Source organism: Triticum urartu, chromosome 7A (genome assembly GCF_056163025.1).
Source record: "Triticum urartu cultivar PI428250 chromosome 7A, HENAU_Tu73, whole genome shotgun sequence".
NCBI lineage: Eukaryota > Viridiplantae > Streptophyta > Magnoliopsida > Poales > Poaceae > Triticum > Triticum urartu.
This window is the reverse complement of record NC_141879.1, coordinates 485,991,946-486,064,034: the sequence shown is the minus strand read 5'-3', so window position 1 is coordinate 486,064,034 and position 72,089 is coordinate 485,991,946. Positions and strand designations below refer to the sequence as shown.

The window sequence follows — 72,089 nt, the reverse complement described above, 5'->3', positions numbered from 1 at the left end:
ATTGTCCCAAAAAAAGAGAAAGGCCAAAGAAAAAAAGAAGGCCCAAAAAAAGAAAATAAATAAAAAGGGGCAATGCTACTATCCCTTTTTCCACACTTGTGCTTCAAAGTAGCACCATGATATAGCGAGTCTCGTATATTGTGCTTCAAAGTAGCACCATGTTCTTCATATAAAGAGTCTCATATGTTGTCACTTTCATATACTAGTGGGAATTTTACATTATAGAACTTGGCTTGTATATTCCGATAATGGGCTTCCTCAAATTGCTCTAGATCTTCGTGAGCAAGCAAGTTGGATGCACACCCACTAGTTTCTTTTGTTGAGCTTTCATCCATTTATAGCTCTAGTGCATTTGTTGCATGGCAATCCCTACTCACTCACATTGATATCTATTGATGGGCATCTCCATAGCCCATTGATACGCCTAGTTGATGTGAGACTATCTTCCCCTCCTTTTTGTCTTCTCCACAATCACCATTCTATTCCGCCTATAGTGCTATATCCATGGCTCACGCTCATGTATTGCGTGAAGATTGAAAAAGTTTTGAAAAAGTTAAAGTATGAAACAATTGCTTAGCTTGTCATCGGGGTTGTGCATGATTTAAATATTTTGTGTGGTGAAGATGGATCATAGCCATACTATATGATTTTGTAGGGATAGCTCTCTTTGGCCATGTTATTTTGAGAAAACATAATTGCTTTATTAGTATGCTTGAAGTATTATTATTTTCTATGTCAATATGAACTTTTGTCTTGAATCTTATGGATCTGAATATTCATGCCACAATTAAGAAGAATTACATTGAAATTATGCCAACTAACATTCCACATCAAAAATTATCTTTTTACCATTTACCTACTCGAGGACGAGCAAGAATTAAGCTTGGGGATGCTTGATACGTCTCCAACGTATCTATAATTTTTGATTGCTCCATGCTATATTATCTACTGTTTTGGGCAATATTGGGCTTTATTTTCCACTTCTATATTATTTTTGGGACTAACCTATTAACCGGAGGCCCAGCCCAGATTTGTTGTTTTATGCCTATTTCAGTGTTTTGAAGAAAAGGAATATCAGACGGAGTCGAAACGGAACGAAATCAACTGGAGAAGTTATTTTTGGAAGAAAACACACCTGATGGACTTGGACCCCACGTCAGAAGATACAGGAGCTGCCCACGAGGGTGGGGGCGCGCCCACCCCCCTAGGGCGCGCCCCCCTGCCTCGTGGGGCCCCCGTGGCTCCCCTGACATACCTCCTGCACCCATATATACCTACGTGACCTAAAACTTCCAGAACGCAACATAGATCGGGAGTTCCGCCGCCAGAAGCCTCTGTAGCCACCGAAAACCAATCTAGACCCGTTCCGGCACCCTGCCGGAGGGGGAAATCCCTCTCCGGTGGCCATCTTCATCATCCCAGTGCTCTCCATGACGAGGAGGGAGTAGTTCTCCCTCGGGGCTGAGGGTATGTACCAGTAGCTATGTGTTTGATCTCTCTCTCTCTCGTGTTCTTGAGATGATACGATCTTGATGTATCGCGAGCTTTGCTATTATATTTGGATCCTATGATGTTTCTTCCCCCCTCTTCTCTCTTGTAATGAATCGAGTTTCCCCTCTAAAGTAATCTTATCGGATTGAGTCTTTGAAGACTTGAGAACACTTGATGTATGTCTTGTCGTGGATATCTGTGGTGACAATGGGATACCACGTGCCACTTGATGTATGTTAAGGTGACCAACTTGAGGGTTTCATGACATTGGGAACCTATGCATAGGGGTTGGCACACGTTTTCGTCATGATTCTCCGGTAGAACTTTGGGGCACTCTTTGAGGTCCTTTGTGTTGGTTGAATAGATGAATCTGAGATTGTGTGATGCATATCGTATAATCATACCCACGGATACTTGAGGTGACATTGGAGTATCTAGGTGACATTAGGGTTTTGGTTGATTTGTATCTTAAGGTGTTATTCTAGTACGAACTCTAGGGTTGTTTGTGACAATTATAGGAATAACCCAACGGATTGATTGGAAAGAATAACTTTGAGGTGGTTTCGTACCCTACCATAATCTCTTCGTTCGTTCTCCGCTATTAGTGACTTTGGAGTGACTCTTTGTTGCATGTTGAGGGATAGTTTTATGATCCAATTATGTTAGTATCGTTGAGGGAACTTACACTAGCGAAAGTATGAACCCTAGGCCTTGTTTCAACACATTGCAATACCGTTTACGCTCACTTTTATCACTTGCTACCTTGCTGTTTTTATATTTTCAGATTACAAATACCTTTATCTACTATCCATATACCACTTGTTTCACCATCTCTTCGCCGAACTAGTGCACCTATACAATTTACCATTGTATTGGGTGTGTTGGGGACACAAGAGACTCTTTGTTATTTGGTTGCAGGGTTGCTTGAGAGAGACCATCTTCATCCTACGCCTCCTACGGATTGATAAACCTTAGGTCATCCACTTGAGAGAAATTTGCTACTGTCCTACAAACCTGTGCACTTATAGACCCAACAACGTCTACAAGAAGAAGGTTGTGTAGTAGACATCAGATGCCTACGTAAAAATTGCGAAGAAGAACGGAAGTAGATTGCTTTTTAATAGATCTATTTTGAGCATTGCAAATTCTATAGCAAGCATCTTTTAAGTTTTCTCCCTCCCTCTGTTTACAATTAAGAACTTCATTGTCGGGAATGTTAACAATGATAGGAGAACTAGCCATGAGGGCAAAATAAACGATCTAACACACTGACGCATAAGAGACAAGCGAAAGAAGGCGAACGGAAGAAGGGTGAATAAAACGACAATGGGTTAATAAAACGGTAAGGGTGAAGTGGGGGAGAGGAAAACGAGAGTCAAATGGCAAATAATGTAATGTGAGGGATAAGAGTTTGTGATGGGTACTTGGTATGTCTTGACTTGATTGTAGATCTCCCCGGCAACGGTGCCAGAAATCCTTCTTGCTACCTCTTGAGCATGCGTCGGTTTTTCCTTGAAGAGGAAAGGGTGATGCAGCAAAGTAGTATAAGTATTTCCCTCGGTTTTTGAGAACCAAGGTATCAATCCAGTAGGAGACTACACGCAAGTCGCATAGTACCTGCACAAACAAACAAAAACCTCGCAACCAATGCCATAAAGGGGTTGTCAATCCCTTCACAGTCACTTACGAAAGTGAGATCTGATAGAGATAATAAGATAAATATTTTTGGTATTTTTGTTGTATAGATTGAAAGTAAAGATTGCAAAATAAACGGCGACAGAAATAGCTAGTTGACGGGAAAATAATATGATGTAAAGTAGACCCGGGGGCCATAGGTTTCACTAGTGGCTTCTCTCAAGATAGCATATATTACGGCGGGTGAACAAATTACTGCCGAGCAATTGATAGAAAAGTGCATAGTTATGATGATATCTAGGCATGATCATGAACATAGGCATCACGTCCGTTTCAAGTAGACCGAAATGATTCTGCATCTACTACTATTACTCCACACATCGACCGCTATCCAGCATGCATCTAGAGTATTAAGTTCATAAAAACAGAGTAACACATTAGGCAAGATGACATGATGTAGAGGGATAAACTCAAGCAATATGATATAAACCCCATCTTTTTATCCTCGATGGCAACAATACAATATGTGCCTTGCTGCCCCTGCTGTCACTGGGAAAGTACACCGCAAGATTGAACCCAAAGCTAAGCATTTCTCCCATTTCAAGAAACATCAATCTAGTAGGCCAAACCAAACTGATAATTCGAAGAGACTTGCAAAGATATCAAATCATGCATATAAGAATTCAGAGAATAATCAAATATTGTTCATAGATAATCTTAATCATAAACCCACAATTAATCGGATCTCAGCAAACACACCGCAAAAAGAATTACATCGAATAGATCTCCAAGAACATCAAGGAGAACTTTATATTGAGATCCAAAGAGAGAGAAGAAGCCATCTAGCTAATAACTATGGACCCGAAGGTCTGTGGTAAACTACTCACACATCATCGGGGAGGCTATGGTGTTGATGTACAAGCCCTCTGTGATCGAATCCCCCTCTGGCAGATCGCCGAAAAAGGTCCCTAGATGGGATCTCACGGGTACAGAAGGTTGCGGCGGTGAAAAAGTGGTTTTGTGGCTCCCCGGATGTTTTCAGGGTATAAAAGTATATATAGGCGAAAGAAATAGGTCGGTGGAGCCACGAGCGGCCCACGAGGGTGGGGGTGCGCCTGCCCCCCTTGGGCGCGCCGCCCTACCTCGTGGCCGCCTCGTTGGTTCCTTGACCTCCACTCCAAGTCTCCTGGATTGCGTTTATTCTAAAAAAGATCATCGCGAAGGTTTCATTCCGTTTGATATTCCTTTTCCGCGAAACACTGAAATAGACAAAAAAACAACAATTTGCACTAGGCCTTCGGTTAATAGGTTAGTCCCAAAAATAATATAAAAATGCATATTAAAGCCCATTAAACATCCAAAACAGATAATATAATAGCATGGAACAATCAAAAATTATAGATACGTTGGAGACGTATCATGCCCTTTGCTCGGAAGGAACTGAAGAAACCCTTGTCCACCTCTTCTGAGACTGCCCGTTTGCGCTCCTCTGCCGGGACCATATTATACCGGCTAAACAGAGAGGCATTTCAGCTTATGATGAGATCTTGTTGACTATTGAACACCTGCCTTCCAATATTGCTCTAGACATTGTGATCATGCCCTGCTGGGGTATATGGTCAGTAAGGAATGATAAGATCTTCAGGTCAGCTGCTCCACATTTGAACACTTGGAAATTCTACCTAAAAGAAGGACTACGAGTAGTGCAGCTAAGAGCCAAACAGACTAGGACAACACAGATTGGTAGTTGGATAGAACAACATCTTTAATTTGATAATGTATTTTTCCCCAAAACTGGTGTGGGCTAATTGCCTGTCTGACCTCTTTTGTAATGATTGTAAATATTTTATTAATACATTGAAAATATCGTAGAACTATTGTTCTACGGTCTCGGCTCAATAAAAAGTTTTGGACACCCTGGAACTGCTAAAAAGCTTGGGTGGAGAGTGGCCTATGGAATATATCCTTTGGAGGGTTGATGTGCAGTGCTTGCTCAATTGAGAGTTGGTCATTCACAGCAAAAGAATGAAGCTTAGGGAATCTATCAATGAATCTGTTACCATCCCAGTTGTATACCACAGAAGAACATAGTTCCCTTGCCCTATGCTGCAGGAAGAGATGGCTTTAAAAATCAGAGATTAATTTGAGAACAGACTTCCACCAGAAGGAACCAACAGGTCTGACACGAGGAGGGGTAGAAGTATAGTAGGAGCTCCATATAAGGTCCACCCAAGGGAGGTCATAACTATTGAAAAAATTATGCGGATCTTTCATCAACAAAGCTTTGTTCTGAGTTTGCACATCAAGAATTTTGTCTCGGGGAATAAGAGCAGTACCTCTGCCTTCCATCCCATACTTCCTCCAAAAGCAATGTCTCAAGTATTTAATAATTTGGTCAACAACTCCTGTGGGAAGGTCTAAACTGCCCATAAAGAAAGTAGGTAGGCTAGTGAAAATAGACTTCACAAGAATGAGTTTCTCTCCATAGGAAAGCATTGTGGAGGAACCAGCAAGTCTAGATCCAATCCTTTTCATTAGAGGAGCAAAATTTTCAATCTTGGGTTTAGAAATGCCAAGAGGAAGTCCAAGGTAAGTAAAGGGGAAATTACCCTCGGCGGAGCCTAAAATAGCTGAGAGTTGCTGGATTTTATGAGCAGGTACATTAATGGGAACCATCATGGATTTGTTGTAGTTGACCTTGAGACCTGTGTAAACCCCAAAATGCATCAATAGGTTCTGAACTTGTTGAATTTGCAAGGGACATGCAGGCAAGATAATAATAGTATCACATACATATTGGATTATAGGGGAAATCTCTGTTGTTTCAGTGATAATGGGCAAAGCTATTAAATTGTTGTCCAAAGCTTCATTGAAAATGGATTGGAGCAAATCAGTAGTGAGGACAAAAATGAGTGGGGAGAAGGGGTCTCCTTGTCGGTAAACAAAATTATGAGAAAATTGTGCAACTCATATTGAAACAAGTCGTAGCATGCACCTATTATGTGGATAGAAGAAAGTCCCAGGTAAGATGTTCATCAAGTAATTCAGCAGTCTCTCAATTAAAAAGAAGATATTACTATTAATCAGAGAGACGCCTCAGCCATCAGGATTCATTTCAGTACGTCGAGTTACGTACAAGGTACACGCTAGTATTACGACAGTAGTACGTATATCTTACGGTACAAAAAGGTAGTAATTCGAAGACAATATTACTTGAGCAAACCATGCATCGAGCAATTCATTCGAGCACAAAACAATCGGTGTATCGATCTGGCGATGTCCATGCATGCATGATACTGTAGGAGATAATATGATATCAGCTCGATCCTCTTGCAAAGAGAGATAGGTATGGCAGCTTATGCGGTGAGCTCCTCCTCCTTGTGGGTCTCGATGACGATGTCGGACTTGGGGTAGGCGTGGCAGGTGAGCACCCACCCTGCCTCCATCTGGTCGTCGTCGAGGAAGCTCTGGTCGGACTGGTCGATCTCGCCGGACACCAACTTGCCGGCGCAGGAGGAGCAGGAGCCGGCGCGGCAGGAGTAGGGCAGGTCGATCCCCTCCTCCTCGGCCTGGTCGAGGATGTAGACGTCGTCGGGGACCTCCAGCTCCACCTCGCCCTCGGGCGTCACCAGCTTCACCTTGTACGTCGCCTGCGCGCGGAGCCTGGCTCCCCGCACCTGCTTGGCGGCGGCGAGGCTGAGGGCCGCGGGCGCGAGGGCCACGCGGGGCGCCGGTGGCGCGACGGCGCGCAGGGAGAAGGGCGCGCGGAGGCTCAGTGCGGCGGCCATTGCAAGCTAGCTGGAGCTTAGACGCTCTTTCTCTGTGTGGCTGGGGAGCTGGAGAGGATAGGCGAGCGAGCTAGGGGATGGAGGAGTGAGGGGGGCGGGAATAAGTAAGGGATTCGGGGTGGGTGCCATGTGGAGGGAAGGGAGTGGGCGTCTTATCTTCGCTTGGATGGGCGGGCGACGAGGATCACACGCTGCTCATCTCGTCGTCGTCGAGGGGCGTGTGGCCGGCGACATCCATCGGGGGGACATAAGTGGTCACGAGAGCCGCGTGACGTCGAGCGAGGCCAAATGAATAGCGATCGAAGATTCACGAAACTTTAATTGGTTGGAGCTGCGTGAGTCGCTCCATGTGTGTGGCTACTAACTAGTAGGAACTATTAACTTCTTTTGAGGTGGCAATGTAGTAGCTGTAACATGTTTGAACGAAAACTGTAACAGTAACACTAAAAGTGTTACCCCTAAAAAGAAAACACTAAAAGTGTTCTTCTGCTCCCGAGCTCAAATAAGCTTGGGTGAATAGTAAACTCGAAAGAAAATTAAAAAAAATCAAAAGATTCTATTTTTTTTGTAACATTTGACAAAAGTTTTCTATGCTTGAAAATTTTCATCACGAAATGACATTCGTGGAAGTCATGGCCAAAACAAAAACCAGCACTCTAAAATGCTTAAAAAGATAGCATTTTTTAAGTATCGATTTAGTTTTTCTTGCCATGACTTACAGAAATTTTCATTCATGGTAAATTTTTGCAAGCACATAGAAAATTTGTCAAAGGTTACCAAAAAAACAGGAACTTTTGAATTTGTTTTATCCTCGATTTTACTGTTCACCGCACTAGTGGAAAAAGTGTTAGCCACAACTTCCGTTGGTGACGCGCTATTTACAACCAACACCAGCACTATTTATTTTAAATAGTTGTGACATTGGCTTATTTGGTATGACATTAGTAGGGGCATAGTTGTGGCATTGGAAGACAGGATAGCGTCAGAAGTTTATGGGATCAACAATTTGTATTAGACGTAATATAGTGTCGTCGTGGAATAGCACGTAACGCTAGTACTATTATATATAGTTATGTCGTGTTGTTGTTTCCAACGCCAGTATTGTTATTTTTTTCAATGCCAAAACATTCTTATATTTTATTTTAAATAGAAATAATGGCATTTTTTAAATATGTACTTTGAGACTTTAAATTTACTTTTTTTTCCTTTTTAGTTTAAGACTTGAAATTTATAGTTACCTTCAAATATGTGGTTTGATAGTTACATTTTTTTTCTTTTTAGTTTTTTATGTGGTGATCTTTTTTGTATATTGTAGTTAACTTTTATTAAAAAAATTATTTTTAAATGGAAATAATGACATTTTTAAAATATGTACTTTGAGACTTTAAATTTACTTTTTTCCTTTTTAGTTTAAGACTTGAAATATATAGTTTTGAGCCTTCAAATATGTGTACATGTGGTTTGACACTTACATTTTTTTTATTATTAGTTTTTTATGTGGTGATCTTTTTTGTATATTGTAGTTAACTTTTATTAAAAAAATTATTTTTAAATGGAAATAATGACATTTTTAAAATATGTACTTTGAGACTTTAAATTTACTTTTTTCCTTTTTAGTTTAAGACTTGAAATATATAGTTTTGAGCCTTCAAATATGTGTACATGTGGTTTGACACTTACATTTTTTTATTATTAGTTTTTTATGTGGTGATCTTTTTTATAGTATATTATAATTTACTTTTATTATCTTTTTATTATTTTTAAATGGAAATAATGACATTTTTTAAAATATGTACTTTGAGACTTCAAATTTACTTTTTTTCCTTTTTAGTTTAAGACTTGAAATATATAGTTTTGAGCCTTCAAATATGTGGTTTGACACTTACATTTTTTTTTGTTTTTTATGTGATCTTTTTTATAGTATATTATAGTTTACTTTTATTAAATTTCTATTATTTTTAAATGGAAATAATGATATTTTTTGAAATACATACTTTGAGACTTTAAAATTACTTTTTTTCCTTTTTAGTTTAAGACTTGAAATATATAGTTTTGAGCCTTCAAATAGTTTATATATTTTTTCGTTTTTAGTTTTTTATGTGGTGATCTTTTTTATAGCATTGGGCCAAGCCCAAGTATTAGGAGGCCGTGGGGGTCAAAACCAGGGCAACGACACCCTCACCCCACTCCCTCTCTCTCGTTCCCCTTCCTCTCCCTCTCTCTTCGCTCGTCGTCGCCGGCTGCTCTCCCTCTCTCGACGCACTCTCCCTCTGTCGCCGGTGGTTAGGTAATCTTCCGCTCCCCCCCCCTCTCCCTTTCCCGTCGCTTGTTGCCCTCCAATTTGATTGGAGTTCATTTCATCTTGAGCTAGGGGTTCTTCGACGATGGCGGCGGCGATGGAAGAGACGACGGTTTATCGCCTCCATCTTCGTCCCTTGGTGAGTTCATCGCCTCCATCTTCGCCAAATCAAAATTCTTGTTGTATCTTCAACAAAAGCTGCGATAAAAATTCATCCGCATCAAACTGAGTGGTCGATGCTTTGACTGAAGCTCTGTACATTTATTATTGTATAGTAAACAATCCCCAGTCCAATACTATCATGCAAGATTCATAAAATAAACACTATGCCTCTAAATGGAAGTGCTAAGTAAGTCTGAAGATATGAAGCAACATGGAAGCCTCTAAATGGAAGTGATAAGTAGCATCCATGGACATCTTGTATGCATTTTTAGTTCTATGAAACAGAACTAAGGATAAATGAAGATAGCAGGTGGTATCATTATCGAGGCCTTTTAGTTGTATGGTAACATGAATGAACATATGACAGTGACAGTGGCAGTGGCATTTTGTATCTGCATTTTGCATCAATGATCATCATGTGGATGTTTAGATCAGGGTTTCATTGTTTACTCCCATAAAATAACATAATTTCCTTTGTTTACTTGACAAGTTGACATGCCTCTATATAGATCAGTTAGGTTGTAGAATTTGTGTAAGTGTATTAGATCACTTGCCATACTTTAATTGGCATTATTATCAACTTACTTGTTATTATTGTTATGATTGGCATTAGATCACATGCCGTACTTTGATTGGCATTATTATCAACTTACTTGTTATTCTTGTTTGATCAACAAGGCAATATATATTATCAACTTACAAATCAAATTGGATGCAACTTGCTTGTAACTTACTTGTTAATCTTGTTTGACATGTGTGTTTGGTTCTTGTCAGAACTAAGGACATGTGTGTTTGGTTCTTGTCATAATAACCTATATTTGTCATTATTTTGAAGTTCCGGCCATGAGTAGCTGGAATAGCCACTACCAGTCATCGTGCAACTTCGCGGCCTATGATGAAGTTGACAAAGGCGAAACGAGCACCAACCAGGTAAGATTTATAAAAAAATCCATAGCATTGCAAACACATGCATATATACATATATCATCTAACCATTCTTTATTGATGATTTCAAATATTTAACTTGCTAGGCGCACTAGTAGAAAAAGGGCCTTCAGTCCCGGTTCATAAGGGCCTTTAGTCCCGGTTCTGGAACCGGGACTAAAATGTCGGTACTAATGCCTCTCCCTTTAGTCCCGGTTCAATCCAGAACCGGGACTAAAGGGCGCGGCCACGTGGAGCTCCACCTTTTGTCCCGGTTGGTAACACCAACCGGGACTAAAGGAAATTTTATGATTTTTTTTTAAAAAAAAAATTTTAATTTTTTTTGAATTTTTTTTTATTTTCAAATTTCTGAATTATTTTAACCTCTAGTCTGTAATCACCACCCCTCATCACTTCTCAATTTATCCTCTAATCACCCCTCATCATTCCAAATCATCTAACTTCCCGAACGGTCACCCATCCTCCCACTCCCCCAGCCTGAGCACGCTTAACTTTCGGGTTCTATTCTCCCTCGCTCCAAGTCTACACTTGTTATTTTCCTGACAATACTAAGATGTCAATCCTATTAACCTTCAGGAATTTTGCTTGAGCATGAAGTGACACATTTCATAGTTTTATTTTGAAACTATTGTTTTTAAAAACAATAATTATTTAGTAACACTAATATTTCTTGAATAATTAGTTTGACCATTGTTTGACCACAGTTTGACCAGATTTGACCAAAATTGAAATAACTGAAATAATTATTTAGTAACACTAATATTCTAGAATAATTAGTTTGACCATTGTTTGACCACAGTTTGCCCACTGTTTGAATTTTTTTCGATTTTTTTCACTCTAGATCTTAAAAGCCCCGTAACTTTTTTTCTATTAGGTTTTTGAGAAACCCCCCGTTAAATTCGGATGTAACTTTTTGAGTAGATGATTTTTCATATAAAAAACTTTTTCATCCGAGTTAGTATGCAAAAGTTATGCCCATTTTTACAAATTTCAGAGAGATTTTGCAAATAAAGTCAAAAATCACATTTGCAAATTTTCCCAACAACTAGACCACATATCACATGGGAAACTTATTTTCTTTTATTTTTTGACATTTCCATCATTTTCTTTTATTTTTTAAAAAACTGAAAAGGCGATCCACGGGGAGGGGGGGGTAGAGTTTGAAAATGGGACCTTTAGTACCGGTTCGTGGCACGAACCGGGACTAAAGGTCTCATCCCCATTAGTCCCGGTTCGTGCCTCAAACCGGTACTAAAGGTCTAATCTTTAGTCCCGGTTTGAGGCATGAACCGGGACCAATGGTTGTGGGCCAGGAGCGAGGCCCATTGGTCCCGGTTCATCCCACCAACCGGGACCAAAAGGTCCAGATGAACCGGGACCAATGGCCCACGTGGCCCGGCCGGCCCTCTGGGCTCACGAACCGGGACCAATGCCCCATTGGTCCCGGTTCTGGACTGAACCGGGACTAATGGGGTTACCCGGCCTGGACCAAAGCCCCCTTTTCTACTAGTGGCGTATGCACGAGACTCATCTCCAGAACCGGTCCAGCAGCAGCTACCGGTACGTGACATGGACATGCTCAGCCGTGAGCTTGTCGCGTCAAAGGAGAGTACAATGAAGGCACTTAACGAGTTGATTGACTCCCCGAAGAAAGAGAAGGGCGATATGATCGATGAGATCTCCGATCTGTGCGATAAGAAATTGAAGCTCATCGACTAGAAGCAGCTACTAGTCACCGAGATCGAGTCTATGAAGAAGGAGATACGGCTCCTGGAGGCCGAGAGGGTGGAGCTGAAGACCCGCAAAGTCTATTTCAGACGGGAGGGAGAGAGCAGCAGGAACAAGTTGCGTGAGATGAGGATCATTCTTCATCGTAACTAGTTAGCGCGCGGATAACAAGTTGCGTGAGATCGATGGCGATACCTTTTGCTTGTATAAAGGTAGCCATCGGATAACTTTTGCTTGTAGGTAGTAGCAAGCTAGTTACTGAAAACTGTAGTAATAGCTGGGTATATTTTGTGGATTTGAGTCTTACCACTAGAAGTTTAAATGGCTGGACATATACTAATCGCTGGGTATATTTTTTATTGCTCAAAAATACAAATTGCTGGCATTGCCTCACAATAAACACCATAGATAACACGATATATTGCTGGCGTTAGCCAGGTGGCACGCCATCAGTACTAGAATTACCGCTGACGTGTCTGCCAACGCCACCACTAAACTATTTTCACTGGCGCCATATTGATGGCGTTGGGCCTCTACGCTAGTAAGGCACTTTTTGCCACGCCATAGGTAGGCTTTTTTCCACTAGTGCCAGGAGCATTTGAACTCGGGTGCAAATACTCCACGTCCATTATCATTGATGTTCCAACTATAGCCCGGGGGCGGCATAAGAAAATTAGTCATAGTCTCTAAAACAAGCTTATTGAAATCATTAGTCCTCTATAATGGTTTTGTCATAAATCACCGAAACCAATAGGGTATCTCGGGATGCACTTTCAAACTATTAATGAGCACCGCCAACTATCGAACGGGACCCACCACTATGACTCCATGCCATCATGCTGACTTCTGCCTCCGAACATGCCCCGTGGTGAACCCTAGGCCCTGTTTAGAAGCTTTTATGGCGTTTTGGTCAAAATGGAAAAGCTGCAAAAGCAGAAGCAAAAGCCCAAACAAACAGGGCCCTAGTCATGGCTAGGTTAGTCGGCGAGGAGGTCCTATGGTCGTCGGCACCGACTCCCACGGCTCCTCTGACCCAGAGAGAGCCCCTTCGTGTAGCTTCCCTTTCCTCCTCGTGCTCATGTGCCATCTTTTCCATGCCTCCGATGCTGACGAGATGGTAGATGACATTCTTGAGTGTGAATTCTTATTGTATATGGCATTGAGACTATTCTTATTAGCCATAATAGTGAACACTAATTATAATATGCAAAATAATAATAATATGGCATACTTGATATGATTGAGGAGGCATGTTTTTAAATTTGTAAATCTTCTGGAGCTACTCGTCTCTAAAAGAGGGAAATATGTTTGGTTCAAGGAGAAGGCCCTTTGCCATTGGTCATGTAAGACAACAATGTGTGGGTGTGGCCACCTTGGAAGACCTTATGAGTGTATTGTGTTAGGAGATGAGACAGTATTTGGTAAGCCTAATTTAGATTAGCATCGTCACAAGGTTATTGACATGGCAAATCGTATACAATAGACTAAGAAATATCAAGCACACATACACATATAGATCAAAGGTGCATGTCACCAAAAGAAATGTTCATGGCATATGAGGGCTCCATAAAATCTGATGCAACAACTTCATCAGCCATGGTGGTGCAGACGAAGAGTCACTGGCATGGAGGAAGTAGGCGGACCGATGTAGAGTATCTAGTCGAACTTGAGTGAGGAGTCGCCTTGAGACGTTCCCCAAAAATCTTATCGTCTCTTACCTGGTACATGTTCTCAAGGGATGCGGTTTCAAAGGCCTGCTCTCCTGGAAGATTGTGCACGCAAATACCGGGATGGGGTTGCCGGAGAGGCATTTCAACACCAGGAACTCAGCATGTGTGTATGTGTGTGTGTGAGCATGCATGCGTGTTCTGTGTGCAGCCTCTCTCATGTGCATCTTATCTATATAGAGAGGACAAATGTGAAGCTGAATAGATGCAACTAACACATGGTGAAAGAACTTTTTGAAAGTATAAAATGTGTCCACAACGAACTTGAACATTGGCATGTACACTTAGAGCTATGCAGTGCACTGCCAAGCAAAAGAAGTTCTCCCAGCAAGGCACATAACATTAGCCCGAACTCAAACACGATTCACCAAATGCGACGTGCACATTGTGTGGTGTGGCGTGTGGTGTGATTGAGTGAGTGAGCGCGTGTTGTTTCTCTCTTCTCTCATTCTAGAATGAGTAGTAGAACAACCCACCTTTTTTATGTTGGTGCTGCTCTTCCTCAACTAGCAGTAGGTAATCCTAACATATTTGAGGGTTCTTCTGATTTGATGCGGATCTTTAGAACATGGATGGCAATGCACATGAAATGAAAAACTTATTTTAGAAAAATAAAAAATTTGAACATTTCTAAAACATTTTTGTAATAAACATGGTCTAGCGTAATACTCGTGTGAAAAGTTACACGGAGGAATGACTCGCGTGGTATTTTAGGCGGAAAAAACAAAATCGACACTATGTAAAGGTTACAGTTCACATTTCTTGTAATCTCAAAAAAAAAATTGACCTTGGGGTCGGTTGCATCTTTTTTTAGGGGTCGGTTGCATCTGCATCCTTTTTGCGGGGTCGGTTGCATCCATTCCTTCACGAAACTTTTTACACGAGTGTACTACTTGATCATGTTTGAATTCAAGAAAGAAAGAAAATTTTGACTCTTTTTGAATTTTTAAAACTTTTTTTAGGGTTAAACACTTTTTTTCAATTTACGTGCAATGGGACCCGAGACCCATTGTATTTTCGGTCGAGATAATTGCACCTATCATCCTTATACTTGCTGGTTAGGTCCAAAATGGTCCTCATACTCAGAAAGTGCTTCAGTACGATTCTCGTACTTGAAAATACCAGACGTATACAGTCTTCGAACTTGGAGAGCAGTCCTGAGCTTCGTCGCCCTGTATTTATCGTGTATAGCAAGAGCAACTCTCTCTCTCTCTCCGAGCGGGCCCATCTGTCAGTGGGTGGCTGAAAATAAATGACTGCTGTAGCGTGGAGCTTTGGAACCTGCGACTACAGGATGGAGCACGAGCAAGCTAGCCAACTGTGCTATTGTCTATGCATGCCACAGGTGAGATGCACGATTTTATATTTGGACGGACAGACAAACAAAATTCATTTATATTATTATTGCGTGTACTGTCATTTTGTTGGACTAATTACTTTAGCTTGTCATAGTTTGTCTTATGCATGAAAAATCTTTACTTAGATGTCAGGAACTTGGAAAAATGGTCGCTAAAAAAATAAAAAAAACCTTTTTCTAAATATGTTTTGGTAAGAGACATTTCATTATTTATTAAGTGAAGCCACACTTTGGACTATTTCATACCGTTTCATATTTATTTTCATTCTGTGGGTGGACTAATTTTAGTAGATTTTCTCATGCTAGTTTTATTCCAAATATGCAAAGACCTAATAAATTATTCTATTGCAAAAATGTAATAAGGTATAGCTTATTGTGTCTAGTATAACTCGGTTTCCTTTTAGAGCATCTCCAACAGGCGTCCAAAAAGAGCTCCGCGCATTAAAAAATAGTTTTTTTGGGTGCCCAACAGCTCTAGCAGATGCTGTAGCGCTAAAAAATTTGGGGCGCGCGCTGAAAAATGCTATCGCGCGCAGCATATTTTGGGCTTTGGATTACGCGCGCTTCACAATTTGCACTGTCTGCTTTTTGGGTGCGCATCTTTGGGCGTTTGCTAAAGCAATGTTGGTCCCGACGCACTAAATGTTGGAAATATGAGCAATTTACCAAATAACTTTGCTAACAGAAATAATAGATAAAGCATGACTAATATAGCAGAGATAAAGCAAGTCATGCAATCTGACAGAGAGAAGGTAAATAGTATCTGCATATATGAACTTGAACTAAACACATGTAGAACAGACACTAGATGAAGTTGCATATATGAAGTAGAACCTAACATATGTAGGGCAGAAACTAGAGCAAAGAGCTGTGGAAGGACATCTAACAAAAAGAGCAAGAACACATACGGGATAGCAGCAGCAGAAGCACTGGACTTGGGGTCGACATCCTCTCCAGCCATGTCGTTGATGAGGTTGTCGACGTCGGGGAAGAAGTCGTCGGAGTCCATGATGAAGAAGCCAGTAGTCGCGCAGAGCGCTCCCCAAAAACCTTATCACCCTTCTCCCGTACAGGACTCAAAAGGTGTGGTTCCGGAGGCTAGAGGGTTGTGTCGTTCTGGTGTGTCTCTCTGGGAGGAGCGACCTCCTTTTTATAGGCACAGGAGAAGGCGAGGCGAGGCGAGGCGAGGCGTGGCGAGGTGGGCGGTGGAGGAGGAGCGCGCGTGAATGTCCCTCTTGTTCTCATCCTCATACATGTGGAGAAAAAGCCTTCCTTATAAAGAGGTCCAACACCCTCTAAACTAGTAATGTGGGACTAAACTTTGTTCCACCTCTTGCCTTGCACGAATGGGTTGCATGGGCCTCTAGGATTTATTAGGAATTTCTGAAACTGCTGTTGGCTAGGCCCAAAATAGACAAAATTCCAGCAATCCCCCACCAGATCCCAGAGGCACACAAAATTTACCTTTGGTTTCAAAACACTGTTTTATATACCGATATTGCAGTGGAGACTGTTAAGTTGAACTTCCACCTAGAACTCTATGCTACACTAGTAAGCAACTTGAACAGTGGACTGGGCCTTGAACTGCAAGTTTTCTGCGAATCTAGCTTCACATAAAGCCTTGACCGATACGTAGCTACCGTGGGTCTTCCACGCGGGTGGAGCTTATGCGTCATACTCTGAGCCCTTTCATGAGTTTACTAGAGAGAATCCTACTCTCATAGATTGCGACATTTAACAATCAGACTCATATAGGTGTGTTCTTCAAAAGATGTTCTGCAGGACAACATCTCTGCTTAAAAGAGCCACTTAAAACACATTAAGATATACATCAACCTGCCATGCAGATTAGAAGAGTATTGCATCTTCAAGGAGTGGTATTGTTAATAGTAAGGATATTGTCCTCTCAGTTGACCAACAGCTTGTCTTCCACATCTAATTCACAGGATCTCCGATCACAAAGAATAGGTTACCACTATGAACAACTCATATGTGGGTCTCATACCCATCTCCCTCGATGCATTATCTATCACATTACGTGATAGACCCTTAGTAAAAGGATCTGCCAGATTTTTAGCCGTTTGGATATAATCCAATGCAATAACTCCGGAGATTTTCATTTTCCTGACAGATTTTAACCTTCTCTGAATGTGTCTTGATGACTTCATGTTATTCTTTGAGCTGCTCACTTTCGTGATCATAGTTTGATTGTCGCAGTTCATGAGAATACCCGGTACAGGTTTCTCAACAACCGGCAAGTCATTCAAGAGCCGACGAAGCCAATCTGCTTCGACCGTAGCTGTATCTAGTGCTGTGAGTTCTGCTTCCATTGTTGACCTCGTTAAGATGGTCTGCTTGCAAGACTTCCAAGAAACAGTGCCACCTCCATGAATGAATACATAACCGCTCGTGGACTTTATCTCATCAGCATCTGAGATCCAGTTTGAGTCACTATACCCTTCAAGCACCTTTGGGTGCCCAGTGTAGTGAATTCCATAATTCGCAGTGCCTTTCAAATAACGCAAAACTCTTTCTAGAGCTTTCCAATGCACATCTCCTGGTTTTGAAAAAACCCGACTCAGTTTGCTAACAGCAAAAGAGATGTCAGGTCTTGTAGCACTGGCTAAGTACATAAGCGAGCCAATAATCTGAGAATACTTCAATTGGTCTCTAGCAATTCTTCGATTCTTTCGAAGCAACACACTAGCATCATATGATGTTGGAGAGGACTTGCAGTCACTGTACCCAAAGCGACTCAAGATCTTTTCCGTATAGTGAGATTGAAGCAATGTGATCCCATCATCATTGTCTCTCAACAACTTGATGTTTAGAATGACATCAACCACTCCTAAATCTTTCATCTCAAAACAGCGAGATAGAAAGTCCTTGACCTCCTTAATAACATTCATATTTGTTCCGAAAATCAGTATGTCGTCAACATACAAGCAAAGGATGACTCCCTCGCCCCCACCATGGCGATAGTACACACATTTGCCAGCTTCATTTACAACAAAGCCTGTAGCTATTAAAGTTCTTTCAAACTTCTCATGCCACTGTTTAGGTGCTTGCTTGAGTCCATACAAAGACTTCAGCAACTTGCACACTTTTCCTTCCTGGCCATCTAGTACAAACTCATCTGGTTGTTCCATATAAATTTCCTCGTCCAACTCTCCATTTAGGAAAGCAGTCTTAACATTCATTTGATGAACGAGAAGACCATGTCAGGCAGCTAGTGAAAGTAGAACTCGAATAGTGGTCAGTCGAGCTACAGGTGAGTAAGTATTAAAAAAATCTTCACCTTCCTTTTGGGTATAACCCTTAGCCACGAGCCGAGCCTTGTAATTTTCAATAGTACCATCAGGACTAAGCTTTTTCTTGAATACCCATTTGCATCCTATAGGTTTGCACCCACAAGGACGATCAGTTATCTCCCAAGTTTTATTCGCCAAGATGGAATCCATCCGCTACGAACTGCTTCCTTCCAGTAGTCAGCATCTTCAGATGCATAGGCCTCTGAAATAGAACTGGGAGTGTCATCTATGAGATACACAAGAAAATCATCACCAAAGGACTTTGCAGTCCTCTGTCTCTTGCTCCTAGTAGGAACTTCATTGTTCTCCTCCACAGGATTTTCAAAGTGTTCCATCGAAATGGCAGGTTCAGTAATTGTAACTGGTTCCTGATTCGATGAACTAGGCATCTCCTGATTAGATGAGGTAGCCATATCCTTCATGGGAAAGAAAGTCGCATCATTCGACTCCATGATCGTACCGACATGCATGTCAGGTACCTCAGATTTGACAACCAAGAATCTATAACCAATGCTATGAAAAGCATATCCCACAAAAACACAATCCACGGTCTTTGGTCCAAACTTGCGCTTCTTTGGAATTGGCATATTGACTTTCGCCAAACAACCCCAGGTTAGTAGATAAGAGAGCTTTAACCTTTTCTTCGCCCATTCCTCGAATGGAGTTATCTCTTTGTTCTTTGTGGGGACTCGGTTTAGGACATGACATGCTGTCAATATCGCCTCCCCCCACCATGCCTTGGAGAGACCCGATGTGTCTAACATGGCTTTAACCAAATTAGTTAGAGTACGGTTCTTTCTTTCGGCCACCCCATTTGACTGAGGTAAGTAAGGAGGCGTTCTCTCATGGATTACACCATATTCCGCACAAAAAGCATCAAATTCATTGGAAAAATACTCTCCACCACGGTCGGACCTAAGCCTTTTGATTTTTCGATCAAGTTGGTTTTGCACTTCAGCTTTATAGATCTTGAAAAAGTTCAAAGCCTCATCCTTAGATTTCAGAAGATACACACGGCAATATCTAGTGGAGTCGTCAATCAACTGGTGAAATATTTCTTTCCACCTTTTGTCAAAACACCATTGATTTCACATAGATCTGAATGTATGAGCTCTAGTGGTGCAAGATTTCTCGTTTCCGCAGTCGTGCGAGACTTACGAGGTTGCTTAGCTTGCACACAAACTTGACACTTAGATCCCTTGACAGTGGTTGTTGAGGCATATCTCTCTCGATGTGGTTTTGGTGATTGATGACAACGTGTTTGCAAACTAATCGTGTGCTTTGAGCGTTTCAGAGATTCATCCTTGGCACGAGACGATTTCCTCCCCTCGGAGTGTCATTCAAGACGGTGTAGCTCTTTCGTTTCTCTTTCGGTGGTCTAGTTGTGTAGAGGGCACCGTATTATCAAGATGGGGTCCGCTGTGGTACTACTTGGGTGGAATCAACACGTACACTTCCGCTTCTCACCCTCAGAGCTCTTCCGCTTCAATGGAGAGATCTTTTCTTTACTTATGTGTCTTGCTTGGGTCCCAGTGGTAGTACCGTGCTACCCAGCGGTAGTACCGCTGAGGGGTCACAAGCGGCAGTACCACTCCGCAGCGGTAGTACCGCCGGTGACTCCGCAAATGTACTACCGCTGGCTTGCCATGTTCCTACCGCCTCGACTCGAGGGCTCTTTTTCTCGTGTCGGGTTTTGCGGCAGTAGAGGCGGTAGTGCCGCTTATAAGCGGTAGTACCGCCCCTACCACCGCGGTAGTACCGCTCTGGGTCCAGGTCCCTGCTTCTCTCCTTTACGCGGCAGTACCGCTAGTTGGAACGGTAGTACTGCTTCTCAGCGGTAGTACCGCCCCTACCTCCGCGGTAGTACCTCTTTGTGTCCAGGTCCCTGTTTCTCTCCTTTGCGCGACAGTACCGCTAGTTGGAACGGCAGTACCGCTGGCTCAGTGGTAGTACCGCCCCCCAAGCGGTACTACTGCCCTCTGCGGGGCTGTTTAGTGGGGCAATGGTTGGATTGTTGCCCCCACTATAAAAGGGGGTCCCCTTCTTCCCCTTGACCTACCTCTTCCCTCTCAAGCTCCATTAATGCTCCAAGCTCCATTTTCGCCCGATCTATCTCTCTAGCCAATCAAACTTGTTGATTTGCTCGGGAGTGGTTGAGAAGGCCCCGATCTACACTTCCACCAAGAGATTTTCGATTCCCCCACCTATCCCTAGAGGATCTTGTTACTCTTGGGTGTTTGAGCGCCCTAGACGGTTGAGGTCACCACGGAGCCACAGTCCATTGTGGTGAAGCTTCGTGGTATTGTTGGGAGCCTTCGATTAAGTTGTGGAGATTGCCCCAACCTTGTTTGTAAAGGTACGATCGCCGCCTTCAAGGGCACCAATAGTGGAATCACGGCATCTCGCATTGTGTGAGGGCGTGAGGAGAATACGGTGGCCCTAGTGGCTTCTTGGGGAGCATTGTGCCTCCACACCGCTCTAACGGAGACGTACTTCCCCTCAAAAGGAAGGAACTTCGGTAACACATCATCGTCTTCACCGGATCCACTCTTGGTTATTTGTTACCTTTACTTGTGCAAGCTCTTTAGTGTTACTTCTCTTGCTCGCTTGTTTGTTTGTTGTTATTGCATCATATAGGTTGCTCATCTAGTTGCACATCTAGACAACCTACTTTGATGCAAAGTTTAATTTGGTAAAGAAAAGTTAAAAATTGTTAGTTGCCTATTCACCCCCCTCTAGTCAACCATATTGATCCTTTCAATTGGTATCAGAGCCTCGTCTCTTTATTAAGGACTTTACCGTCCGAAGAGTATGGTTGATACCATAGACGGTGTGGAGGAACACTCTGGTGTGAATCCGATCTCGTCTACGGGCGATGGGGGAACCTCGGTCTCTCGTGAGGAGTTCAATGTGGCCTTGGAGACATTGAAAACCTCCATGACGACCAAGGTTGAAAGCATGTTTACTAAATTTATTGAAGGGCTTAAACTATCCACCGCACCGTTGAAAGTGGGTAATCCCACCGACAAGGTGACGGATGCTACCTCCGATAAGGGGGAAGCTAGTAGTGAAAAGGCCCCTTCTTCTAGTGGTAAGAATGGCACCGGCATCTTTACTCATGTGGAACCACCACTTGTTTATGGTGGACCGGTTCCTTCCACCCATTTGAATCATGCCGGTCCTCCCCCTAAGATTGTGAAAAATGAGGACTTTGATTCTTGGGTTTACTGCTTTAAACGTCATTTAAATCATGTGAACACTAATCTTTGAAGAATCATTGAAGAAGGTTTCTATCCGCATGATCCAAGCAACTTCACTCCTCGAGAAGCCGCGGATAATCAATTCAATGAGAATGCTCTCTTCATCATTCAACATGCAATTCCATCCAAAGATCTACCTCATCTTCGGCCCTTCGCCTTGGCCAAAGACGCATGACTTTGTGTTGTCTCACTCTATTAGGGAAGCGCAAGCATTCAACGCTCCAACTATGAAGTGGTGCAAGATGAGGCCGATGAGTTTGCAATGAAAGAAGATGAAGAACCTCGTAAGCTTTATCGGAGAGTAACCAAACTCGCGGTCTCACTCCGAGATCACGGGAGCAAGGAAACGGATGACAATTGGATCAAGCGCAAATTCCTCAAGGCAATGATGCCCTACCACAAGGCCATGTCCTCCGTCATTCGTCAAAGGCCGGACTTCCACACTTTGAACTCAAGCGAAGTGTTGGATGAGTTTGTGGCCATGAACATTTTGGACAAGACCGCCGACAATGCGGTGCTTCGTTCTCAAAGGGCAAAGAAGCCCAACCTTGCTTTGAAGGCCAAGCTTTGCGTTGAAGAAGAAGAAGAGGAAGAAGAGGAGAGCAACCCTGAAGATACAAAGTATGCATATCATGAACACATGGCACTTGCTTCAAGGTAATTTTGGAGCAAGAAAAACTCAAGGCCAAACTTTAACAAAAACAACTCAAGTGGCACGAAGAGCAAGCAACGTGTAAGGACTTGCTACAATTGTGGCAATGTGAGTCATTTTGTTGCGGAGTGCCCGTATGAGAAGAGGGAAGACAATGGTGGCAAGCTCATCCGAAAGGACAAGGCCAAGTCATTCCCCAAAAAGAGCAACTTCACCAAGAAGACTCCTCCCAAGGCATTGGTGGTACAAGAAGAGTACAATAAGGATGATGACGATGATGAAGATGGTGAGTCGGTTGCCATGGCCTCAGTTGCCATTGCGATGACTCCACGGGTGTCTCTCTTCGACTCACCCAATGAGAGCATCACCGCCAAGTGCCTCATGGCTAAAGCCACCAACAAGGTAACCTCCAACATCAAAACTACCATCATTAATCATCCTTCTTCGACGGATAGCATTGATGAACATGAGGGAGCTAATGTGGAAGTGAATGAGTTTGATGCCTTTATGGGCAAACTTAAGGGTAAATCCAAGAAGCACTTTGTTGCTCTCTTGGAACAACTTGGTGAAGCCAATGACATGACCGAGGCTCACGAAGATACCATCTCTAAGACGGAAGGGCATAGTCGTGACTATGCCGATGAGATCTCGGATCTTTCCAATTCTCTTGAGGAAGAGCGTGGTCTTCGTTTGGCTCTTGAGGAGTCACACAACGTTGATCATGCTAAGTTAAAGAAAGATTTTGATCATGTTCTCATTGTTTCTCGTGTGCTAAACTCCGAGAAGGCCGAACTTGAGGTTGATCTTGCTAGACTCAAAGAGGAGTTTGATCTACTTGACAAGGCTCACAAGGTCTTGAAGGGTGCTCATGCTAGCCTCAAAGAGTCTCATGACCAACTTCAAGTAAAGATAACCAAGGAAAAAGCCACTTTTCCTCGTATGATGTTAATTGATAATGCAAATTCTACTAACCCGTGTTGTGAGCATGTGCATCTTGTTGAGGAGAACGCTAAGCTAAAGGTGCAACTTGAGAAAGGTCGTGCGACTTGCATACAAGGCAAGAAGAACCTCAACGACCTCTTGACCAAAGGAAGGGGTTGGGTACATGCCCGAGTCCAAGAACAAGAAGAGGAATGACAAGACCAAAAGACCTCCTCCTCTCATGCAAACCTTTGTGAAGGAGGGAGAGAGTGCTTCCAAGGAGAAGAAGAAGAATGCGAAGGGTGGCGGTGTCAAAAAGGGCAATGCCACCCCTTCCATCAAAGCCGACGACTTTAATCCATCTTATATATTATGTCATGCTAGTGATGGGCATGTCTATGCCAAATTCGTTGGTTCTCCTCATGAGTACATTGAATGGTCTATTTGGGTTCCAAAGACCCTTGTTACTAACATCAAAGGACCTATTACAAAATGGGTACCTAAAATCAAGCATTGATCTTGTAGGTGTTTGCTTCCGGTGGGGGATCATGGTTGCTCGATAGCGGAGCTACAAATCATATGACTGGAAGCAAGGACTTGGTGGTGGACGTGCACAAGATTCCATCTATGCCCACCAATGTCGAGTGGGGTGACGCCTCGTCTTCTAAGGTATTGGGACTTTGCAAGGTAGTCATCTCTCATGATCTCACGATCGAGAAGGTCATGCTTGTTGAGTCCCTTGCATACAATTTACTTTCCGTTCATCAACTTGCAATCATGGGCTTTGCCACTTTCTTTGATATCGATACCGTGGCCCTCTTGTGGAGCAAGACTCTTAAAGTAGCCTTTGTTGGGCATGTCGAGAACGGTCTATATGTGATTAACTTTTCGGAGCGACCCACTAAGACCGCGACATGCCTAATGGCTAAAGTTGATGTGGGGTGTCTTTGGCATCGCCGTCTAGCCCATGTCAATATGAAATATTTGCAAAGTCTTCTCAAGGGGGACCATGTCCGTGGACTAACGAATGTTAGTTTTGCTAAAGATCGTGCTTGCAGTGCTTGTATTGAAGGAAAGCTACATGAGAAGACTCACCCTCCCACGACTATCATTTACTCAAAGAGACATTTGGAGCTCCTTCACTTGGATCTCTTTGGGCCTCCATCCTTCGATAGTCTTGGGGGTAGGAAGTTTTGCTTGGTGATTGTGGATGACTACTCAAGATACACTTGGGTGTATTTCTTCAAGAGGAAGAGCGAGACCCAACAAGCCGTCATTGTCTTTGCAAATGAAGCACACCGCCAACACAATGCAAAGATCTTGACAATAAGAAGTGACAACGGCACCGAGTTCAAGAACTACACCTTGGATGAGTTTCTTAGTGATGAGGGGATCAAGCATCAATATTCCGCACCTTACATCCCTCAACAAAACGGTGTTGCGGAGAGGAAGAACCGGACATTGATGGATGCGGCAAGGACCATGATGGCGGAGTTCAAGTCTCCATACAACTTTTGGGCCGAAGCCATCAACACCGCGTGTCATGCATCCAATCGGCTCTACCTCCGCAAGGGCTTGAATAAGACTCCATATGAGATACTCACCGGTAACAAGCCCAACCTCAAGTACTTTCGGGTGTTCAGGTGTAAGTGTTTCATTCTCAAGAAAGGTGTTCGGTTGTCTAAATTTGAAGTTAGAGCTTATGAGGGCATATTTGTTGGTTATGCTACAAACTCTCATGCTTACCGTGTCCTTAATAAATCCATGGGACTTATTGAGGAGACGTGTAACGTGGAGTTTGATGAAAATAACGGCTCCCAAGTGGAGCAAAGTGGCACTTGTGATGTAGGTGATGAAATTCCTCCTCAAGCCATAAGAAGAATGGGTGTTGGCTTTATCCTACCCATTGAGGAACCCCTTGTGGCCGAAGGAGAAGGACAATGCTCCACTCAAGTGGAGCCATCACCAACCCAAGGCCCACACGCTTCCGAAGAACAACATGAAGGCCTTATCCTCGAGAAGAAGACCAAGGGCAAGATCATGCTCAAGACGGTGTTGACACACCAAATGATGCCCAAGGTCAAGTTCTCTCCTCCGAGAAAGTTCAAGAACAAGAACAAGCTCAAGACGACGCTCAAGATGATCAAGTGACCACTTCTCGTCTCACCCCGAGGAGGAATTGGAGCGTCGTGCCGCCAAGGTTGCTTCCAAGCTCTCCACCAAGGATCATCTCATGACGAATGTGCTTGGAAGCTTAAGAAAGAGGGTAAGCACTCGTAGACAATTAGCAAACTATTGTGAGCATCACGCGTTTGTCTCTTGTGTCGAACCCCACAAGGTCTATGAGGCGCTCGAAGATCCGGATTGGCTCAATGCCATGCATGAAGAACTCAACAACTTCGAGTGCAACAAAGTGTGGAGATTGGTGCCAAGACCGACGGGGAACCATAGTGTCATTGGAACCAAGTTGATATTTAAGAACAAGCAAGATGCCCATGGGATTATCATTCGCAACAAGGCTCGTTTGGTAGCACAAGGCTACTCCCAAGTCGAGGGTATCGACTACGGTGAAACCTTTGCTCCCATTGCTCATCTTGAATCCATTCGCATGTTGATTGCATATGCTTCTCATCATAACTTTTAATTACAACAAATGGATGTGAAGAGTGCTTTTCTTAATGGTCCTATTAATGAATTGATTTATGTCAAGCAACCCCTCAGGTTCGAGGATCCCTACTTTCCCGATCATGTGTATCAACTCGATAAGGCACTCTATGGCCTTAAACAAGCCCCACGTGCGTGATATGACCACCTTACCGAGTTGTTACAAGACCGTGGTTTTGAAGTTGGGCTAATCGACCCCACTCTTTTTACTAAGAAGGTCAAAGGGGAGTTGTTTGTGTGCCAATTATATGTTGATGATATTATCTTTGGTTCCCCTAACAAAGCTTTCAATGAGGAATTTGCCACTCTCATGACCTCAAAGTTCGAGATGTCTTCCATGGGAGAGTTAAAGTTCTTTCTAGGGTTCGAAGTGAAGCAAAGAAGAGAAGGAACCTTCATCAACCAAGCCAAATACACTCAAGACATGCTCAAGAGATTCAAGCTAAGTGACGTCAAGCTGGCTTCCACTCCAATTCCCACCAAGTGCCAAGTTGACATAGATCCCAATGGTAAAGCGGTGGATCAAAAGGTATATCGCTCCACGATTGGATCCTTGCTTTACCTTTGTGCATCTAGACCGGATATCATGTTGAGTGTGGGAATTTGTGCATGGTTTCAAGCCGCACCTAAGGAAAGTCACTATGTGGCGGTCAAACGAATCTTTCGATATTTGGCTCATACCCCAAACTTTGGCTTATGGTACCCAAGGGGAGAAAACTTCAAGCTTGTAGGGTATTCGGATTCCGATTGGGCGGGAGACAAAGTGGATAGGAAGTCCACTTCCGGAGGGTGCCAATTCCTTGGTTGCTCTTTGGTAAGTTGGTCTTCTAAAAAGCAAAGTTGTGTGTCTCTATCGTCCAGCGAAGCGGAGTATGTAGCGGCCGGTAGTTGTTGTGCACAACTCTTATGGATGAGGCAAACTTTAAAGGACTACGATGTCATTTGTGACAAAGTGCCTCTTTGGTGTGACAATGAAAGTGCCATCAAGATCTCTCTCAACCCGGTGCAACACTTCAAGATGAAGCATATTGAGATTCGGTATCACTTCATCCGGGATCACATTAGGCGAGGAGAGATTGAGCTCAACTATGTCAACACTCATGATAACCTTGTAGATATTTTCACGAAGCCCTTGGATGAAGCAAGATTCGTGAGTTAAGGCATGAGCTAAATATCATTGATTCGAGCAATGTGAGTTGAACCCTTGCACACCCCACCACACTCAATTTGTTGTCTAGTTTAGATGTAGGCATGGACATAGGGGGAGTGTTGTTCTCTCAATGAACTCTCCCTCCCCCCATTATGCATAAATTGATCAAGTCTTTCACATTAGCCATTGTTGATGGTACTTGTGCTTCAAAGACGAGTTTTGGTCATGGGCCCAAGGTTAAAATCTTCGCGGCGCCATACCTCTTGACTCAAACATAGGTGGCCTCGGCCACCGCCCTCTCTTGAAGAGGTGTGTCTTGGCCTTTTGCTGGTGTGTTCTCTCTTTTTCTTGCCTTCTTTTTGTTTTTTTCGAGCTAAGCCGTGTTGTTTAGTTGATGTGGCGTGCTGGGCGGTACTACCGTTGGTGGTGCGCGGTACTACCGCCCCCAGCGTGGTACTACCGCTGAGGGACGGGACCAGGGGGTTATATCGGGGCAGGGGGAGGTTTCTTCTTCCCCATACCCATTCTCTTCGCCCCCTCGTTCCTCTTCCTCTCTCCAGCCTCGCATCACCGTGGGAGGGCTCCGGCGAATCTTCGTCTTCGGGACGTCCCTCTCCGTTTCCTTCGGTGGAGTTGATCCCCACCTCGTTCTCTTGCCATGGATGTCGGTATTGCCCCCGTTCCTTCTCTCCTTTTGTCTCGTTTTCAGATCTTGCGTCTTAGGGGCAATGGTGGTTGCATCTCTAAATTTTTGGCTAAATCTAGGCTTGAGTAGGTTGGAGAAGGCAACTAGACTATCTAGATTAGAGTTTGGTAGGAATATTTTTGAATTTGGCAGGCCGGTAGTGCCGGATCTGACTGCGGTAGTAGGGAACTGCTGTTTCCCCGCCTCGAGCGGTACTACCGCTCTCTTTGGAGCGGTACTACCGCTTGGGCGGTACTGCCGCGTGCATGTCACGGTACTACCGCTGCCTGCCAAGTTCCATCATGTGCCTGCCATACCTTGATCCTTTTGTTGTGTTTGGTGGCTTATGCTCGTTCTTTCTGGTTGTTTTGCATGTTCTTGTGTTTGGTTCCAGGTGATGATCATCCTGAGCAGCAGGTCCGCTGTGTCAACCCCGGGCGTGCAACATCAAAGCGCTATCGCACCTCCGAGCCAGCAGGTGGTTCCTCTAGCACTCAACCGCCACCAGTAGGCGCATCCGCAAGTGCACCTCCACCACCTCAGCAGTCGAAGAGATCCGCCAACAAGCCAAAGGGAAAGACTGTGACTGAGATGACTGCCAATGAGTTTTGGGAAAAGCGTCGCCGCAACCCCTATGAGGCAGACCAAGATCCCACTTTGGTCAACCGCTCGTTTTGGAACCGCTTTTAGTTTGCCATCTATTTTGATGTGATCAAGGCCAAGAAGAATCTCTATGTTGATGTTCGCTCCATCGACACTGATGCCATGGAGAAGGACCCTGAGTACTTTGGTGAAGCCTTTCAGATGTGTACTCAGCTGAACATTCTCAGGATCATGTAGTTCAACAAGGATTTTGATGCAGATTTGGTGGCTCAATTCTTTGCTATCGTTCATCTTGGAACTGATGCCGACATGACTCTGACTTGGATGACCAAAGGCAAGTTGCTTTTCGTCAAATGGAAGGCCTTCATGGAGTTACTTGATGTGGAAGATTAAGGGCTTGAGACTCCAGTAGGCTTCCGCCCTCACCGCAATGCTACCTCCACCCACAAGCAAGCCCTTTGGCCCTACTGCACTGTGAAGGTTCACCCAGTGACTAAGAATGCAACCTATGAGCTGTCTACGTTTCTGGACATTCTTCATCGTGTCTTCCGTGAGACTCTCTTCCCTCGCATCGGGAATCTGGATCAGGTCCACTCCTATCTCGTGGACATGCTTCTTTTCTGCCAGCATGAGAAGGAAGCAAACACTGAAGAGAGCCTGGACATTTCTCATGTTATGTGGTCTGAACTTCTCTCTGTCGTTTCTGAGCGCAAGTGCTCGATATATGGTCCATTCATCATGAGGCTCATTGAGAAGGCATGGGCATGTGTTTATCCCAGAGTGATGTTGGAAACTGGAGACTTGGTTTCTCATGAGATCAAGCGTCTGAGGAAGAAGGACAATTGGGGCACCCCAGCGCCTAAACCCGGGGTCCATCTACTGCTGCTGCTGCCATGGAGGCTAAGGGTGAGGCTACAACTGATGATCACGAGGAAGGCTTTGGGCCCGCTAGTTCAGAACCTTCTTGGACAAAGAAGCTTAAACACACGATGAAGAAGCTTTTCTGCATGGAGTCTCATGGTCAGTACATGACTCATGTGGCTAAGAAGCAGGCCAGGGTGCGCCACAAGGAGCTCATGCGTCACCTGGGTGCGACCGTTGTCAGCGGTTCTGAGGAACAGATCACTGAAGAGGAGGAATGGATTCACCAGCATTGCCCTTGGACTGATTCAGACGCCGAGCAGTTTCCGACCAACGACGGAGATGCAGATGATCACGCTGAGATGTGATGTTCAAGATACTCAGCTTGCCATCACCTGGAGCTGTAGCAACGCTCTTTGCCCTTTTGGTGTCTCGATGCCAAAGGGGGAGAGAGTTTAGGGATTTGGGTTGTTGCTGTGTTGCGAGCGTGTCTTTGTGTCTTGCGTTCTCGTATGTTTTCTAGTTGTCTTTGCTTGGTTTGGTTTGGTGCCAGTGAGTCCTAAGTTCTAGTCATATGGTGTGAGACATATGCTCCCTATCGCTACCTTATTACTTATGTCTTTCAGTACTGTAGTATCTTATGAGTTGCATGCTTATCCTGTTTTATACCCTTGCTTGGTTTGGTTTGGTGCCAGTGAGTCCTAAGTTCTAGTCATATGGTGTGAGACATATGCTCCCTATTGCTACCTTATTACTTATGTCTTTCAGTACTGTAGTATCTTATGAGTTGCATGCTTATCCTGTTTTATACCCTTCTCTCATATATCCTGTGCTTAGAATTGTTGGACTATAAAATATAGGGGAGTGTTGATCCTAATGTGTGTGTCTTGCATTCCAAAGACTCCACTTACTAGGTGCACACATTCAGGGGGAGCTCGTCTATATTTTGTAGTTCTAAGTATTCTTACTTTTATATCTTTTTCTTGTGCAAATCCCTAGTTGTCATCAATCCACCAAAAAGGGGGAGATTGTTGAGGCATATCTCTCTCGATGTGGTTTTGGTGATTGATGACAACGTGTTTGCGGACTAATCATGTGCTTTGAGCGTTTCAGAGATTCATCCTTGGCACTAGACGATTTCCTCCCCTCGGAGTGTCATTCAAGACGGTGTAGCTCTTTCGTTTCTCTTTCGGTGGTCTAGTTGCGTAGAGGGCACCGTATTATCAAGAAGGGGTCCACTGTGGTACTGCTTGGGTGGAATCAACACATACACTTCCGCTTCTCACCCTCAGAGCTCTTCCACTTCAATGGGGAGATCTTTTCTCTACTTATGTGTCTTGTCTGGGTTCCAGCGGTAGTACCGTGCTACCCAGCGGTAGTACCGCTGAGGGGTCACAAGCGACAGTACCGCTCCGCAGCGGTAGTACCGCTGGTGACTCCGCAGCTGTACTACCGCTGGCTTGCCAGGTTCCTACCGCCTCGACTCGAGGGCTCTTTTTCTCGTGTTGGGTTTTGCGGCACTAGTTGCGGCAGTAGAGGCGGTAGTACCGCTTCTAAGCGGTAGTACCGCCCCTACCACCGCGGTAGTACCGCTCTAGGTCCAGGTCCCCGCTTCTCTCCTTTGCGCGGCAGTACCGCTAGTTGGAACGGTAGTACCACTTCTCAGCGGTAGTACCGCCCCTACCTCCGCGGTAGTACCTCTCTATGTCCAGGTCCCTGTTTCTCTCCTTTGCGCGGCAGTACCGCTAGTTGGAACGGCAGTACCGCTGGCTCAGCGGTAGTACCGCCCCCAAGCGGTACTACTGCCCTCTGCGGGGCTGTTTAGTGGGGCAATGGTTGGATTGTTGCCCCCACTATAAAAGGAGGTCCCCTTCTTCCTTGTTGACCTACCTCTTCCCTCTCAAGCTCCATTAATGCTCCAAACTCCATTTTCGCCTGATCTATCTCTCTAGCCAATCAAACTTGTTGATTTGCTCAGGAGTGGTTGAGAAGGCCCTGATCTACACTTCCACCAAGATATTTTTTGATTCCCCCACCTATCCCTAGCGGATCTTGTTACTCTTGGGTGTTTGAGCACCCTAGACGGTTGAGGTCACCACGGAGCCACAGTCCATTGTGGTGAAGCTTCGTGGTATTGTTGGGAGCCTCCGATTAAGTTGTGGAGATTGCCCCAACCTTGTTTGTAAAGGTCCGGTCGCCGCCTTCAAGGGCACCAATAGTGGAATCACGGCATCTCGCATTGTGTGAGGGCGTGAGGAGAATACGGTGGCCCTAGTGGCTTCTTGGGGAGCATTGTGCCTCCACACCGCTCTAACGGAGACGTACTTCCCCTCAAAAGGAAGGAACTTCGGTAACACATCATCGTCTTCACCGGATCCACTCTTGGTTATTTGTTACCTTTACTTGTGCAAGCTCTTTAGTGTTACTTCTCTTGCTCGCTTGTTTGTTTGTTGTTATTGCATCATATAGGTTGCTCATCTAGTTGCACATCTAGACAACCTACTTTGATGCAAAGTTTAATTTGGTAAAGAAAAGTTAAAAATTGTTAGTTGCCTATTCACCCCCCTCTAGTCAACCATATTGATCCTTTCAATTGGTATCAGAGCCTCGTCTCTTTATTAAGGACTTTACCGTCCGAAGAGTACCGCCGGTGACTCCGCAGCTGTACTACCGCTGGCTTGCCATGTTCCTACCGCCTCGACTCGAGGGCTCTTTTTCTCGTGTCGGGTTTTGCGGCAGTAGAGGCGGTAGTACCGCTTATAAGCGGTAGTACCGCCCCTACCACCGCGGTAGTACCGCTCTGGGTCCAGGTCCCTGCTTCTCTCCTTTACGCGGCAGTACCGCTAGTTGGAACGGTAGTACCGCTTCTCAGCGGTAGTACCGCCCCTACCTCCGCGGTAGTACCTCTTTGTGTCCAGGTCCCTGTTTCTCTCCTTTGCGCGACAGTACCGCTAGTTGGAACGGCAGTACCGCTGGCTCAGCGGTAGTACCGCCCCCCAAGCGGTACTACTGCCCTCTGCGGGGCTGTTTAGTGGGGCAATGGTTGGATTGTTGCCCCCACTATAAAAGGGGGTCCCCTTCTTCCCCTTGACCTACCTCTTCCCTCTCAAGCTCCATTAATGCTCCAAGCTCCATTTTCGCCCGATCTATCTCTCTAGCCAATCAAACTTGTTGATTTGCTCGGGAGTGGTTGAGAAGGCCCCGATCTACACTTTCACCAAGAGATTTTCGATTCCCCCACCTATCCCTAGAGGATCTTGTTACTCTTGGGTGTTTGAGCGCCCTAGACGGTTGAGGTCACCACGGAGCCATAGTCCATTGTGGTGAAGCTTCGTGGTATTGTTGGGAGCCTTCGATTAAGTTGTGGAGATTGCCCCAACCTTGTTTGTAAAGGTCCGGTCGCCGCCTTCAAGGGCACCAATAGTGGAATCACGGCATCTCGCATTGTGTGAGGGCGTGAGGAGAATACGGTGGCCCTAGTGGCTTCTTGGGGAGCATTGTGCCTCCACACCGCTCTAACGGAGACGTACTTCCCCTCAAAAGGAAGGAACTTCGGTAACACATCCTCGTCTTCACCGGATCCACCCTTTGGTTATTTCTTACCTTTACTTGTGCAAGCTCTTTAGTGTTACTTCTCTTGCTTGCTTGCTTGTTTGTTGTTATTGCATCATATAGGTTGCTCACCTAGTTGCACATCTAGACAACCTAATTTAATGCAAAGTTTAATTTGGTAAAGAAAAGTTAAAAATTGTTAGTTGCCTATTCACCCCCCTCTAGTCAACCATATCGATCCTTTCAGTGGTGAAACTAGGGATTAAGTTCAACTTCGCTAGTCGCGACATGCAACCAAAGTTAACATGATAAAGATGTGAATGCCACACATTTGATTCACTATTGTTGCAAACATTATTAACAACTTTATTGCAAACGTCTGATAAGGATAAAGGAAATAGGCCTCCTGACTCATAGCCTTTACCAACAAAGGTTCCATACTTGGATATTACAAATTTATTCGACTCAAAGACAAGCTTATAGCCATCTCTACACATAAGAGATCCATTAACAAGATTTTTATTGACGGAGGGGACATAATGCACGTTCTTCAGCCGCACGATCTTCCCCGAAGTAAACTTCAGATCGACCGTGCCAACACCACGAACAGAAGCACTTGAACCGTTGCCCAGCAACACGGTTGAAGTCCCTGCGGTCTGATAAGACGAAAACATGGAAATATCACCGCATACATGCACATTAGCACCCGCGTAATCAACCAATCAGGAGAATGACATACTGAAAGAATAGTGGGAAATATACCATACTCAACATCCTTCATGTCAATGTCTCCAATGACAACATTAGCAGTCTTGCCGCCTTTCCCAGGATGACGCTTGTCATAGCGATTAGGGCAACTAGGAGCCCAATTATCAGGATCCCCACACACATGACAAATACCTTTCTTCTTGTCATTCTTCTTCTTGAAGTTCGTGTGTTGCACAGCCTTGTTATTCCCATCAAACTTTGCTTTACCATCAAATTTGCCCTTGTTCTTGAACTTGTGGGGCTGGAAGTTCTTCTTCTGTACCAGATTGGCACTAGATCCTCCCTCAATACCTTGAGCACGTGTGTCCTTTGCTCTCGCCTTTTCTTCGACATCAAGAGTACCAATGAGATCCGGAACAGAAAACTCCTGTCTCTTATGCTTCAGTAAGGTAGCAAAGTTCCTCCACGAAAGAGGAAGCTGGTGATGATATCTCCGGCAACAAACTTGTCCGGTAGCATACAGTTGAAGTGCTCAAGCTCTCTGGCAAATGATTGTATCTCATAAGCTTGCTCAACCACGGAGCGCTCTTCAGTCATCCTGTAATCATAGAATTGCTCCATGATGTACAACTCAGTGCCGGCATCTGAGACCCCAAACTTGGCCTCGAGTGCGTCCCACATATCTTTTCCATTGTCAATTGACGCATAAGCATCAACTATGTTCTCACCAAGAACACTCAAGAGAGCAGCCTTAAACAGAGTATCCATTTTCTGAAAAGCTTGTTCCTGTTGGGCATCAAACTCCCCTTCAGGCTTGCCAAGCGTGGCGTCATAGCAACTCATGGTTTGAAACCATAAGACTGCTCTCACGCGCCACCTTTTATAGTGGATACCCTCAAACATAGGAGGTCTCATGGAAGCAGCAAAATCACTTGGGGTAAATTGCCTATGATAAGTTTTTGGATTGTTGGAAATATGAGCAATTTACCAAATAACTTTGCTAACATAAATAATAGATAAAGCATGACTAATATAGTAGAGATAAAGCAAGTCATGCAATCTGACAGAGAGAAGGTAAATAGCATCTGCATATATGAACTTGAACTAAACACATGTAGAACAGACACTAGATGAAGTTGCATATATGAAGTAGAACCTAACATATGTAGGGCAGAAACTAGAGCAAAGAACTATGGCAGGCCATATAACAGAAAGAGTAAGAACACATACGGGACAGCAGAAACTAGAGCAAAGAACTATGGCAGGCCATATAACAGAAAGAGTAAGAACACATACGGGACAACAGCAACAGAAGCACTGGACTTGGGGTCGACATCCTCTCCAGCCATGTCGTTGATGAGGTTGTCGACGTCGGGGAAGAAGTCGTTGTCGGGGAAGTAGTCGTCGGAGTCCGTGATGAAGAAGCCAGTAGTCGCGCGGAGCGCTCCCCAAAAACTTTATCACCCTTCTCCCGTACAGGACTCAAAAGGTGCGTTCCGGAGGCCTACTGTCCCGACCTACGGTGCACGTAGCAGTAGCTCAGTGGTCAGGAACTTGGAGGCGAGAGGGTTGTGTCGTTCTGGTGTGTCTCTCTGGGAGGAGCGACCCCCCTTTTATAGGCACAAGAGAAGGACGCGAACAGGCTGCGATGGAAGGTGAAGCAACGGAGGGAGACGAAGCGAACAGGCAGCAGCCGAAGAGGCGCGCCTTCAAATTCAGTGTCCACTACAGAAAACGTTTCAGCTCCCGCGTGACCTTTCGTATACCCGTCGTGCGTGGCAAAAATTTAGACATCAGCTCATTCCCGCAACATGCGACGCGTCGTGACGAGGCGAGGCGTGGCGTGGCGTGGCGAGGCGGGCGGCGAAGCAGGAGCGCGCGTGAATGTCCCTCTTGTTCTCATCCTCATACATGTGGAGAAAGAGCCTCCCTTATAAAGAGGTCCAACTCCCTCTAAACTAACAATGTGGGACTAAACTTTGTTCCACCTCTTGCCTTACACGAATGGGCTGCGTGAGCCTCTAGAATTTATTAGGAATTTCTGAAACTGCTATTGGGCTAGGCTCAAAATAGACAAAATTCCAGCACTAAAAGTGCTAAAGTGGCGCGCTATAACTTTTATTGGGTGCGAGATTTTTGTGCGGCCGTTGGAGATGCTTTTAGTTGAGTGAATATATTTCAAATATGAACCATGTGCATTTTTTGTCTTCTTTACTTACAAATTTCGTTTGTACAAACAAAATAGTTGAATGAATATATTACATTCCCAAGGAGTAAACAATATGAACCATTTGCGTTTCAAATATAAATTTTAATTCAAGTAGTACATCATTATGCATTTCCCCTAATAATTATCAGTGAGTGAACGAACATGAAACGATCATATCTAAAGAGTAAACAAAAATGCACGAAGACGCTCAAGGTACTCTAAAAATAAAGACATGCATGCTTAATTATAATCAACAAGCAGCGTTGGTTGAGATGGCTAGCACGTGCAGCGCGAAGGCCAGTTTGTGGTTCGAACACTCAGGACGCTTATCCATTTTTAATGTCCTGTTTATTTTTTCCTCTAGCTGACAACTGGGCCATGCACAGACGGAGAGACTTGACCTCACTGGCAGGTCGCGCTGTACATCATACATACATGGCGATGAAGCTCAGGACTATTCTCCGAAGTTCGAGGACCGTATACATAACGTATTTTCAAATACAAGGATCGTATTGAAACACTTCCTGAGTATGAGGACTGTTTTGGACATAGCCACCAAGTATGAGGACCATAGATGCTATTATCTCATTTTCGGTCTTGTAAATGCTGAAACTGTGTAAGAAGAGCCAAAGTTTGGCGAAATGACGTCGTAATTGCCACCGTCAAGTTACGTACCCCTTCGCCCCCGAGCGCTCTCTTACCCATTTTTAATGTCCTGTTTATTTCTCCCCCTAGCTGACAACTGGGCCATGCACAGACGGAGAGACTTGACCTCACTGGCAGGTCGCGCTGTACACCATACGTACATGGCGATGAAGCTCAGGACTATTCTCCGAAGTTCGAGGACCGTATACATAACGTATTTTCAAGTACAAAGATCGTATTAAAACACTTCCTGAATATGAGGACTGTTTTGGACATAGCCACCAAGTATGAGGACCATAGATGCTATTATCTCATTTTCGGTCTTGTAAATACTGAAACTGTGTAAGAAGAGCCAGAGTTTGGCGAAATGACGTCGTAATTGCCACCCCTTCGCCCCCGAGCGCTCTCTGCCCCGATGCTATTATCTCATTTCAAAAAAAAAAAAACCCTAGCCACCGCCGCCACTCCGCCGCCGGGCCGTCGACCGCAGCGAACCTTCCCCGACCCTTTCGCTCCGTACTCCCCGCCGCTCCCCTCGTCGACCCTTCCCTCCCTATACCCCGGCGGCCGTCGACCGATCTCAGCAAGCCGCCCCCGTCGGCCAAGTTCGCCGTCCTTCCCCGAGCCCACTCCGAGTCACCTTCCCGCCGCCGCCCGAACGAGTATTCTCCCTCGCCCAACCCCGAGGTGAGCTCGCCCTGCCCTGCCCTCCACCGAGCGCCCCCCCCCCCCCCCCCCCCCCCCCCCCCCGGTTGTTCAACATGCAACATGTTCGCATGGCAGCTACTAGCCAAAATTTTGATTGTTGTGTGCTGTGTGGTGGCTGTTATGACATGATTTTGTATGAAATGGTGGCTTCTGTGCCATGATTTTGCTCTGTGTGCAAGTGGCTATGACATGATGAACACAGCTAGTCAAACTGCCGGCTAGTTTGCACCTTTCCTATTCTTAGGAAAAGAGGAAAATAGCAAGGCAATTCCTAGCAACGACACATTTTTTTAAATAGTCAAACGTATCCCCTCATTGGCACTTTTCAGAAATGCAGTATTTCCGTACCCGAATTGTCCCGATACTGATAATGCATATCTGTAATGGTGTTTTTTAGGCTGAAGCGGCAGCAATGGCATCGTCAGTGCTGGAGGCCACACGAGCGGCGCACGAGGACATCGAGCGGTTAGAACGCCTGGTGGTGCGCGAGCTGCAGCGAGATCCCGCCAATGCCCGCGACCGCCTCTTCCAGTCCCACCGCGTCCGCCACATGCTCGACCTCGTCATCTCCACCTCCGACAAGCTCGTGAGCCCCTCCTCTCTCTCGTTTCACGCTTGATTTAGTGGCTGTAGCTTTGCTTAATTCCTGTCTGCCACAGCCAGAGCTCAGTGATGTCGCATCTCTGTTTTCTGTGGTTAGGATTGGTTTTCCAAATTTGCAATATCTTGAATTGAGATGCCTAGGGTTGCTTATGTGTTAGCTCCACTAGTTATTGTCCTGGGGAATTCCAAAGTTGAGCTAGACAGATTGATTTTTTGGCTTTATTTTTACAAGATATGCGCGAGGGTAGATAAAATCAGTGTATAATATTACAACTTTTAGTATCGTGCTGCTATTTCCCCCCTTTTTGATGTGAGTGAAGAAGTGCAGTTTGGGAATAGTCTGTTTCTCTTTATAAGGTGAATTTTGCTAATATGACTTTCTTAATTAGGTTGAAATCTACGAAGACAAGGACGGTGCTAGGAAGGATGAGATCTCCTCCCATCTTACCGCGCCGGTGCAAAGCGACATCTTCCCCAAGTACTATGAAAGGCTCAAAGAGGTACATAATCAAACTGTATCCAGTCTGACTCTACCCAGTAATCACTTAGGCACGCCATGGAATCAGAGTGGCAGGACGCTAGCCAGGCCGTCGATGCTGTAGTTTATTCATGTACCGCCAAAAGCATTCCATGCTATTGTCGTTTAGTGGATAGTTCTTTTTAATTATTTTACCTCTGGACTCTCATACCAAAGAATTGGATGGTAGAAAACCAAATTATTCAATAGCTCGCTAGGTTTTCTTACCAACATGTCAACCCTAAAAAGGCAAAATATTAAGAGTAGAACAAGTTTTATTACGATCCTTGAAAATTAAACTACATACATACTAGTGAGTTTTCTGGTTATTTTACACTATGTTGATCTTGCACTTCATGCCAATCAGGACCCCCTGGTCGACATATGTGATGCAAATCAGAACTCGGTTTTATTCGAAAACTTGAACTTCTACTCTTTATTCAGTGGTGATTATTCTTTCATTTACAGTTTGTTGCATGTTTGCAGATCCGTGATTACCATAGGCGGAATCACTCTGCCCGTTTCATCAGCGAAACTGACGATTATGAGGAGCTACTAAAGGAGGAACCGGCTATTGAATTCACTGGCGAGGTGCTGTCCAGTACAATTTTCACCTTGATAATCCTGCTTGAGATGATTTGTGCACTGTTTTATCCTAATGCATACCGTGGTTAATCTAATTCTCTTTTCTTGCATAGTTGCATATAATATCTTGACTACCCGCAGATGCAAGTTTGTTGTAGTATACATACCTATGTTTATATATTCTATTCTTGAGAAGAAAAATGCATGGCAACCTCATCGTATCGCCTCTATCTAAATTGTCTAGTCCTGCTTCACGCTTCCATACTAAGTTGATTATGTTAAGTGCAAAAGTTATGGTAAATCATCAATAAGGTCTGTCTGCTAAAAACATTGCAGAGCCCTGTAGCACCCTTGTCTTCCTTTTTTGTTGCAGTAGTCTTGAACTCGAGGGTATCTCTATTGTGATACGTGTATTTTAATTTCTGCAGGGTTGTTTGATTCCTCTTGTAGGATCACGGTGCTATGCATGGTAAGATTTAGGTTAATGACAAGATACTAGATGGAGCATGATTAACTTGAGAATCAATTACTGCTTATTTATTGTCATGATTCGCATTATCATGTAGTTCTAATCTACATTGCATGTTCATCCCATTAAATTGTTAATATTTTATATGCTGTTCTGGTTGCAGTTACTTATATTGCTAATGGTCTTGTTCTGCATTTTGATAGGAGGCATTTGGCCGGTACTTGGACTTACATGAGCTCTACAATGAGTTCATAAATTCCAAGTTTGGATCGCTAATGGAATACTCAGCATACGTTGGTACTTTTGCTCAGACTGAAAAAATCTTGCATAGTCTAAAAGCTACCAGGTATGCTACCAGCATTTTCTCTAAAACCAAGAACATATCTCCTAGCATGAGCTTATCTCTCCACATCGATCTTAGATATATTTCCCTCCTTTTCTTCTTGGGCTGGTTAGGACTAGGATCGCACTTCCTGACCAAACGGAACCCCAAAAGGCATACCTTTCCAGTCAATCCAGATTGATCAGTATTCTGTATGGTAGGAACAAAAGAACAAAATATTCATGTGTCGGATGTTGGCTGCTGCTATAGTTCTGTTTCATATCATAGGCCCAGCAGTGCCAGTTTATTTCTTGTGCGTACCCAATGCAGAAGCAGGGGGTTACTGATTACTGGTTGTCTGGACTTCATTGCTTCTTACATGTAGACTATAACTGTATCACTTGTAAGGGTTCATTACTTGGTCTCATTTGTCGCTGTGTTATAAAGTTGTCATGTTGTTTGTTCCAGAATTCACAAGAGCAATACCCGAAATCTCTCTACCAAAATAATTTATTAATTACCTGTGAACTGTAATTTCTGTTACCTATCTATTGTACCGACAATACCGTGTTTACCTAACAAACTGAATGGATACCCTCGTTTGGGATTGAGAGGAAACATAACAGGTAACTACTAGAGTGGTGGGGTCTAGTAAGACCTGTATTGAAGTACATGTGATTAACCAAAATTTGCTCAACACGCCTAACATTTGTTTGATCAACTGTAGTTTTTTAAAGTGTACATACATTTCTGTAAAGATGATTTATGAACTTATCTTCATTTTCTTCAATTTTTCAGGCAATACAAAGAATATTTGGAGCATATTTTGGAATACCTGATGTCATTTATGTATCGTACAGAGCCATTGCAAGATATTGATAAGATTTTTACAAAGGTCAATCCTCTTGACTCTTGTACATTCTAGTATATTTTCTTTCTTCTGTATTCACACCTTGTGTTGTGCATCACTTAAGACTTGTGTTGGGGTTGAGAATATATGCAGATATTACTCATGATCTATCACTGATTCACTGTTATGATTAATTTTAGTGTTGCTGGTGGTGGGGTTGAGAATATGTACTTAACATAGAACTAGAAATAACTACTATCAAACCCATATAGGTTCAAACTTCCATGGTAGGTAACAACTGACTAGCTAATAGTATCTATGCTTGTGCAGTTGCAAAGTGAGTTCGAAGAACAGTGGGCCAATGGCGAAGTACCTGGATGGGAGAATAAGGGCACAGAGAAAAAATCTGAATCGCAAGAGTCTGCAGTAGACCTCGATTACTACAATATTGTTGAAGAGCTTGTAGAGCTTGGTCCGGAAAAGTTGAAAGAGGTACGATCTTCTAACACAGTTAGTGTTCTATTTTATTCCATCCTTAACTTGGCCTTATTTAATACTGAAACATTTTTCCAGGCTTTAACTGCTCGTGGATTGAAGGGTGGCGGCACTGTTCAACAGCGTGCTGAGCGCCTTTTCTTGCTGAAGGTGACTACTAAACACCCTTGCTAATCTTGTTTGAGCTATTTATCAGTTTTAAATTTGCTGCTGCTGGTCATATTTTTGCAGCATACACCCTTGGAACAATTGGATCGTAAGCATTTTGCCAAAGGTGATGATTTGAAGAAGGAAATTGCTTTGGTTGAAGTGAAGATGAAGCGCTTATGTGAGATTCTCGATGAGGTCAGCTCTTACTCTTTTTATGTGTTCGCAATGACTTGTGCTTCCAATCACCCATTTCAACATGGGTATGTTAGTCAAATCATGACTACACCAGTTTAGTTTGAGGAATGGCCTTGACCTAGGATAAGCTAGTCCATTGCGGATGCTCCCACCCATTGATTACGAGTCGAGAGACTAGTCGAGATTAGTCGCTAGACTAGTCTATGAGTCACATTCTGGGTGTCAACTAGAAATCTCGTGTAGACTAGTTCGCCGAGTTGAGGAGTCGAAGGACTAGTCATAGACTAGTCGTCCACCTTGAGTCCTTCGTTTTACTTTTTTAGGGATTGGGAGGGGATAAGTGAGCCAGCCACCCTGTCCCTTTCCCTCCATTGCTTCTGCTCTCCATGGATCTGCGCTCCTCTACTCTGGCCCTTTCCCCTGCGCTCCTCTTGCTCTGGCCCTTTCCCCTGCGCTCCTCTGCTCTGGCCCTTTCGCTCCATTGCTTCTGCTCTCCCTGGCTCTGCCCCTACGGTCTCCCTCCCTCTGCTGTCTTCTGGCTACTGGATCCGCTCGTCCCTCAGGTTGCAGCAAGCAAGCAAGCATATTAGCAAAGTAATTTCTCCCTTCTCTTCTTCCCTTCTTTGATTTGATTTTTACCCGCTGCCCTCTTATTTCGTTTTGTTTGCTTCAGTTTCAAGATCCTTAGGTCTGAACTGCAATGTCTGTGCCGGAAATATCTCAAGTAGTGTATTCAGCAGCTGCAGCTCAGGCCAATGATCAATACGATCCATCGAAGGATCCTGCAAGAAGCCAACTAGGAGCAAGGATCCAACATGGAAATATGCTTATTGGCCTAATCTGCAGGACAAATTGACGCTCCAATGCACTTTTTATAGTATATATTACATATTAATACTAGGTTTTAGTAATTGGTTACTGCAAGTTTGTGCTACAGTACCATGTAGTCCAGCAGTAGTCTAGACTAGTCACGATTAGTCTATGAGTTTCAACGTTCGAACGTCTCATCGACTCGTAAGCGTTGCTCCCACCATGTAATGAGACATCTATTGCTTTATTTGGGCATAGTATGGCATGGTCATGAATAGAAGTACCGGGACCATCTTTTCATGGGATTTTTTATGAGTTGCCATAAAGTTTATCTGCTTTGATCTTTTGCCTCAGACCTCATTTGGTGTGACTGTCTAAAATGCCCTAAAGCCGAGCCGCCGTTTGATGATGTGGCCTTGGGTCGAAGGGATTAGTTTCAGAATCTCAATGTTTATCAACCTATCTAAATTAGATCCTCAGAATGATGTGTAGCAAGTGAAGAAAAAAAAACGATTGAATAACACCTATCAGGAAGAGAATAGCAAAAGTTGCCATCACCTAAGTTCTGCTGTCACCAATGCCTTGATGTACCTTTTCTAGCACGTTCTTTACAAAAGTGATCATTGGTGAACGAAAAGCTCCAACTGTACCATGACTACTCTACAGCTAGATTTTTGAACCAACATTTCCATGTGTATGGAATTCTATCATGATCTACTTTCCTTGGTGTGGTTTACGAAAGTTTCCTTTATCTTGGTAGGACTACCAGTCATCGGCATTTTTCGCGGCATGTTCTTCTAATTTTATGTCCATTTTAAATTTCAAGTTTAACCTGGTGCTCATGCCTTGGTAGATTTTATGTTTTTGTGTGTGCAGGTCATTGTAAGAACAAAGGAAAATGCGGAGAAGAAGCTGACTTTGACCTATGAAGAAATGGAAGCAGAACGGGAAGAAGTACTTAAGTTTCTCCTTTTCTTCTATTTACTGAAATATTGTTCTGTTTTTTGAACTTCATCTTCTTTAACTTTGTATAGGAAGAAGTACAAGCTGATAGTGAAAGTGATGACGAAGACCAACAAATCTACAACCCTCTCAAGTTACCAATGGGTTGGGACGGGAAACCTATCCCCTATTGGCTCTATAAGCTTCACGGTCTTGGTCAGGTACCAGCTTTGTCGTTAACAGCTTAATTAGTTATCACACCAGCCTTGTCGTTAACAGCTTAATTAGTTATCAGACCAGCCTTGTCGTTAACAGTTTAATTAGTTATTACTTTTTTTGGATCTTCGATTAGAGGTCAATGGCTCATCTTACTGTTTGCTGAATATTTCTAAGTCATCATGTTAGTAAATTTTCTTCCTACATGAATGTATTGATCATCACTTTATTGTGACACCATTCTATTTGGAAAACAAATCAATTTCCATTATGTTCAGTGACTGCCAATTAATTGACTGATGGGCAGTGGTAACTGGTATAAGGCATGTACAGTTGGATAGCACAACACGCCACACCTAGGTTAACCTAGTTTGATTTTGTTAGGTTAGTGTCTGGTTTATTGCCAAACTTTTGCAATGCCATACTTTCTTCTAGTCTTGTAACCCCACATTTTGGTGGCACATTTCTAGCCAAACATTGCTTAAGTGGTGGCCTTCAATTTGTTAGCTACAGTTTTTGTGGCTTGCCACAGTTTATAACTGTTAGGTGTGGTGATGTGTCGTAGCCATACGATTGTGCCCATATCTCAACTAATTGATCTTGGCTCAGCTTTGCTATGTGTCAACTAATTATATACGTTCTGTAATTTGAGGAAGTGTTGACCGGCAAAAAAAAACGTTTTACATTTCTCTCTTTCTCTAATACTATCATCAGCACAATGTTTGGAGCTACAAAATGGCATGTTACCAAAATGAATGGTAAATCTTAATTCGATAGCTTGCTCATAGTTTCACCTGTTATTTGTGTTGCACCTGTGTCAACTATTAAACTTGACTTTGAACATCTATAACATTGTCGCTATTATATGCCCAGCCATCACCATCGAGTTTGGTTGTAGACCACTGATGTTTTAACTATCTGTTGCCAGGAATTCAAGTGCGAGATATGTGGTAACCACAGTTACTGGGGGCGAAGGGACTATGAGCGCCATTTCAAAGAGTGGCGCCATCAGCATGGGATGCGATGCCTTGGTATTCCTAATACCAAGAACTTCAACGAAATTACATCCATTGAGGTACACCGGCTGCCATTTGCTGTTGTCTTGTTCATGCGATGTCTTGCTTGCCGCTAAGTTGCTTTGACATGCCTGATTTGTGCTGTCAGGAGGCGAAAGCACTGTGGGAGAGGATACAAGCAAAGCAAGGGCTGAACAAGTGGCGGCCAGACTTGGAAGAGGAGTACGAAGACAAGGATGGCAACATCTACAACAAAAAGACGTACACTGACCTGCAGCGCCAAGGCCTGATATAGATATGCGATTCTTGTGCGTTGGGGTTTGGACGGCGCTAAATCCATTGAAACCTGCTGACCTTGATGGTCGCTGCAACTCTGTTTGCATTATATACTCTGCAAGATGTTACTCCGTGTTATATTTTACGCGCCGGAGTACTTGGGAGCTCAACTTCCTTCTTCGGGGTACATTGCACATTATGCTCTATAATTGGTCCATCTTACTCCGTGTTCTTAGGTCCTGTTCGGTCAAATCCTTTCAAGGTTTCGCTTCAACGTCAACGTGGAGAAAGAAATATTATGTAACGGTGTTGGAGTTTGACATGTAAGGAAAGAGCAAGACAGGAAGTAGGCTTTTACGCAGTCCGGAGCGTCAGCCTTTTGCCCGGTCCGGAGCATCAGCCTGAGTAAATCGTGTGCCCGCCTTTACATGTGTCGTACATTTACTATCCCGATGTGGCGCCCCTCGACTACAAATCCATGTGCTTGCTCTAGTGCACATTGTTAGGGCATCTTCAAGACAGATTTGTAAACCTTTTGCAACCATCCGGACCGAAGAAGTCATTCAACACGGTTTTGTGTCGGTCCGGACGTGATTTCTCTTGTAAATTGAAAACAAAAATAAAGGAGGTTTGTGAGAATCCGGACACGCGAAACGTACGAATCCGACACCCTAGGCCAACCCAAAACCCTTCCCAGACCCTGCGGCTCCATTCTCTCCTTTCTCTCTTGTTGTCTGTGACTCCATTCTCTCCATTTTCTCTCTTGTTATTGTTGTTGCTCCACCACCCTGGCCAGCAGTGGCGGAGCTAGCATTTGATATCAGGGTGGTCCGCCCCCAATTTTTTTATAACTAATATTACATGTGAACATTCTAACTAATTACCAATAGCACATAGAAATAGATCAATATGGTCTTACAGACACACTAAAATTCTCAATTAAATCTTAGTTTTGCATAAAGAAGCCTACATAGTAAATAGTATATGGACCATAGCACATACCTTGAGAAGTTCAAAAAGACTATCTTTCTGGCCTACGTTTTTGCATTGCCATGAAGGTATCAATTATGTCATCTTCATTCACCTCGGAGAAAGCATCCCTCTCAATGTATGTGACTAGGCAATCATCCAAAAGACTATCACCCATCTTATTTCTCAACTTGTTCTTGACAAAACTCATGGCAGAGAACGCACTCTCAACATTTGCTGTTGCCACCGGGAGAATCAATACCAATTTTAAAAGCAAGTACACCAAATGATGAACTATATGTCTCCCTATTTGAACAAGCTTAACCGAGAGATCAACAAGATTTCCAAGGCCTTGAAAATTCTCATCATTTCTCATGTCATCAATATAGTTATCAAGTTGTAATTCAAGGTGTATCAAGTCGGCACTTGAAAAGTCTTTGGGATAAAACTCAGCAAGTCTTCGTACCTTGTGTGCATCAAAAGAAACAAATGAGTTAAAGAGATTCTGTACCACTTTTGAAAGCAATACAAATTTTAGAAGCAAGTTTGCATACCTTTTGTGCATCAAAAGCAGCAAATGAGTTGGCGGGATTCAAATCAGACATACAAGATAGCAGCTCCATATTGATCTCATCAAACCGATTTTCAAGCTCTTGACTAATTTGATCAATGACTCCAAGAAAAACTTCTCTTCGAAAGTGATCATCATTTGTTTGGGGTCGAGCAAACCGTGTTGATCTTCCATAAGGCACATGATTATCTTCCATTATAGGAACTTTAATGCCATGCTTGTTACAAAATAGTGTGACCTTTTGCATAAATGCATCCCACCCATTAGCCCTAAGCTCTTGTATTCTACTTTTTGCAGTTCTAACAAGTGCCATTGCAGTAAGAATATCTGGGTCTCTTCTTTGCAAACAATCAGACAAATCACTTGTGTATCCAAGAATGAAAAGCATCAAGTGTGCATTGAAAATAAAGTCAAATGACTCGAACACTCCAACAATAGTATGAATTTTGGGTCAATCACTTCTTTGTGAAGCATCTTGTCCAAGAGTTATGAGCACATCACGGATTGTGGGATACATAGCAATAATGTTAAGAACAGTTTTGTACTGAGAGCCCCACCGAGTATCACCAGGCCTAGGTAACCCCATCTCTTGATTCAAACCACTCCCAGTTTGTAACTCACCACATTCAAGTAGTTTCATGATATTATGAAGTCTAGCATCTTGAAGCATGTCATGACGCTTACAAGACACTCCAATAACATTCAGTAATAAAGACACTTGGTCAAAAAACCACACACAATCATCATTTCCCTTGGCAACATCAACAAGAACTAGCTGGAGTTGATGTGCAAAACGATGAATATAATATGCAGAAGGTGACTCTTTCATGATCAATGTTTTCTATCCTTTAATTTCTCCTCTCATATTACTAGCCCCATCATATCCTTGCCCACGAATTTGTGTTATAGTCAAACCATGGTCAATAAGTAAAGTTTCAATTGCTTCCTTAAGTGACAGTGAAGTAGTGTCACTTACATGAACAACTCCAAGAAAGTGCTCACACGGCCTCCCTACTTTATCAACAAAACGAAAGCATAAAGCCAGTTGTTCTTTATGTGATACATCACTAGACTCATCAGCTAGAATAGCATAGTACTCATCACCAAGTTCATCAATAATTTGCTTTCTAGTAAGTTGTGCACAACATTGAATAATCTGCTGTTGTATCCGATGAGATGTCAATTGGTAGTTACCTGGTGCATTCTTCAAAACATACTTATTCACCTACTCACTATTTGCCGCAAGCCACTTCAGTATCTCAAGGAAGTTTCCTCTATTGCTAGACTATTCACTTTCATCATGCCAATGAAATGCCAATCCTCGATGATGAAGAAACTGCAAGCATCTAAGTGAATACTTCAACCTCATCTTGTAAAGACGTAAATCCTCACTGTTCACCTTCACAAAAAGATCATTAATTGCTGCACGAGGATTCACAAATAAGTTATATCTCTCTTGAGCTGCATTATGCACACTTGATACGCAACCAACATGCTTAAGAAGAGCCTCCTCTCTATTCCAATTACTCCAACCACCATCAGTAAATGCATTAGTTCCCTTACCACTAGTTTTTTCTCTTTGAAGAAGTAACATACGAAGCAAAATGCAGATTCCTTCTTGATACTATATTCAAGCCAACTATGGTTATGGCTTTTAAGGATATATGATCTTCGAACTGCATCTTGATCATTGATAGGATAACTTCCAATGGGTAGCCTTTCCCCAGGATCATGTTTAAGATGACTAAAATCATAAACCGGTGGTGATGGTGGTGTAGGATCGAAATTATGTCTAGAGGGGGGGGGGTGATTAGACTACTTGACCAAATAAAAATCTAGCCTTTTCCCAATTTTAAGTCTTGGCAGATTTTAGCAACTTAGCGCAATTCAAGTAATCAACCTACACATGCAATTCTAAGAGTATAGCAGCGGAATGTAAAACAATTGCATATGAAGGTAAATGGAGGAGTTTGGAGGGAGCAAACGCAATATAGACACGGAGATTTTTGGCGTGGTTCCGATAGGTGGTGCTATCGTACATCCACATTGATGGAGACTTCAACCCACGAAGGGTAACAGTTGCGCGAGTCCACGGAGGGCTCCACCCACGAAGGGTCCACGAAGAAGCAAGCTTGTCTATCCCACCATGGCCATCGCCCACGAAGGACTTGCCTCACTAGGGTAGATCTTCACGAAGTAGGTGATCTCCTTGCCCGTACAAACTTCTTGGTTCAACTCCACAATCTTGACGGAGGCTCCCAAGTGACACCTAACCAATCTAGGAGACACCACTCTCCAAAAGGTAATAGATGGTGTGTTGATGATGAACTCCTTGCTCTTATGCTTCAACTGATAGTCTCCCAACACTCAACTCTCTCTCATAGGATTGGATTTGGTAGAAAGAAGATTTGAGTGGAAAGCAACTTGGGGAAGGCCAGAGATCAAGATTTATGTGGTTGGAGTGGAATATCTTGACCTTAACACAAGTGTAGGTGGTTCTCTCTCAGAAAATGTATGTTGGAAGTGTAGGCATATTCTGATGGATCTCTCCATGAATGAAGAGTGGGTGGAAGGGTATATATAGCCTCGACACAAAATCTAACCGTTACACACAAATCTTCAAACTCGGTGGGACTGAATTATAAAACTCGGTCAGACCGATTTAGTTCAAAATGTGAACGTTAGGATTTTCGGTGGGACCGACATGTCAACTCGGTGGGACCGATTCCATTAGGGTTAGGGCATAACGTAATCTTGGTGAGACCGATTACACAAACTCGGTGGGACCGATTTTGGTAATAGACAAACAGAGAGTTGGTCAGGCAAACTCGGTGGGACCGATTCGCTCATTTCGGTTAGACCGAAACGTTACGAAGGGGAAACAGAGAGTTTGCATTGCAGTCTCGGTGGGACCGATCGCTCATCTCGGTTGGACCGAAACGTTATGAAGGGAAAAAGAGAGGTTGCAATCCCATCTCGGTGAGACCGAGATCCCTATCGGTGAGACCGAAGTGACTAGGGTTTGTGGCAGTGGCTATGTCAAGTGAACTCGGTGGCGCCGGATAGAAGATTTTGGTGGGGCCGAGTTTGACTTTTGTTTTGGGACATATGTGGATATGAGAAAGTAGTTGAGGGTTTTTGAAGCATATCACTAAGCATTTTGAGCAAGTAACTCATTAAGCAACACCTCACCCCCTTTTAATAGTATTGGCTTTTCCTATGGACTCAATGTGATCTTGGATCACTAAAAGTAAAATGTAGAGTCTTTTGCTTTGAGCTTGAGCCAATCTTTTGTACTTAGCATTTTGAGGGGTCCACTTTCTAATCCATGCCATGCCAATCATTGAGCTTTCCTGAAATATTTATCTTAAAATAGCATTAGCTCAATGAGCTATATGTTGTTAGGAATTACCAAAACCACCCAGGGATAGTTTCACTTTCAATCTCCCCCTTTTTGGTAATTGATGACAACATATAGATCAAAGCTTCGACAAATGATCATAAGATTGAAAAACATCATCGCTTTGAGAAGTATGTGATAAGCAAGAGCCCCCCCTAAATTTGTGCATGATTTGAGATTTGCTTTTGAATGCAAATGTACAATTGATTAGGATCATGGGTTACTCTTCCATGTCACATACATCTTCGTGGAGCGCTCAAAATGATAGAAATTAAAAGCATGCACTCATCACCAAGCAAGTGAATGATCATATATGAGATATAAAAGATAGTATCATCCAAACAAGCATTAAGGTAGAAAATGATCAATCACATGATCACACAAGTATCTCACACAATAAAAAAAATTCAACCAAAAGCAAGAGAGATAAAAAGACAAGACACTCTCTCTCGAAGCCTATGATCTATACATATTTCTCCCCCTTTGGCAGCAAGTTACCAAAAAGTTCTAAAATGCATAGTGCTATGCATCTCTCAGGCCTGGTCTTCGGGAGGCGGTGTAGATAGAACTCCAAGGACGAAGGCATCTGTCGATGTAGTTGGAGCTGGTGGAGCGGGTGCTGGAGGTGGCACTTGCTGGTGCTGACACTGTAGCTCTAGCATCTGAAACTGGCACTGCAGCAGACCTTGGACCTCGTGGCACACACTAAAAAGCATCAGTAGTTGCCTTGCCTCTCCTCTCTTCTGCTTCCTCCTGAAGCTGCTCAACTGCAATCTGAATCTCAGTTACCTTGAGATCAAGATCATAGAATTTTGTCTCAACAATCCTCTCCAGGCTCTCCTGATTCCGAGTCAGTGTGGCCAAGCCCTTCTCAATCCCCAGTGTAGCTTGAATCAGATAGCCTAATTGATCTTGTTTTGTCTTGAGAGGAAAACTTGAGATGCTTCTTCTGCGTTTGGCATCCTTGCAGCTTTCTCAGCCTTTGCTTTTGTTCTCTTCTCCTGGACTTGAACTGATGATGGTTCCTCCTCATTCATCACAACATTGGTGTCTTCAAATTCAGTACGTAAGGGTAGATGCTCCTTGTCCAACAAATAAGTTCCTGTGCCCATCTTGGAGTTGATGAGCTCCTGAATGTGTGGAGCATACCCACAACTTCTCTTCTGATCAGCAACTGTCCTCTTGATTGTTTCTACAATCAAACTCATAACTTTGAATTTCTGAGGGACATCAAAGATTTGCAGCATGTTGATGGAGTGTCCTCTGATCATCTTGTGGTCTCCTGACTTGGGTAGCAATGTGTGCCTTAAGATCCAGTTAATAGTAGGCAGACCAGACAGCAAGAAATGTACATATCCAAGCTTGTGAGTCTCCAAAGCTTTATCTGGGATCTCCTTGTACATGTTTGCCATGGAGTTGTGATCCTTCTTTTTCTTGGCATACACATCCAAGTCATCTTCATGTTCTTCGGGGGCATTGATTAGCTTGGCCCACTCCTCAACCGTGGATTGGTATCTAGTATCCTCAGACATCCATACTATCCTTCCATCTAGATAGAAGTGGGCAGTGGAGTAAAACTGCATGATTAGCTCATCATTCCATTTGGTGAGCTTCTGTCCAACAAATTCATCTACTCCACATGCCTTGAAGCTGTCATATACTCCTGGGAAGTGATCTTCATTCTCCCGGATGTATTCCCAATCCACCCATTTCATGTCACATACAATGGGCTTCTTGACAAGCAAAATTGTCTCATAGAAGTCTTGCTGTTCCTTTGTATGGAACCTGTACTCAACTGTAGTCCTCCTCCTAACAGCATAGGGATCAGACTGTCTCCACAATATTACTCCAGCATCCTTTCTGATGTGCGTGTCCTTAGCGACTGGATGAGCATCATTATGGTCAGGAATTTTGGGCTTCAACTTCCTCAAAACAAGTGAATCATCTTCCTCTTCTTCAGCTTCGGGCACTGGGGCCTTGTTCTTCTCCTCAGCAGGTATACTTTTGGTATTCCTCTTGGGTGCAAAAGGCTTCTGAGTAGTAGCCTTGGGAGCAGATTTGGGCTTAGATGGAGTAGCCCCTGACTTAATTGCATCTCCCATGAGCTTCTGAGACTTGAGAGCTGGAGCAGCATCCTCTTCCTCCTCCTCTTCTTCTAGATCTCTCATAATGTAGGATCTACCAAGCACTCTAGCAGTGGTCTTCTTGACCCTTTCTTTTCTCTTCTTTCCCTCTCTAGCAGCCTCTCCAGTTGGCTTGGAGGTTTCAGCAGTTGAGGCTCTAACCTTTAAGGTTGGCACCCTCTTGGCAGGGGCCTTCTTGTGCAAGCCAGGCTTAGTTGTAGCAGCTGACCCATATTCTTTCTTCAACACCTTCTTATTGGAGCTTACTTCCTCCTCAACAACCACATAGTCCTCATCTTCAGAATCTGGGGTTTTCTTCTTCCTTGACCTGGTGGCTGCTTTGGGCAAGATGCTTGGTGTGCTCCTGCTGCCATCACCAGAAGTGCTAGAGGGACTAGTGCCCTCACTCAATTGCACTTGTTCTTTAGACCTGTTCTGGCTGTCGCTCTGGTCAGACATCTCTGCAAACTTATTGACAGCAGACCCTGTGAATAGATATAGATGAGGTAGAGTGGATGAGCATCACAAAGTGCAGAGTTTTTGCAAAATAGATGACTTAAAAACTTAGTTTTAGTTCTTCACAGAAAGCATTTCAGAGCTACCGATTTGTAAACTTGGTGATACCGAAGCAGCTTTTGTAACCTAAACTAGTGAACTCGGTTAGACCGAGTCACAGTTCGGTGGCACCGAGACTGCTAGGGTTTCACAAATAATCGAACTCGGTCACACCGATTTGCAATTTTCGGTCAGACCGAAAATGCACGTGCTATGGCCTAAGCCAAATCGGTGAGACCGATTTTTACAATTCGGTCGGTCCGAGATGACTCCGGCGGAGACCTAACCCTAAATTTCAAATCCAATCTAATCTAAAGGATGTTTTCAGTGGATGGATAGTTTGCATACGTGGTCATGATCATGGCAAAGCAATGTGATACGAATCGGAGTTAAAAGAATAGCACAAAGGATCAAACTCGTACCCTGGTTCGACGGAGTTCGCTACGGCGACAACGAAGGGGCAGAATTTCGTTGACGGCGATGGAAACCTGCGGTGGGAGGTCGCTGGCGGTGAGAAGATGATCCGGAGACCCAAGGCGGCAGAGCAGGATTCGCGCGGGCTGTGAGATTTCAAAGAAATTTCCAAAATCTCACCCGTGGGTTTATATATCCCGACCCTGTCGGTGTGACCGAGTGGAACAACTCGGTGGCACCGAGATGCAGAATCGAAGCGGTTACTACAACTCGGTGTGACTGAAAAGTTTAAATCAGTTGCACCGAGATTGAAAACCTAGATCAACTTAGTGATCTCGGTGTGACCGAAATGGATGACTCGGTCATACCAAAATGCACAAAGAGGTTTTAGAAGTTTAAGTCTATGACGAATCGGGGACTCTAAGTGCTTCTCACACAGAGTGGTTCGAATCTGACTTGATCAAACTTTGTGATGCAGCATGAATAGAGTTTGAGACGAGAAAAGCATAGATAGCTAGAGGGAGTTCTTAGGCATTCTTGTCCATCCATTTGGCAAAAGAGAAAAAGCCAAACAATCAAAGCAACAAATGGATGTCCTCGAATGAGTAAAATATGCATCCAACATGCTCACACAATAAAATGGCAAATGAAATATGTGACAAAGCACGCACAATAACTCTGGCATCTATCAAGCAATTTGTCGATGACTAGGTCATCTATATATGAGTATATTGACTTAGGAGTCAAATGAGGACATTTGATCATAGGTCATACTCATCGTTTAAGCACGAGTGGGGTTGCCACTTTTACATAAAGCATTGTTGTGCTCACACCATTAGAGTTGCTTTAGCTCAATTGATTAGAGTAAAGCTTCCCCTAGATGTGATATCCCCCCTAAGAGGGATGAACTAACCTTGGGTTTTGTCGATGATGACTTCATGTAGGTGTTGAAGATGTAGATGCTCAATGTTGATGTAGATCACTCGGAGCAATCCTTTGGAGTGAGTTGCACTTTCAATACCTGCACGGTTTAGTCCCACAAGGAACAAATAAGGATATCCATAGACATAGAGTGATATTCACATGAGATGATGTCCATGAATGCATTAGGTTACCTTGTCCCTTGTCTTACCAACAACAGGGTTTGTGACTCCTTGAACTAGTGCAAGATATGGAAGTTGTTTTCACTTGTCCTTGCCAAAATGATAAGAGTGAAGTATGTTGGCAGAGTCACCCTCAAGAAATCTCTAATTCTTCTTCTTAGGGATCCACACCATCTTGATGGGAATCCTCGGAGTTGTAGTCATACTTGATGAAGTGGAACTTGATGTAGTCTTGGGAACCCACTTGACCAAGGCCTTAGGTGCTTCATCAAATGCATCAATGTCCTCTTGAAGTTTGTCCTTGCCTTTTAGCTTGTGGTCTTGTGGTGGAAGATCATCTTGAGCTTGTGTTCCTTGGAAAGACGTAGGATCATACTTCTCTTGTTGAGGAACAAACTTCGTCTTGGGGCATTGATCTTTTTCCCACTCAACTCCATTGGCATTGAAATTTCGTTCAAAACCAACACCTTGATTCTTCCGGTGTCTTCCTTGCTTACGTACAATTTCCTCAAATTGCTTACTTCCGGTAAGACTCTTGTAAACACCTTTCTCTATAATTCCCTTCAATAAGATATTTTCTTTCTCAAGTGTAACTTGGCTAAGAGAATCATTAGTGGAATCAAGAGAACTACTAGAAGCAACAAAATTGGATTTAGCATGATTGTTGTTACTACTAGAGGAAGAATCTTTCTTGTTCTTGTTGCTAGATTTAACTTGTGGCATGTAAGTAGACAAGAGTAAACGCTTGTCAATGTAAGAAGAACTTTTCTTGCGAAGATCATCATTGATTGCCTTTAAGAACTCATGCTCTTGCTCAAGGTTGAGCTTTTCAAAGCGTAACTTCTCATGAGTCTTTAAAAGTTCTCGATGATCTTCCAAGATAGTTTCATGAGCTAACTTAAGAGTGTTTAGTTCTTTAGTTAGACGCTCAATCTCCTTCTTATCATTGTCATTCGCTTTATCTTGATTAGCATGATTAATAGCAAGTTCATCATAGTTTTCATAACTAGAGTTGTCAACAAGTAAATCATCATCACGTACCTAGAAAATCATCTTCATCACTATTAAAATCAACATACTCGGGGTCTGTTACCTTTGTACCTTTAGCCATGAAGCATCTTCCAATTCCTTCATTTGGTGACTCAAATATGTCGTAGGAGTTGGTTGACACAAGTGCTAGACCGGCAACACCTTCATCTTGAGTATATTCGGAGTCGGAGTGATAACTTATTTCGGAGTGATTGTCGGATTCGGAGCCGGATACCCATTCACCAACATGAGTTTGATGTCTTCGTTTTGTGTAGCTCTTTGATGACTTGTCCTTCCTTTCCGAATCCTTGCTTCTCCGGGATGTTCTTCGTTCATAACGATCATCTCTACCCCTTCTCTCTCTTGGTGGTGATTCTTCTCTTCTACTTCTTCTTTTAGGAGAATCTTCTCTTCTTTTGTAGGGAGCCGTACACTCATTGGAATAGTGTCTGGGTCTTCCACAATTGTAGCAATTGTGCTCACGACTAGAAGATCTTTTCTTATTGTAGGACCTTGACTTGGAACTTCTTTCCTTGCTTCTACTTTTGTAAAACTTGTTGAAGTTCTTCACCATTAGGCTCAATTCTTCGTTGAAGTTTTGTTTCTCACTTGATGATGTGGGAGCATCACATGAGGCTTTGTAAGCACCACTTGACTTGTTGTGAAGCTCTTCCTTATCCTTGAGTGACATCTCATGAGCAACAATTCTTCCAATGACTTCCATTGGCTTGAGATCTTTGTAATTGGGCATCATTTGGATCAATGTGCACACATTATCATATTTTCCATCCAAGGCTCTTAGGATCTTCTTGATGATGAATCTATCGGTCATATCTTCACTTCCTAAGCCGGCAATCTCATTTGTGCTGAGAGCAAGCCTAGAGTACATTTCAGCGACACCTTCACCATCCTTCATTTTGAACTTGTCAAGTTGACTTTGAAGCACATCCAATTTGGATTCCTTGACGGAGTCGGTACCTTCGTGCATATCAATCAAAGTATCCCAAAATTCCTTTGCATTCTCAAGACGGCTGATTTTGTTGAATTCTTCGGGGCGCAATCCGTTGAAGAGAATATCACAAGCTTGAGCATTGTATTGCAGCATCTTCAACTCTTCCGTGGTAGCTTCACGATTCGATTCTCTCCCATCAAAGAATTCACCTTGCAAGCCAATACACATAATAGCCCAAACGACAGAGTGATGTCCAAGAATATGCATTTTCATATTGTGCTTCCAACTAGCAAAATTAGTACCATCAAAGTAAGGACCTCTACGGTGGTAATTTCCCTCACTAGACGCCATACTCTCCTAGGTTGTGAAACCAAGGCTATGATCACCAAAAGCTATGGAAATCAAGGCAAATGGATACCAAAGCTCTGATACCACTTGTAGGATCGAAAGTATGTCTAGAGGGGGGGGGGGGGTGATTAGACTACTTGACCAAATAAAAATCTAGCCTTTTCCCAATTTTAAGTCTTGGCAGATTTTAGCAACATAGCATAATTCAAGTAATCAACCTACACATGCAATTCTAAGAGTATAGCAGCGGAATGTAAAACAACTGCATATGAAGGTAAAGGGAGGAGTTTGGAGGGAGCAAACGCAATGTAGACACGGAAATTTTTGGCATGGTTCCGATAGGTGGTGCTATCGTACATCCACATTGATGGAGACTTCAACCCACAAAGGGTAACGGTTGCGCGAGTCCACAAAGGGCTCCACCCACGAAGGGTCCATGAAGAAGCAACCTTGTCTATCCCACCATGGCCATCGCCCATGAAGGACTTGCCTCACTAGGGTAGATCTTCACGAAGTAGGCGATCTCCTTGCTCGTACAAACTCTTTGGTTCAACTCCACAATCTTGACGGAGGCTCCCAAGTGACACCTAACCAATCTAGGAGACACCACTCTCCAAAAGGTAATAGATGGAGTGTTGATGATGAACTCCTTGCTCTTGTGCTTCAACTGATAGTCTCCCCAACACTCAAGTCTCTCTCATAGGATTGGATTTGGTAGAAAGAAGATTTGAGTGGAAAGCAACTTGGGGAAGGCTAGAGATCAAGATTTATGTGGTTGGAGTGGAATATCTTGACCTCAACACAAGTGTAGGTGGTTCTCTCTCAGAAAATGTATGTTGGAAGTGTAGGCATATTCTGATGGCTCTCTCCATGAATGAAGAGTGGGTGGAAGGGTATATATAGCCTCGACACAAAATCTAACCATTACACACAAATCTCCAAACTCGGTGGGACCGAATTATAAAACTCGTTCAGACCAATTTAGTTCAAAATGTGAACATTAGGATTTTCGGTGGGACCGACATGTCAACTCGGTGGGACCAATTCCATTAGGGTTAGGGCATAACGTAATCTCGGTGAGACCGATTACACAAACTCGGTGGGACCGATTTTGGTAATAGACAAACAGAGAGTTGGTCAGGCAAACTCGGTGGGACCGATTCGCTCATTTCGGTTATACCGAAACATTTCAAAGGGGAAACAGAGAGTTTGCATTGCAATCTCAGTGGGACCGATCGCTCATCTCGGTTGGACCGAAACGTTATGAAGGGAAAAAGAGAGGTTGCAATCCCATCTCGGTGAGACCGAGATCCCTATCGGTGAGACCGAAGTGACTAGGGTTTGTGGCAGTGGCTATGTCAAGTGAACTGGGTGGTGCCGGATAGAAGATTTCGGTGGGGCCGAGTTTGACTTTTGGTTTGGGACATATGTGGATATGAGAAAGTAGTTGAGGGTTTTTGGAGCATATCACTAAGCATTTTGAGCAAGTAAATCATTAAGCAACACCTCACCCCCTTTTAATAGTATTGGCTTTTCCTATGGACTCAATGTGATCTTGGATCACTAAAAGTAAAATGTAGAGTCTTGTGCTTTGAGCTTGAGCCAATCTTTTGTCCTTAGTATTTTGAGGGGTCCACTTTCTAATCCATGCCATGCCAATCATTGAGCTTTCCTGAAATATTTATCTTAAAATAGCATTAGCTCAATGAGCTATATGTTGTTAGGAATTACCAAAACCACCCAGGGATAGTTGCACTTTCAGGCCGTGACACATATTCAGTTTGCTCTATGGTCTCATTTGACATAGACAATGTTGGTTCTTCAATTTTCTCTTCGATCACAACCGCCATACACACAACTTCGCGGGTCTGCTCTTCAGCCACATCCGGCATATTCTCTGCCTTCTTCTTCTTCTTCTTCTTCTTCCCTATCTTCATAGCTTCTCTTTGGAAAAGGGAAACAATGTCTGCTGCCCTCTTCATTCTTCATCAATTCTGCAAGAATACTACTTTCTATCAATACTACTTTCTATCAATAAAGCTAATTGAGGCCTAAATGAGTGCAGAATTATCTATGTGTTCATAGTGCAAAAAAGCAAACCTTGGATCATAAATTTGGGGGTATTTGATTCGATACCTTATTGCAGCCGGATTTGGAGGGGGCGATCCGGCGAGGGCAGGGCCGCCAAATAGCCGCCCAGCAAGCGGCGGCAGGGGCGCAGGCAGCCGGCGCTCCGGCAGGGCAGAGGTGCAGCCGCGCGCTGGGACCTGGGACAGGGACAGGCGGATAGGCGGACAGGGGCTCGCCGCGGGCGCAGGGAGGCGGGTGGGCTAGAGTAGAGAGGCAGGACGCGGGAGCTTCCTCGACAGCCGGGTGCCGGCAAGGGCTCCAGGAGTGAACGACGGCGGCGAGGAACGGTGAGGAGCAGACGAGCAGTACTGGCGAGGAGGCGAGGCGGCCGTCGGAGTCGAGGACTGGACGAGTAATCTGGAATTCTCGATATGGACTTGGTCTATTTATTGGGCTGGTTTTTCCTGGCCCATTTAGAATATATATATATATATAGGTTGTCTCAGAATCCCAGGGTGGGCAACCCTGGCCACCCTGTACATCCGCCACTGCCGGCCAGTAGCGGAGCTAGAATCAGACTACTTCCCAGGTAGACAGTGTAATACAGTGGAGATTTTGCTACAATCAATGAAAAAAATTGTCACCAAGCCCTAGGCCGAGGCCTTGGCTGCCTGAGGCCTGGGTCTGCCTCTGACCCGACCATCATGCACACCCTTGCCGAAAATCTGCGCCTCCGCCACCTCCAGCGATCTAGCAGGGCTGCATGCCGCTTCTCCTCCGTCTCCGTTCAACCACATGTCCTCCGACCTCCCCGCTAGATGTTTGTAGCAATGGATTCTGATTTGGAGTACATATACGAGCAATATGTTGAGTCCTCTGACGGCTCGTGCTGCATGCAGCTAGTTGAACTTCTGTGCCCTTTGCATGCGGCTACTTAATCGTGCGGACGGGGAAAAAATCCGGAAGGCCTAAGGTTGGATGGCTACCTCCCGCATCCGTGTCCGCGGACTGGTCCCACCCTGCCCGCGGATGGATGCGGGATTTTTTTGCGGGTTTCCATCGGAGATGCCCTTAGGACCTGATGAAAATGCCGTCAACTATGAGGTGCTTGTAGTAACTCAAGAATTTGCCAGCTTAATCCCCAGGGAGTGCTCATATAGGTACAGTGTGCCAGCGACCATACGTGTGAGTGTGTGCATGTTTGTGAGCGTCTACATACTTAAAAAAGGTAGCAGTTCAGTGGCAATCTTAGGCCACTTGGGTGGTAGGTTTGTTGGGTCGGTTGACGCGTCCCAGCGGGGGCTGTTAGATGGTATGTTGGGGCGGTGGCCCGGATGTGGTGTGGTGTTCGTGGTCTGTCTGTGGTTGTTCTGAGCAGCATGGGTTGCGAGTATCCTGACCGTGCGGTGTTGCAGCTCGAGAGCGAGTGGTGGTATGTCAGGGCGGCGGCTCGGATGTGGTGGGGCGTTCATAGTGAAGTTATGCCCTAGAGGCAATAATAAAGCTGTTATTTTATATTTCCTTATATCATGATAAATGTTTATTATTTATGCTAGAATTGTATTAACCGGAGACTTGATACATGTGTGGATACATAGACAAAACACCGTGTCCCTAGTATGCCTCTACTAGACTAGCTCGTTAATCAAAGATGGTTAAGTTTCCTAATCATAGACATGTGTTGTCATTTGATGAACGAGATCACATCGTTATGAGACTGATATGATGGACAAGACCCATCCGTTAGCTTAGCACATTGATCATTCAGTTTTATTGCTATTGCTTTCTTCATGTCAAATACATATTCCTTCGACTATGTGATTATGCAACTCCCGGATACCGGAGGAATACCTTGTGTAAGGGCATATTTCTCCCTATGTGGTTTTGGTGATTGATGACAGTGTATTTGTGGACTAATCATGTGCACTAAGCATTTAAGATATCTCATGTCTAGGCACAAGACTATTCGGTGCCCCTCGGAGCCTATCAAAGATGGCCGTTCTCTACGTTTCTTTTCGGTGGATTTGAGTCGTAGGAAAGCCGTACTATTAAGAGGTCGGAAAGGTTAGGGTGGAATCAACACATACACACCTATTCCTTTGCACCACCTTTCCTTCACTTCATTGGAGCACCATCCGTTTATCCTTGTCTCTGCGAAATGAAGGCTTCCAAATGCTAGAGTTTCTGTGGCATGCGGTAGTACTGCTCAGGGGAGCAATAGTACCGCAGGGGCTTGCGGTAGTACCGCTCTAGGGAGCGGTAGTATCGCAGGGACCAGCGGTAGTACCGCTCCTGGTGAGCGGTAGTACTGCTACCTCCAGCCCTGACATTGGCACATGCGAAAGTAGGCGCAGAAGTAATTTTTTTACTTCCGCCCCTACATGGTAGTACCGCTCCCTGCGAGCGGTAGTACCGTGCCAGATTTTCGCATAGTCCTAAACTCAGTGGAAGTAGTCACAGACGTAATTTATTTAGTCCATGCTTTTTCCAGCCCAGTAGAGCCCCGCCTCACGGTAGTACCGCAGGGGCGCGTGGTAGTACCACTCCGGCGGTTCTACCGCTCGTTGCCACGCGCAACAGGGCCTCGTCTAGTCACTACCGCGCAAGCGGTAGTACCGCACCATCCAGCGGTAGTACCGCAAGCGTGTGTGGTAGTACCGCGTGTCGCGGGCTGAGTGAGGGGGTAATGGTTGGATCTTTCCCCCCACTATATAAAGGGGGTCTTCTTCCCCAATAAGACCACCTCTTCCCTCCCCAAGCTCCATTGTTGCTCAAAGCTCCATTTTCGCCCGATCTCTCTCCCTTGCCAATCAAACTTGTCGATTTTCTAGGGATTGGTTGAGAAGGCCCCGATCTACACTTCTACCAAGAGAAATTTGATTCCCCCCACTAATCCCTTGCAGATCTTGTTACTCTTGGGTGTTTGAGCACCCTAGACGGTTGAGGTCACCCCGGAGCCATATTCCATTGTGGTGAAGCTTCATGGTGTCGTTGGGAGCCTCTAATTAAGTTGTGGAGATTGCCCCAACCTTGTTTGTAAAGGTTCGGTCGCTGCCTCCAAGGGCACCAATAGTGGAATCACGGCATCTCGCATTGTGTGAGGGCGTGAGGAGAATACGGTGGCCCTAGTGGCTTCTTGGGGAGCATTGTGCCTCCACACCGCTCCAACGGAGACGTACTTCCTCTCAAAGGGAAGGAACTTCGGTAACACATCCTCGTCTCCACCGGCTCCACTCTTGGTTATCTCTTACCTTTACTTGTGCAGGCTTCTTTTGTGTTGTATCCCTTGCTTGCTTGTGTGCTAGTTTGTTGTTGCATCATATAGGTTGCTCACCTAGTTGCATATCTAGACAACCTATTTTGATGCTAAGTTTAATTTGGTAAATAAAAGCTAAAAATTATCAGTTGCCTATTCACCCCCCTCTAGTCAACCATATGGATCCTTTCAATTGGTATTAGAGTCTCGTCTCTTTATTAAGGACTTTGCCGTCCGAAGAGTATGGTTGACACCACAAACGAGGTGGAGGAGCACCCCGGTGTGAGTCCCACTTTGTTTGCGGCTGATGGGGGATCCTCGGTCTCTTGTGAGGAGTTCCATGTGGCTTTGGACACATTGAGAATCTCCATGACGACCGAGGTCAAAGGCATGCTTAAGAATTTTCTTGATGGTCTTAAATTATCCACCGCACCGTTGGAAGTGGCCGATCCCACTAACATTGTGACAGATGCTAACTCCAACAAGGGGGAAGCTACTAGTGATCAAGTTCCTTTGGCTAGTGGTAGAAGTGGGAATGGCATCTTTGCCCATGTTGAACCTCCACTTACTTATGGAGGACCGGTTTCCTCCACACATATGAATCATGTTGGTCCTCCTCCTAAGCTTGTGAAAAATGAGGATTTTGCCTCTTGGGTGTATCGCAAATGTCATTTAAATCAAAGTTCTACTAATCTTTGGAGAATTATTGAGCAAGGTTTCTACCCTCACGACCCAAGCAACTTCACTCCTAAAGAAGCCGCGGACCATCAATTCAACGAGTTCACTCTCTTCATTCTCCAAGAAGAAACTCCTCCCGAAGATATTGCACACCTCCAACCTTTCATCGTGGCCAAGGAAGCATGGCAACATGTTGTTTCCATTTACAAGGGAAGCACACGCATTCAACGCTCCAACTTTGAAGTGGTGCAAAATGAAGCCAATGAGTTTGCGATGAATGAAGATGAAGAACCTCGTGAGCTTTACCGGAGATTAACCACTCTCGCGGTCTCACTCCGAGATCATGGGAGCAAGGATACGGACGACAATTGGATCAAGCGCAAGTTTCTGAAGTCCATGATGCCCTACCACAAGGCCATGTCCTCCGTCATCCGTCAAAGGCCGGACTTTCACGCCTTGTCCTCAAGTGAAGTGTTGGATGAGTTTGTTGCTATGAGGATCTTGGACAAGACAGCCGATAATGCGGTGTTGCATTCTCAATGATCAAAGAAGCCCAACCTTGCTTTGAAGGCCAAGGCTAGTGTGGAAGAAGAGGGTGAAGAGTAAGAAGAGGAGTGTTGCCCCGAAGATACCAAATATGCTTATCATGAGCACATGGCTCTCGCTTCATGTCAATTTTGGACTAAGAAGAACTCAAGGCCAACCTTCAATAAGAACAACTCAAGTGGCACCAAGGGCAAGCAACGTGTGAGGACATGCTATAATAGTGGCAATGTGAGCCACTTTGTTGCAGAATGCCTGTACAAGAAGAGGGAAGACAATGGTGTCAAGCTTATCCAAAAAGACATGGCCAAGTCCTTCCCTAACAAGAACAACTTCACCAAGAAGACTCCTCCCAAGGGGTTGGTGGCATAAGAAGAGTACAATGAGGATGATGATGAAGACAGTGAGACGGTTTCCATGGCCTCCATTGCCATTGCAACAACTCCACGGATGTCCCTCTTCGACTCACCCAATGAGAACATCACCGCCAAGTGCCTCATGGCCAAAGCCACCAACAAAATAACCCCCAACATCAAACCCACCATCACTACTAATCCTTCCTTGACAGATTGCATTGATGAAAGTGAGGGGTCGAAGGAGGAAAAAAATGAATTTGAGTCTTTTATCAGTAAGCTCAAGGGTAAACTCAAGAAGCACTTCTTTGCTTTCTTGGAACAACTTGGTGAAGCCAATGACATGATCGAGGCTCACGAAGAAACCATCTCTATGATGGAAGGGCATAGTCATGACTATGCCAATGAGATATCAGATCTCTCTAATGCGCTTGAGGAAGAGCGTGGTCATCATTTGGCTCTTGAGGAGTCACACAACAATGATCATGCTAAATTAAAGAAAGATCTTGATCATGCTCTTGTTGTATCTCATGTGCTTAATTCCGAGAAGGCTAAACTTGGGGTTGACCATGCTAGACTCAAGGAGGAGTTTGATATACTTGAGAAGGCTCACAAGGCCTTGAAGAGTGCTCATGCTAGCCTCAAAGAGTCTCATGATCAACTCCAAGTGAAGCTAACCAAGGAGAAAGCCGCATTTCCTCATATGGTTTTAATTGATAATGCAAATGCTACTAACCCGTGTTGTGAGCATGTGCATCTTGTGGAGGAGAATGCAACATTGAAGGAGCAACTTGAGAAAGGCCTTGTGTCTTGCATACAAGGTAGAAGAACCTCAACGACCTTTCGAGCAATCAAAATGAAGTTGTGTGCAAGGAGGGAATTGGGTTTGCACCCAAGTCCAAGAATAAGAAGAAGAATGACAAGGCCAAACGACCTCCTCCTCTCAAGCAAACTTTTGTGAAGGAGGGAGAGGGTGCTTCTAAGGAGAAGAAGAACAATGTGAAGGGTGGTGGTGTCAAGAATGGCAATGCCACTCCTTCCAACAACGCCGGCGACTTTAACCCTTCTTATGTGTTATGCCACGCTAGTGATGGGCATGTTTCTAACAAATTTCTTGGTTCTTCTTATGAGTACATTGAATGGTCTATTTGGGTTCCTAAGACCCTTGTTACTAACATCAAAGGACCCATTACAAAATGGGTACCTAAAACCAAGCATTGATCTCTTGTAGGTGTTTGCTTCCAGTGGGGGATCATGGTTACTCGATAGTGCACTGGTACGCGTCGGTGCTATAAAAACGGTTTTAACCCCTTTCCGCGACGGCATTTGGAACCTTCACCTAGTGAGTGACGGTGATAGGGGGGTCCTTCCCACACGACCCAGAAACCGTCGGGGATACGCCCTCCTGGCACACACACTCGGCAAAATGAGGTCGTGTGCGACCGGCGAGCGGTCAAATACGGAAATACATACAGTAGAGCTAAAAATACAATTATACAGGCAAAGTTGTTTCCGGTCGCAAGTACATCCCACACAGGCAGTCCCTGATAAATGTTTCCGTTCGTATGTACATCCCACACAGTCGCTCCAAGGAAAATGTTTCCGTTCACAGGTACATCACACACAAATTTTCCCGTTGAATCGTTTGTGATAGCGTTGCCATTGCACATGATATTAACAATTTTATCGTTTGCATTATTGAATGCATCCCACATGGTCCGTAGAAAAAACTGTGTGGCAAAGACTGTCCATCACACACAGTTTCTATGTGGTAAACATTTGTGCAAGGTGTCCTAACACAAACAGTTTTCAAGAGAAAGTCGTGTGTGATTGTTCATTGATCCAACACGGTTTATTCCTAGAAATTGTGTGCGTTTCCTGAGGTCATCACCCATGGTATTTTTTCAATAACCATTTGCAATAGCAAAACCAATTAGCAGGCTAATTTCCCTATTATTAATAATCCATTTATTAATCAAATTGACATTCATATTAAGCACATAATATATTTCATTTCCATATTAAGGAATCATAATTTCATAATTGAAATACATCAAAGTACAACATGATATAGCTTGAGCACTCAGCTACCCCATTACACAACTGCACCAGCACCAAGTTTCATATGCAACATGTAGAACCTTTCAAAATTAACATCATAGATGGTATATAGACAGATGCATCTCATCTGGAAAACTGCTGAAGCGGAAGGCGAATATTGATCCTTCATTCATGTTGAAGGTCTTTGCAACTTTAGGCCAGTGCCTGTGGATGATTGACCATCCGTCCTTCGTCCTCTTCAGAAACACTTCAATATTGAACCGTGGGTGTTGTATGAAAACCTTCCTCGCCTCCTGACCATAGAGGTGGTTTGAGAGGTAATCATCACTGAACTACTTTGGAAAGGCCTAAAAACAAGGATGTGCATAAATATCTTCTCTATATTGGAAATGGGGCAAAGGAATAAAAAAAAGGCAAGGTATAATAGTTAGTACCATCTTGGAGTGAACTGATATCTTCTTCATTATGCAGACAAAGATCTTGTTGTTTTTTGTCGCTAATTTCATTATCCTAACAATCTTTCTGAGTTTCTTGAATTGATTGATATTCATGGACAACTCATTTCCCCATATGCAAAAATGGTCGAACAGTGGGTCAAAACCTCTGACAGCAGGACCTACATGTGCAAGACCAAATTGTTAAAAACCTAAATATTAGAATGGTTCCTGCAATTGCACAATAATGTGCTATTAGACAACGGACCATGCACGTGCAGTTAACTAAACACCACAACAAATGAACCAAACGTTAACTGAGCAACACATTGCACAATATAACATACTCCTAATAGAAGATTAAACAGTTAACCAAACCAAGCATGCTAGAGAACTTGGAAAAGTGCACCCTAAAGAATTGAACATCACATTTGCAGAATTGAACCAAACAGTTAACTGAACACCACATTGCACGACATATAGAACATATACTCTAGAGCAGAAGATTGCATGGTAAAAGTAGATAGCACAATTCACTAGAATTTCTTAAGGAAAGGCAGTAGCTAGCAAACTAAACATGGGTCCTTATAGTGAGCTAATAAGACAAGCTACTCCTCATTGTCGGAGATATCGATGACGATTGACTCCTCGGACATGGAAGAGGGTGAGGCCTCCACTTCATGGGTGCCCTCGTCGTAGTGGCGAGTTGCTTGAGCAGCTCCGGTCACCAACCTGCTGGCTCTCGAGATGAGTAAGCACGTGCATGCTGAGAAAACACCTCGTAGTCTTTGTCGAAGGCACCGACAGTGGCCTTGAGAAAATGCCACGAACTATCGTTTAAAGCAGCCAGTTGCGTCGCGGCGTCGGCGGGCGAGGCCTCGACGGTGGCCTCGACGGTGAGGTGCTCCTCCAAGATCTGGGGGTCGGCACAAATGGCAGCCATCGCGACCTCATCCGCGTGTGCGGACGCGATTTGCTTCTCTGTTGCGAAATGCTCCTTGAGATCCTGGCTATACTGCGTGCACCATGGCTTAGGGCGGTGCTTATTTGGTGGAGAGGTTGGTGATTTGGGTGGAAGGTGTTGCGCTCGTGCCGACGGTCAGGGCATGTGGGATGTGGAAGGAGGAGGAGGATGGGGGTCGGGTGTGGATTACCTGCCTGTATAGGTGAGGCCGAGCAGCGTGAAGGAGGGTCGCCGGCGAGGAGGCAACGCTGCAAGCAAGGAGTGAAGGTTTCAACTTGGAAAGGAAGGCAGAAATAGGGGAATGTGGCTTTTGGTAAGGGGGAGGGGGCATGGAGGTAGATATTTTTGTAGAAGCAGAAAATTTGGAATTGCTTCAGCGAAAAAACTGGCGCGCAAAGTGTCATCAGACACGGTCCCTTATTCAGAACTGTGTACGATGTGTGAATATCACAAATGATTCAGATAGCTTAACCCATGTGTGATGAGTTTGAACATCAAAATTTTTGGTTCAAATTTCCATGGTTACAGTGGTCATCCATGTCATTGCATAATTTGGGTACACAAAGGAGACTATAGCACACCCACACTTCTCAATCGAGCAAGTTCAACAATTAAACAGAGCTAGCTGACCTAAACATTACTCTAACAAATTAAAGACCGACGCTCTTAATTAAACAAAACAAAGAGTACTACTACGGCTGGTGCTCATCGATCTCCTCCGTCGCCTCCATGTCCAGCTCGCGCCCGGCGGTCTCCTGGGGAAGGGGCTCCATGGCATCCATCGCACCATACTCGGCAAGCATCTTGCCACCCGCGTCTGCCATCTCTTTGGAAAAGGCCGCCATGAGCTGGGCGTGGGCGGCTGCGATCTGGGCTTGGACGGGCTCCATCGCTGCAAGGTATGTGGCGGAGGAACGGACGGCTACTCGAACGCTGTCGGCGATTGCCAGCTCTTCGGCCATGGGTTGCCGACCATTGTCGGAGAAGCTTCGTTCGATTTGTGCGGTGACCGCCAGGAGCTGGGCGTGGGCGGCCTTGACATGGTCGTGGGCGGCCTCCATCAGGGCTAAGGCCACCGCTGCGGAACGGATAGCTGCTATGCCGCTCTCGCTAGTTGCTATCCCCGAGGAAGATGTTCCTGCCGCCACCTGAGAAGCAACAACGGGTGTTTGGGCTGCCTTGCCCGCCCGGTCGCAGATTGCGGCCGCGCTCATGCACCTTGTTAGCACGCGCATGGCGGCTGCGGCCGCGTGATGTCTACTACACAACCTTCTTCTTGTAGACGTTGTTGGGCCTCCAAGTGCAGAGGTTTGTAGGATAGTAGCAAATTTCCCTCAAGTGGATGACCTAAGGTTTATCAATCCGTAGGAGGCATAGGATGAAGATGGTCTCTCTCAAGCAACCCTGCAACCAAACAACAAAGAGTCTCTTGTGTCCCCAACACACCCAATACAATGGTAAATTGTATAGGTGCACTAGTTCGGCGAAGAGATGGTGATACAAGTGGTATATGGATAGTAGATAAAGGTTTTTGTAATATGAAAATATAAAAACAACAAGGTAACTAATGATAAAAGTGAGCGTAAACGGTATTGCAATGCGTTGAAACAAGGCCTAGGGTTCATACTTTCACTAGTGCAAGTTCCCTCAACAATACTAACATAATTGGATCACATAGCTATCCCTCAACATGCAACAAAGAGTCACTCCAAAGTCACTAATAGCGGAGAACGAACGAAGAGATTATGGTAGGGTACGAAACCACCTCAAAGTTATTCTTTCCAATCAATCCGTTGGGCTATTCCTATAAGTGTCACAAACAGCCCTAGAGTTCGTACTAGAATAACACCTTAAGACACAAATCAACCAAAACCCTAATGTCACCTAGATACTCCAATGTCACCTCAAGTATCCGTGGGTATGATTATACGATATGCATCACACAATCTCAGATTCATCTATTCAACCAACACATAGGACCTCAAAGAGTGCCCCAAAGTTTCTACCGGAGAATCACGACGAAAACGTGTGCCAACCCCTATGCATAGGTTCATGGGCGGAACCCGCAAGTTGATCACCAAAACATACATCAAGTGAATCACGTGATATCCTATTGTCACCATAGATACGCACGGCAAGACATACATCAAGTGTTCTCAAATCTTTAAAGACTCAATTCGATAAGATAACTTCAAAGGGAAAACTCAATCCATTACAAGAGAGTAGAGGGGGGAGAAAACATCACAAGATCCAACTATAATAGCAAAGCTCACGATACATCAAGATCGTATGACCTCAAGAACACGAGAGAGAGAGAGAGATCAAACACATAGCTACTGGTACATACCCTCAGCCCCGAGGGAGAACTACTCCGTCCTCGTCATGGAGAGCACCGGGATGATGAAGATGGCCACCGGAGAAGGATTCCCCCTCCGGTAGGGTGCCGGAACGGGTCTAGATTGGCTTTCAGTGGCTACGGAGGCTTCTGGCGGCGGAACTCCCGATCTATTGTGCTCCCTGATGTTTTTAGGGTATATGGAGATATATAGGTGGAAGAAGTACGTCAGGGGGCCACGAGGGGCCCACGAGGGTGGAGGGCGCGCCCTAGGGGGGTGGGCGCGCCCCCTGCCTTGTGGCCTCCTCGTAAGTCCCCTGGCGTGCACTCCAAGTCTTCTGGGCTTCTTTCCTTCCAAAAATGAGTTTCGTGAAGTTTCAGGTCAATTGGACTCCGTTTGATTTTCCTTTTCTTCGAAACCCTAAAACAAGGTAAAAACAGAAACTGACACTGGGTTCTGGGTTAATAGGTTAGTCCCAAAAATGATATAAAAGTGTATAATAAAGCCCATAAACATCCAAAACAGTAGATAATATAGCATGGAGCAATCAAAAATTATAGATACATTGGAGACGTATCAGCATCCCCAAGCTTAATTCATGCTCGTCCTCGAGTAGGTAAATGATAAAAACAGAATTTTTGATGCGGAGTGCTACTTGGCATAATTTCAATGTAATTCTTCTTAATTGTGGCATGAATATTCAGATCCATAAGATTCAAGACAAAAGTTTAATATTGACATGAAAACAATAATACTTCAAGCATACTAACTAAGCAATCATGTCTTCTCAAAATAACATGGCTAAAGAAAGTTCATCCCTACAAAATCATATAGTTTAGTCATGCTCCATTTTCATCACACAAGAATGCTCTCATCATGCACAACCCCGATGACAAGCCATGCAATTGTTTCATACTTTAGTAATCTCAAACCTATAAACTTTCACGCAATATATGAGCGCGAGCCATAGACATAGCACTATGGGTGGAATATAATATGATGATGGGGGTTATGTGGAGAAGACAAAAAGGAGAAAGTCTCACATCAATGAGGCTAATCAATGGGCTATGGAGATGCCCACCGATTGATGTTAATGCAAGGAGTAGGGATTGCCGTGCAACGGATGCACTAGAGCTATAAATGTATGAAAGCTCAACAAAAGAAACTAAGTGGGTGTGCATCCAACTTGCTTGCTCACGAAGACCTAGGGCACTTGAGGAGGCCCATTGTTGGAATATACAAGCCAAGTTCTATAATGAAAATTTCCCACTAGTACATGAAAGTGACAAAACAAGAGACTCTCTATCATGAAGATCATGGTGCTACTTTGAAGCACAAGTGTGGCAAAGGATAGTAGCATTGTCCCTTCTCTCTTTTTCTCTCATTTTTTTATTTTTTTGGGCCTTCTCTTTTTTATGGCCTTTCTCTTTTTTGGGCCTTCTCTTTTTTATGGCCTTTCTCTTTTTTATTCCTCACTTGGGACAATGCTCTAGAAAATGATGATCATCACACTTCTATTTATTTACAACTCAATGATTACTACTCGATACTAGAACAAAAGATGACTCTATATGAATGCCTCCGGCGGTGTACCGGGATATGCAATGACTCATGAGTGACATGTATGAAAGAATTATGAACGGTGGCTTTGCCACAAATACTATGTCAACTACATGATCATGCTAAGCAATATGACAATGATGAATGTGTCATGATGGAAAGTTGCATGGCAATATATCTTGGAATGGGTATGGAAATGCCATAATAGGTAGGTATGGTGGCTGTTTTGAGGAAGATATAAGGAGGTTTATGTGTGAAAGAGTGTATCATATCATGGGGTTTGGATGCACCGGCGAACTTTGCACCAACTCTGAATGTGAGAAAGGGTAATGCATGATACCGAAGAGGTTAGCAAGGATGGAAGGGTGAGAGTGCGTATAATCCATGGACTCAACATTAGTCATAAAGAACTCACATACTTATTGCAAAAATCTAGAAGTTATCAAAGCAAAGTATTACGCGCATGCTCCTAGGGGGATAGATTGGTAGGAAAAGACCATCGCTCGTCCCGGACTGCCACTCATAAGGAGGACAATCAAATAACACCTCATGTTTCAAATTTGTTACACAACGTTTACCATGCGTGCATGCTACGGGACTTGCAAACTTCAACACAAGCATTTCCCAATTTCACAACTACTCAACTAGCACGACTTTGATATTATTATCTCCATATCTCAAAACAATCATCAAGCATCAAACTTCTCTTAGTATTCAATACTCTATATGAAAGTTTTTACTATTCTTGGATGCCTAGCATATTAGGATTATTTAAGCAAATTACCATGCTATTTAAGACTCTCAAAATAATATAAGTGAAGCATGAGAGTTCCTCTATTTCTTCAAAATAAAACTACCACCATGCTCTAAAAGGATATAAGCGAAGTACTAGAGCAAATGACAAACTACTCCGAAAGATATAAGTGAAGATCAATGAGTAGTTGAATAATTATGCAACTATGTGAAGACTCTCTAACATTTAAGAATTTCAGATCTTGGTATTTTATTCAAAAAGCAAGCAAAGCAAAATAAAATGACATTCTAAGAATGGCAAACATCATGTGAAGAAGCAAAAACTTAGGATCAACCGAAACTAACCGATAGTTGTTGAAGAAGAAAGGTGGGATGCCAACCGGGGCATCCCCAAGCTTAGATGTTTGAGACTTCTTGAAATATTATCTTGGGATGCCTTGGGCATCCCCAAGCTTGAGTTTTTGTGTCTCCTTAATTCCTCTCATATCACGGTCTCCCTAAATCTCAAAAGCTTCATCCACACAAAACTCAACAAGGACTCGTGGGATAAGTTAGTATAAACCATTGCAAAAACCTTATCATAATCTACTGTAGCAAATAACTAAAATTATTATTCAACATTGCATACTAAATTCCTCTGCATATTTAATAGTCCTGTCCTCAAATAGAATCATTAAAGAGACAAACATATGCAAACAATGCAAACATAACAGCAATCTGCCTAAACATGATAGTCTGTAAAGAGTGCTGCAACATCCATACTTCCCTAGCTCCAAAAATTATGAAATAAAAATTCCCACTGTAGTAAATTTATCAGATTTTAATATGCAAAAGGTTTCAACATTTTATCACATTCTGACTTTTCTAGGGAATTATTGCAACAACGGTAAACTTTCTGTTTTCAAACAGCAACATGAAGACTTGTAAAATAGGCATAGTAAAGGCTATCAATGCCACTTTTATTGAAATAAAATATGCAAAACATTGTTCTAAATAACAGAAAGCAAATCCTAACAAAATAAATTGATGCTCCAAGCAAAACACATATCATGTGGTGAATAAAAATATAGCTCCAAGTAAAGTTACCGATGAACGAAGACGAAGGAGGGG

The 72,089-nt window shown here is 43.9% G+C and overlaps 3 protein-coding genes across 4 annotated transcripts; 1 reads left to right on the top strand and 2 right to left on the bottom strand.

Moving 5' to 3' along the window:
• Positions 1-6,185: 6,185 nt before the first annotated feature.
• LOC125520031 (ferredoxin, chloroplastic) lies at positions 6,186-7,008 on the bottom strand. Its single transcript, XM_048684819.1, has one exon. It carries the CDS (start codon positions 6,912-6,914, stop codon positions 6,483-6,485), a length of 432 nt encoding a protein of 143 aa, XP_048540776.1. The 5' UTR covers positions 6,915-7,008; the 3' UTR covers positions 6,186-6,482.
• A 29,705-nt stretch (positions 7,009-36,713) lies between these two features.
• On the top strand, positions 36,714-44,729 carry LOC125521129 (splicing factor SF3a60 homolog). Of its 2 annotated transcripts, XM_087534685.1 has the most exons (14): positions 36,714-37,040; positions 37,459-37,647; positions 38,054-38,164; positions 38,549-38,587; positions 38,668-38,772; positions 39,439-39,581; positions 40,356-40,452; positions 40,738-40,899; positions 40,981-41,052; positions 41,134-41,247; positions 42,934-43,011; positions 43,092-43,220; positions 44,144-44,290; positions 44,380-44,729. In XM_087534685.1, the coding sequence occupies exons 2-14, from the start codon at positions 37,474-37,476 to the stop codon at positions 44,524-44,526; spliced, it is 1,518 nt and encodes a 505-aa protein (XP_087390811.1). In that variant the 5' UTR covers positions 36,714-37,040; positions 37,459-37,473; the 3' UTR covers positions 44,527-44,729. The 2 variants fall into 2 exon arrangements, with proteins under 2 accessions (XP_087390811.1, XP_087390812.1); XM_087534686.1 differs by lacking the exon at positions 38,549-38,587 and having other exon boundaries at positions 36,715-37,040.
• A 789-nt stretch (positions 44,730-45,518) lies between these two features.
• On the bottom strand, positions 45,519-46,243 carry LOC147960080 (uncharacterized). The gene is made up of 2 exons (XM_087534760.1): positions 46,031-46,243; positions 45,519-45,942 (listed from the first exon to the last, which is right to left on the bottom strand). The coding sequence occupies exons 1-2, from the start codon at positions 46,241-46,243 to the stop codon at positions 45,529-45,531; spliced, it is 627 nt and encodes a 208-aa protein (XP_087390886.1). The 3' UTR covers positions 45,519-45,528.
• Positions 46,244-72,089: the final 25,846 nt, after the last annotated feature.

Excerpts from the sequence above, each read along its gene's own strand:
- LOC125520031 (XM_048684819.1), bottom strand. The coding sequence starts at position 6,914 with ATGGCCGCCGCACTGAGCCTCCGCGCGCCCTTCTCCCTGCGCGCCGTC.
- LOC147960080 (XM_087534760.1), bottom strand. The coding sequence starts at position 46,243 with ATGGAAGATAATCATGTGCCTTATGGAAGATCAACACGGTTTGCTCGA. Across the intron at positions 45,943-46,030 it reads CTGCTTTTGATGCACAAAAG|GTACGAAGACTTGCTGAGTT; the intron begins GTATGCAAACTT and ends GATGCACACAAG.
- LOC125521129 (XM_087534685.1), top strand. The coding sequence starts at position 37,474 with ATGGCATCGTCAGTGCTGGAGGCCACACGAGCGGCGCACGAGGACATC. Across the intron at positions 40,453-40,737 it reads TTGATAAGATTTTTACAAAG|TTGCAAAGTGAGTTCGAAGA; the intron begins GTCAATCCTCTT and ends ATGCTTGTGCAG. Across the intron at positions 43,221-44,143 it reads AGCTTCACGGTCTTGGTCAG|GAATTCAAGTGCGAGATATG; the intron begins GTACCAGCTTTG and ends ATCTGTTGCCAG.